The 72089-nt window shown below is 40.7% G+C and overlaps 2 protein-coding genes and 1 non-coding gene across 26 annotated transcripts; all 3 read right to left on the bottom strand.

The window, feature by feature from the left end:
• Window positions 1-13494: 13494 nt before the first annotated feature.
• On the bottom strand, window positions 13495-23793 carry LOC131221596 (cysteine-rich receptor-like protein kinase 10). Its single transcript, XM_058216880.1, has 7 exons — window positions 22880-23793; window positions 17482-17601; window positions 16335-16528; window positions 15685-15895; window positions 14692-14929; window positions 14281-14431; window positions 13495-14211 (listed from the first exon to the last, which is right to left on the bottom strand). Exons 1-7 carry the CDS (start codon window positions 23658-23660, stop codon window positions 13903-13905), a joined length of 2004 nt encoding a protein of 667 aa, XP_058072863.1. The 5' UTR covers window positions 23661-23793; the 3' UTR covers window positions 13495-13902.
• A 6481-nt stretch (window positions 23794-30274) lies between these two features.
• LOC131222024 (U6 spliceosomal RNA) lies at window positions 30275-30377 on the bottom strand. The gene has a single exon (XR_009159733.1). It is a non-coding gene; the product is annotated as a U6 spliceosomal RNA (small nuclear RNA).
• Window positions 30378-44034: 13657 nt separating this feature from the next.
• Window positions 44035-61221, bottom strand: LOC131221594 (uncharacterized). Of its 24 annotated transcripts, none has more exons than XR_009159468.1 (8): window positions 60962-61195; window positions 59381-59478; window positions 59192-59297; window positions 55335-55442; window positions 55147-55209; window positions 54842-55037; window positions 54325-54688; window positions 53546-54204 (listed from the first exon to the last, which is right to left on the bottom strand). XR_009159468.1 is itself a non-coding variant. In XM_058216874.1 (4 exons), the coding sequence occupies exons 1-4, from the start codon at window positions 47199-47201 to the stop codon at window positions 46006-46008; spliced, it is 459 nt and encodes a 152-aa protein (XP_058072857.1). In that variant the 5' UTR covers window positions 47202-47332; the 3' UTR covers window positions 45929-46005. The 24 variants fall into 24 exon arrangements, 1 of the variants encoding a protein (XP_058072857.1); XR_009159465.1 differs by having other exon boundaries at window positions 55147-55214; window positions 60962-61193; XR_009159460.1 differs by having other exon boundaries at window positions 55147-55214; window positions 55314-55442; window positions 60962-61190.
• Between the last annotated feature and the right edge of the window lie 10868 nt (window positions 61222-72089).

Genomic DNA, 72089 nt, shown 5'->3' with positions numbered 1-72089 from the left:
CTGCTATCTTTACAATTGAATTTGCATTATTTGGAGTTTCTCTTGGAGCTCCTCCATTTCTATTCGGTTCGTTTGAGGGGGGGCTACGCCCTTAGCGGTATGACCTAGCTCACTTCTTCATCGTAGTAGTCTATTTCTTCGACTTCCTGGCTCTCATGATAAGGTGATTGTTGAAGCAAAACTGGACTTCTGGCTATAAGAGGTTACTGGAATTTTGTTAATGCAATGATTTGTGTACCTTGTTTATCAATCACACGAGTCCATGTGTCATGTAGTTGGTTGAACCCTTGAAAGTTGAAGACCGAAGACACAAGAGGACATAATGCATCAAGGATTAAAGAACAGTTATATGAAATACCTTGGTGACTCTAAGCCTTGACCCAAAATAACCTATACCTTTAGATGATCCTAAACTTAATAGATAATCATCCCCTACCTTAGAAGCCCAATTGGAACATGATAAGTAATGCTAAAAGAAGTGTTAAGCTACTATAAAGATTTCAGCCCAAAATAATAATTTTCGTAGGATTCTCGATCTCATCGAGTAATCCTCGATGTCATCGAGTGATCTTCGATTGATCTTAAGTGATCAGGCTCAAGTAATCTTCGATGCCATTGAGCGATCCTTAATCGATTTTGATTTATCAGGCTTGAGCAATCGAAGGTGGCTAGAAATGTCCAGTGATAAAATGAATAATTTTTAGATTTTTTCGATGCCAATGAGTAAATCTTCGATGTCATACCACATACTCTAAACTTTTAAATCTATGAGATCCAAGTCTCCTTCTTAAGCTTCATCACTTTAATAAGAATTTCAATCTCAATGGAGTGGAAGAGCTTTATCTTTACAGTTGTTCTAGAGATTAGATTTGAACTAATAGTCAAATCCTTATTTGAATCCTATAGGACACCCATCTAGGTAGAATCCCATAGGATTTCAATTACGCTATTAGTTGTGCAGATTCTACCAACCTCCCATCACCATGATCACTGCAATATATGGAGTATCGAATGCAAGATGTTTGATCTTGGAGCTGAAACATTGGCAACACATTGGCATCAATGATCAGGGGAGTGAAAGGGAAGCTGATTGAAGCACGTGAGGGCATTGATCAAGCAACCCGAGACAACGCGTCAAAGTGACTCCATTCAACAAGTGAGTGTCATTTAGTGAGTCTATACTCTCTTTCGTTTCGTAGGATTGAAGGTAAGAGTTTGTGACCCAAACCCGATAGACTCTCGTATATAACCTAGGCTCTTATATAAGGCCGAATTCACCAGACATGAGTATTTACGTGTTAGTCTCAATGTTAAGAGGGGATTGAGGGAATTAAAAGTGACCCCCACCTAGGTTATCCATAAGTACTTGCCTATTGCTCCTGTTGTGGGGAGTTTACTGAACTTGGAACTAGCCTCGGCTAAGAGCGTTTACTAGAACTTGCCCTTGGTTTCCATTAGGGGGAGTTGATGTGGAAAATTGAATAGAAATCATGATCAAAGGATGTGATTAGAGTTGACTCCTGTTTGTGAGAGGATACTAAAAGAAGTGCCCTATGGTAGAGGGTTGTTCTGACTAGAAACTTCTTTTAGGAGGGTGTGGAGTGTTCTTGTAAGACCTGTATCCTAGTCCGTACTGTTCTGTCGACTCCCGCGATCCTTCCTTTACGCACAACCCTAAGTTGTATCCTGTAGATCTGAGTCGGCTTAATTCGAGATGTGTACCATTGCGACCGCCTCGTCGCGACTCGTGCACTAACCCGATACCTAGGCCAGGAGATGTGAGCCTGCATTCAATTCGAGAAAAATGCTGTGCATTTGCAATTCTAAGAGAATCTCTACCCAATGTCACATCAATCAATCAATCAAGGGTCAAGTACACATCACTTCACACCCCATCCCTAAGCAACCCCAAAGTCAAAGCTACCCATCCCTTACATGTTAAGTACACATCACTCACCCATCACTCATCACTCACAATCCCTCTCTCCCATCACTTCTCTTACATCACACCCTCTCTCATCTCTCTCATCTCTCTCATTTTCTCCATTTTTCCAAAAAACTCCAAGCAACCCAACGTCCAAAAATTTTCCATGGGAGAGGAGAGCTAGTGTGGCCTACCTTCCTACCTCCTATCTCTACCATTCAAGTTTCATCTCAACCGTTGAAATTGTTCCTATGAAGCCGTATCATGCATTGGTGGAAGAAGGAAGAAGAGATCAAAGGTGGGTGCTCTATTAGGCTTAGATTTCTTTTTTTTGATGAAGGGTCAAGTGAGGCCTACTGATTGATAGTATGGATCTCACTTTGGACCCTAGGTGTGGTCGATGGCCCACCTTAATCCTTATGATCATTCCATGATGGGGCCATTCTCCATGACCCCCATTATGATGTTTATTTTCTTTGCATGGATAGAAGTCATCTAGACCGTCCATTTTAGTGGAGAAGGAATCTTCACCATTGAATTTTAATTTAATGGGCCCACATGTATTGAGACCCACTTGATGTATGATCGAACGCAAGGGAGGGTCCATAGTGTCGGGGTCCCTCCATCATCATGTGTCCCTCTCTCTCTCTCTCTCTCTCTCTCTCTCTCTCTCTTTCCTTTTTTTATGACAACATGGCCATGTGGCCCACCTAGATGGACCCCACTATATAGGTGGGGCCTACTTTATGTATATATATGTATGTCCCACACCACCTAGCCATGTGGTGGCGCACGTAAGCAGGGCTCACATTAAACGTATTTGTTATGCCATGAAAAAAAAAAAAAAACAGTCCAACGTCTGGATGTGATACGGAGAGATAAATAAATACATATTAAGCTTGGTTCAACAAGCTTTGGGGAGGGCCACTTGTGTAGGCCCCACCTTGATGTTTGGATCCCATCCACACCATCCATTCCATTCTCCAAGTCTTTTTAGGCGTTGAGACGAAAAAAGAAGCTGATTTGAATTTCTAGTGGGCCATAGCATGGCAAACGATGTTTTATACCATTGAAATCCACTTGTCGTTTCCACACATCAAAACACATTGAATATTGGACTCATTGGGTTGGTCCTAAGCTGTAGAATCCAATGGCTAAGGTGGATTCCACTGATGCGGGCCCCACATACGAAAAACCTAGAAAATACATGTTTCTTTTAAAAAATAAAAATAAATAATTAAGCGACAGCAGCAGACGCTGCTGCTGCTGACAAGAAAGGACGCCCAACAGCGTCCTAGAAGCTGGAAACAGGGGTCCTATGCATGGGCCCCATCGTGATGTGCATTGAATATCCACACCGTCCATTAGGTAGCCCCCTTGAGTGCAGTGGGCCACCCCAAAAATCAGCCTCATCCAGAACTCAGGTGGCCCACACGGAAGGAAACAGTGGTGATTGACGGCTGCCATTGAAAAAAAAATTTGGGTTGTCTTAGAAGTATTGGATCGTTATGAAATTTGTTTGTCCCCCTTTATTCTGGTCTTTGTGACCTTATTAACAGCTTGGATGGAAGATAAATGTTATGGTGAGCCCCACGTGGGACCCACTTGTGTGGAAATGGATTGGATAGTGTACCGCACGCAGCTATATATAGCTGCTATATTGACGTCAGCACCCATGTGGGTCCACACAATGTATGTATTGTATCCACCGTCCAGATGCTGGATGGTGGTGCACACAGTGATGTATTTGCCATCCAACTGTCCATCCATCTTTGGGCTGCCGTGAGACCCACTCCACACGCGTGGAGGTGGAGCCCACTGATGTATGCATTGTGATGTATGTGGCTGGGAGGATGTACTGTACATCCCAGCCGTCCGTCCACCACACCTGGATGCTGTAACTTGTAATATTTAAATAATCTTATATATTATATATAGATATATGATATATACATATATCTTGTATTTGGTGGGCATGCACGTGGGACCCACTAGAGGGATTGGCTGACGTACCTCTGATGTATTTACATCACCATGGTCCGTGGGCCACACAAGATAGAAGTGTTTTATCCCCGCCGCATTGCAGCCGTGGGACCCACACACGTGTGGACTCCACCATGCTGTTTGTATCTTATCCACACTGTCCGAACGATGAACCACACCTTGATGTATTTTGTGGCCATTTGTAAGGCCCACCTTGATGTATTTTGTGGCCATCTGTGAGGCCCACCTTGATGTACTTTGTGGCCCATCCGTCAGGCCCACTTTGATATGTTTTGTGGCCCACCTTGATATACTTGTGGCCTATCATGATGTATGGGCTTTCCTACGTCGTCTACCAATTTTTAGGCCCACCTACTATATGCAGGGCCCATCTGATGTATGTGAGTCCCATGAGCGAGGTCCGTTGTTGCGGCCCACCTTGATATATGTATTTTATATACACGCCGTCCATTTGGACGGTGCTATATGGGCCAACCATGATGTATGTGCTTTGCAGCAATGCCGTCCATCTGTTTTGTGGGGTGGTGGACCCCTTGATGCATGCATTCTATACCCAGCTGTCCATTTATTTTTGTTGTAGGACGGGTAGGGCCCACCTTGAGATGTGTTGTATATTCACACCGCCCATCCACATGGCCCCCACGTGATGTACGTGTTTGATCCAAGCAGCCCGTTGTGATGTATTTGTCACTTAGTTATTGAGGTCCATTATGATGTATTTGTGGCCCCCATGAGCGAAGCCCAATACGATGTATGTGTGGCCGCTACATTATGTATGAATTCCTTATGTAGGCTACTCCTTGGGAGCGATGTTGTTAGATGTCCATATTGATGGGCAATGATGGTTAGATGTCCAAATTGTGACCTTCCCTTAGGCTTTGTTAGACCATTCTCATCATTCCCTTAGTGGGTTAACTCAAATAAGTGGGCCCCATTCACCGTAGACGGATGGCTCCGTGCTATCGGATTTGATATAACCACGAGCGAGTGCCGATCTTTATACTATGTTTGATCGGCTGATCATCTATGAATCCCGCTTTATTTATCTACTGATTATCGATGCCGATTATCGAGGTCGACACCGATTATCGACCCTGATTATCGGTGCCAATTATCGATGCTGATTATCGGTGCCGATTGTCATGACCGATTTCTCGATTCTGATTGTTGTGACCGATTTACCGATTTCGATTGTCGTGGCCGATTGCCGATTCTGATTGACTTGACAGATTACCGATTAGCGATCAAGGTCATTTATCATGACCGATTGTCGATTCCGATTGACGTGACAAATTTGTCGATTCCGATTGTTGTGACCGATTGTCGATCAGCGATCGAGGCTGATTGTCGTGACTGATTGTCGATTTCTGATTGACGTGATTGATTTATCGATTCCGATTATCGATCGATTCCGATTTGCTGATTTCGATTATCGAGGCCGAGTATTGAGGCCGATTCCGAGTGTCGATTCCAATTGTTGAGGCCGATTCCGATTGTTGAGACCCATTGTGATGTATTTGAGGCCCATGGGACGTGGCCCATTATGATATATTTTCGGCCCATATAGTGAGGCCCTATTTGATGTATATTAGGCCCGTAGGAGCGTCCCATTGCGATGTATGTTAGACCCGTGAGATGCGACAAACTTGGTGTATATGTGGCCCATGAGTGAGGCCCATCGCGATGTGTATTAAGCTCTTGAGTGAGGCCCATGGTGTTGTATATTTAGCCCCGGTGTGAGGCCATAAGTCCACTGTATGTTAGGATCTATATGGGCCATGCCTTGGGGGCAATGTTGGTTAAATGTCCATATTGTTGAGGTTGATTGTCGATGCCGGTTATTGATACTGATTATGAGTATGTGACCGCATAGCATCATGATACATGCTCATATGCATCATATGCATGTTTGTTATAAGATGTAGTTGACCATTGCATATGTCATTGGGCAGGTTGTTATGAGACTCCTTCATAGGCGGAGGTTATCTCACATGAGCGCACGGTATGTGCAGGATTGATGCATGAATAGATTGTATAACTCATGCATCTTGTATTGTGGGTTGTGATTACCGTACGCCCTAGCGACATTAGGGTCGTAGCCTCAATAGGCATATCGTGGATGGCCAGATGGGACACCGAAAATGTTTGGTTCGAGCATCGGGCTGCCATAGATGGCCCTGAGTGAAAATTTCTAAAACCTCTTGGTACCAGAGGATGCCCCAACGTTGAGATCGAGTGGATGTACATGAGCGCCCGAGTGTCGAATACCAGGAGACCTCGTCTCCCACTGTGTCATGGTCGGTTGGGAGAGAGTGTGACATAGCTAGGCTGATTTTGACTAGCTCGAGGAATGGGTCCGCTATCAACGAGGCGGGTAGGTATTGACAGACTACTGGCCAGGCGGATAGTGAGATCTCTTCCACTTACCCAGTCGTGCGCTTAATAGGGTGGCAGGTAGCGTGGAGTGTACTAGACCTCGGTGATGATCCCAGTGAGGAACTGTATTGATATGTGGACTCATTGAGTAAGAGTTGCATACTCATGTATTCGTTTCATTCACTATCCACTTGAGCTGGTGGTGCACAACTAATTGTTGTGTACCTTCGCATGGTCAGGATTTCGGTTGGGCGCGCGACTAACCTGAGATCAAGAGTTCACCACATTGAGGCTGACTATCCAAATTTAGGTATGGGACTGGTTTGGATAGAAGTCCTTTGTGATGGACCCCATAGCTTGCGATACTACGTACTATTATCCCGACTTCACTCCAGTTTGGTCATTTCATTGGCACCACATATTACATTGCATCTACAATACTTAGCATTTTGGGTTGCCATGTTTTTGCATTGATATAGCTATTAGTACTCATGCCTTGCATCGATAGCCTTGGTACGGCTGATGACACTCATAGACTCATCAGTATATTTGCTTATTTTGATATTGTATGATTTATGACATTATATCCTCGGCATCTAATATTTGGCTCACTTTGACTCCTCATTTACATAACTAATTTGCATTGTGTACCTTGATATTGTATGATTCATGGACTTGTCAGCACTTCCGCTTACTCTGATATTGCTTACTTGACACTTACCTTGTGCACACACTTTCACCACTCACTAAGCTTTCTATAAGTTTATGCACGATGGATGCATGCAGGTGGCATCAGGTTGCAGCAGCATTGAGTTTGGAGCGTGCAGCGGACTTATGAAGCTTTGATTTTTGGCATATGTATTTCCTTTTCAGCCTTGTATTCAACTGTTTATATTAGTAGATATGTGATGATGATGTTGCTTTATGACTTGGGTAAACTTGTCGTTATGCTTATTATGAGTTAAATATATATTATAAAATCCTCATTGTAGGATCTTAGGATCGAAATCTGGCATATGAATGCTGGGAGCCGAGAATGGGGTACTACGGAGGCTGTCAGCACCGGATTCGGCGATCAAAAATTTTTTGAGCCCGGTTTCCAAGTTTGGGGTGTGACAGACCTCGAATGTAGAGGATGAACTAACCTGGATGATGGAAAAAGCGAAAGAGTTGGTGGATGTTGTTTCGTATGGTCAGCCTAGGCGCTTACTGTCGTTACTTGTGTGCTTTGCTCCCTCCTATCTTATATAAGACGCATGAGTATTTTAATGCATGACATTCATATTCTACACCAACTCTTGAAGGATTCATAATGACTTTTGTTGGGTTTGCCTAATTAAGGAGAGGGAGATCAGGCATCTCGAGAGCTAAGAGAGGAAGAGCTTCGTCGTCATGGGTTGCTTGGTTACTCAAGACTTGGTATGGATTGGGCTACAATGAGGCACTATGGGATTCGTTTGGGTGCACCTTACTTGTGTGGGCGTAATAGTTTTAGAATTTTTTTCTCTTTTTTGATGTTTTTGGGATGGAAATGAATGCAAGCGTTGCAGATGCTGGACTATAAATATTGGACGTAGAGAATATAATCCCTTAATTTTCACGGCATTTTTTTTCAAGGTGGGTTGCGACTAGAGAAGCTAGTAACTCCCCACCCATTGGAGTCGACATTTGTGTGTGTGTGTGTGGGGGGGGGGGGGGGGATTAACTTAGATTTTTGCAATCGGCTATATCATATAAAATCCTTAAGTCAGGAAATCCTAGAACTTTCTATTCTAAAATGACTCATAATATATGATTTGTGATTTTAAGTAAGGGATCAATCATAATGACAGAGAAAGAAGTTCTTAGACACCTTCATTGCTTGCATCAATATGCCGTCTCTACTTCATATAACTTAGTGAATTATAAAGGATTTGATTAGTCTAATGTCCAAACATTATAATGAAATAACATGTGATACTATATTACAATATCCAATTCAGGAGTGGGAGTGATGGATATTTGACAAAAGCAATCTGAAAGGACTAGTTTACTTAAGGTAGAGAAAGGAAAAGGTTTCTAGTTAGTTTGAATTTTTTTAGTATGACAAGATCTAAGGAATTGGTGAGTCACAGAGAATATACTTCAACTGACTAGAGTAGTAGGGTAGTTGAGAAGATACATGCTAATGAGAATGCTTAGAATGCAAGATTGAGGCGAATAAAGGATGCAATGTCCAACTAAGGAATGGGAGTGAGGGATTTGTGATGGCAATCTGACAAGACCTATTTTCCTACTTAAGGACAACAAACAAATAAAAAAAATTTCTAGTTAGTCTAAGTTTTTGATAGGTAAGACTTAGTCTAAGTTTTTGATAGGTAAGACCCAAAAGACTGGAAAGCCGTAGAGAGTATACTCGAGGGTTGACTAGGAAAGCAAGGCAAGTTGAGAAAGAAGATGATGATCAAAATATAGATATCAAGATGAATGCAACTGATCTGTAGTTGGGTAAAAGGGATGGATGGCACGGATTGATCGGGATATGAGTTAGATCAATCTTTAGATGGCTTAGGTGGCTAAAATTTGGGCTTGACTAACCGGCCTAAGGTTGGAAAGGTTTCCTCTCCTTGCACTATCTTTCTCACTTTGGTGGATGGATGGGATAAGCTATGCTCACTCTTCTTTTCTCCCTCTCTTCTTAAAGATGAGTGATGATGATAAGTGAAGAGGAAATTGGTATTTATAGGCGTGAGAGTGGCACTTTCCTAGTTTCTAGGAAGTTTAGAGGCTAAAGGAGGCTTGGAGTGTTGTGATTGGCTATGATAATGGGTGTGCCATGTGGCATTTTGTCATTAATTAGATAGATGGTAAAGAGTGTATTTTTAGAGAAAACTAGGGGCAAATGGGTCATTTTAGTTCCAGTGGGACTCATGAGGTAAGGGGTGGAATTCTGTCCCCTTCACCCACTCCATTGCAAAATCTTACTATATTTCACGTGGCTGGTGGTGCAGCATGCACCGTCAGCCACATGCATGGGCCCAAATTTCATTGGGAGCTTTGGTGAGATCGGAGTTGCCCTTGGGCTTCTCATCTTGATCTATCATGGTCTTTTAGCTAAGTGGGCTTGGGCTTGGACTCGGCTTTGGAAGCATGCAGATAGATTGTGCTATCCTATGTGGGGTTTTTAAATTAAGGTGTGAAATAGAGGTTTGGGCTCACTTCAACATTCTTTTTGATATCCCGTTAATCCACAACTCCCTAATTCTTCAGCAGATCCAGCAATGGTTCGCCGCAGCCAGTGAAAGATCAAGAATTAAAATGCTAATAGGCTTCCTCCCTTGTTTTGTTATCTGGGAACTCTGGATAAGTTACAATGCAACTCATTATGAGGGTCGTAAAATGTTAATAGACATTATCATTTACAATGTCCGTCGATGGCTTCGCGAGGTCGACAATCTAATTCAAGCCTCGGACAGAAAATCCATGGCAAAGGACCTCATCGTTCAGTCTTTAAGGCTCCATTCCGCTTCCAATATCCCTGTTTCCAAACCGTTGATTGTGAAATGGTCAAAGCCACCCAAGAACTGGCTAAAACTGAACACTAATGGTTCCTCGAGAGGTAACCCAGGTGAGAGCGGCGGTGGAGGAGTGTGCAGGGATCATTCAGGCCAGCTTCTCTTTGCTTTTTCACAGACATTATGGAAATTCTTCAAACACTTGTGCGGAAGCTCGGGCCATGCTGGATGGACTTAATATTTGCTCCAACCTAGGCCTTGTAAATATCATAGTTGAAACTGACTCCAAAGTCATTGCGGATGCCCTGGGGGACTCCACCTCACCCAACCTTTGGAAATTATGGTACATCTTGGGAATCATTAAGGATAAAATTCGGAGCCTTAATCTAGTGATCAACCATATTTTTAGAGAGGGGAACTCTATGACAGATGCACTAGCAAGAATGGCTAGTAAGGGCTACCCGGATATGATCTACATGCACCGTTCCCAGATTCCAAGGTTAGTCAGAGGAGATTTGCTTTTAGACAATGTAGGGATTGGTGCTCTTAGACGTCATTGATTGGGGGCCAATATCCGTTCCATTGCCTCAGTTTTTTGTAGAGTTTTTTCACTTATTTGAGGGTTATTTTAACCCTCTTGTCCTGTTTATGTCACATGATAGGTGAGGCCTCTATCCTTTTTGTTGGGCCCACCCAAAAGGCTGTACATTTTGTTGATCAATGAAATCCCTCGGCCTAGCGCCTTCTTATAAAAATTTTTAAAAAAGGTGTGAAACAGACTTTTTTTACAAAGGATTTGGACATTGTAGTCTCACCCGACAAGTTCTTTGACTTTAGTTTATTTGGATTATATATATATATTGACTAAAAGGTAGGAGCTCACCACATATAACTTTATTGATTTAAAAAATTGGCTATACAACCATCCGAGTGGGTGCTGCCATAAAAGGAAATTATCCTCATCTATCATATAACCCCAATATATAGCATAAAGCCAAAGAAAACAAACCCAAATAGAGAATTTTGTTGGGATTTGTGTTGCAGAATCACATGACCAATATGGATCTAGGATAACAATCCAAGAGCATCAAGTAATCACAAGAGAACACAAAGATTTAATGTGGTAAACCCTTTCGGGAAAAAACCACAGCACAAAGCGATAAAAATCCACTATGAAAATAGAAATTACAAAGAGAGAGGACTTACCCGATTCGAACAACCTTGAATTTTATCCTTACTATACTCTTTAATAACCCTAGAACCCTTTTAGAAACCCTTAAAAAAATTTTAGAAAGCCTTAGAATACCTTAGAATAGCCCTAGGGACTCCTATTTATAATTTAGGAAACTCCACTTACGCACCGACTTTAGAAAAGTCCAGAAATTGCCTTAAATTTATGCAGTCCGCGCGTAGTTTGCGTAACCTCGACTAGTTGAGACAGGGCTTCAACTGGTCGAAGGACCCCTTGGACTGGTCGAGCTTGTCCCTCGACTGGTCGAGTGTCCCAGACATCCAAAACACAGTCGCTAGACTTCGAGTCAAGTGGGCTTCGACTAGTCGAAGAGACCTTCGACTAGTTGAGTCAGTCCCTCGACTAGTTGAGCAGCGTGGAAAAACAAAGAAGATTTGAGATATCTTTTGACAACAAATTTTAAAGCCGATTCTAGAGCTAGAAGAAAAACAAAACAAGAACTTATCAAAAACATCCCTTGCAGCTTCTACACCCCCATTTCCAGTAGGCAAACACCCCCCTAACAAGAACATGACAGGGGAATCAAACAAGGCCTCACAAACTATTCTGCAATTACAATTTACAAGACCTTTCCCAAAGCATACGCAATAGCCGATTAGTTTTATTTTTATGTTTTTTTTTTTTTTTTTTTTAAATTTTATTTTTATAAAGGGAAGTGGGCTCATGCCACTGAGATTTCATTCATAGGAGAAAATTTACAGCCTTTTGGAACACAACAAACTTTATGCCCTCCAGCTACTCCGATTTGGATTATTTCTATTAATTATGTTATATATTCTTTAAAATTATGGGCTTGCGTTTGGATTATAAAAGAGCTACTTCATGATTTGTGCCTTATTGGCCATTACTAAAAAAAAAAGGAAAGATGTTACGTTTGTTATTACCTTATGGCCAAATGGGACCAAATAAGATATGATGATCTATGGGCCAAAATTCACTAAAAACATTATAATAGAATTCACTATGGACCTTTCCTTACATAGTTTGCTGCAATAAAATCAACTTTTCTTGGAAGATTTTAGCCATTTGATCAAGAGCATGAGAGTGGAAACTGCAAAAATCAGTTGTACCATCAAATATAATAAGATCCATTTAACATGATCATGCTATGTTTGTAGGCCACATGCAAATTATTGAAAATGGATGGTTGATTTTTTTATTTTTATTTTTTATTTTAACACACACCCACACACCCACACCCACACGGGAACTTGAACCCAAGACCTCAGTTTTGAAACACTCAACCTACCATTGAGACATGAGTTGAAAAATTCATCATACTAATAGCTTGAAGTAATTTGGGCCGGCTACATGAATCCATGTTTGGGAAAAGGAAAAAGAAAAAAAAAATTACCAAAAGCGAGCATCCAACATGTATGGTGGGTGCCCACTTGAACAACCGCCAAGATGTAGCACATAGTGACACATGAGCCTAGCCCACATAAGGCTTGAAATTTCCTTATTTTTATCCAATGTATGTATTTCAATGGACTTGTTACAAATATTATGTCAAATGTCACGTATGTACACTAATTTGGTGTATGAAAGGTGATTTACTTAATCAATTAAGGTTAGATGATTATACTATAGAATTCGAGTGCATTACAATTATATTGGATGCCAAACACAAGTTTTGCATCCTAGTGGATTCCAATTATAGGCTGTCAAACACAACTAGGAATCCAATTTCCTTAGATCAGCTGAGGTTGTGCTCACCTACTTCGAGATGTGTTTGACTAGGTTTGTGGTTGCATATTCGAGTTGGAAGGTGAGTCCCCTGTTTCCAATTTCCTCGGATTAGTTGGGAATGATTTTAGTGAGGCCACGTTTTGGATTGTTTCTAATCCAAGTTTTGGCTCTAGTTTTTTATAATCTTTTGTTTTTGTGCTATATAGTGGCTGTCAAACACAACTAGGAATCCAATTTCCTTAGATCAGCTGAGGTTGTGCTCACCTACTTCAAGATGTGTTTGACTAGGTTTGTGGTTGCATATTCGAGTTGGAAGGTGAGTCCCCTGTTTCCAATTTCCTCGTATTAGTTGGGAGTGATTTTGGTGAGACCATGTTTTGGATTGTTTCTAATCCAAGTTTTGGCTCTAGTTTTTTATAATCTTTTGTTTTTGTGCTATATAGTGGTGTTAACACCGCCGTCTCTCCCCGGAATGGTTGTACAACCATTATTTTCATATCAACGAAGTTACTAGTTGTGAGCTCTCAAAAATAAAAATCATTTCACGGTGATTGTTAATTGAATTCAGATTCATATGTTGCCTACTAGAAAATACTGGGTATTCCACATGTATAGACACTACCACCTTATCGTGAACTACACAAGCAAGTCAATGAAGAGGCAGGTCTTGGCAAAAAAACAGAGAAAAAAAGAGGCAGGTCTTGGCATCAATGGAGATAATGGGTGGCGGGCTATAGAGCTAGAGTGTGTAAAGAGGAGAAACAAAAACTCACTTTATTGATGGCTTAACCCTCACATAGTATGCTATCTACTCAAGACAAGGAAACTCATTAAGCAGCTCATGTTCTAACTAAGATATGTAAGGTGGATGGTCAAGTCATCTAATTACTGGCTACCCAGAAACTATCCAAATTCAACACAGAAGCACATAAGATTAAACAGACTTGGAAAATGATTCTCAACAAATAGGATCTTGAATGTATATTGAAACTTCAATTAATACACTGTCCAAATGTTTCAAGTCCAACACACCACTATATACTCCAAGATGGGAACTTACATGGAGATGTCATTACAAGCAAAAAAATAATAATGTCAAGCCAATGTGGAACCAGGGCCCATACGTGGAGATCATGACCCAACCCAGGAGAGCATGAGACCACTCATCTAGGTTCCAGAGTAGAAATAGTTACCTCATTCATAGAGTGGATTTTGGCATTCTGTGAAGAATTATTTGATTCAACAACCACCCTTGAGACAAAAAATCCTGGTTGCGTAGGTTGTGGGAGATCCATAGATTCACTTCCAAGCATGAGAACGACCGAGGACATGGTGGGCCTATCCACCGCATCTTCTTGAACACATAATAGCCCAATGTGGATCCATCTCAGTGCTTCACTCGCTGGACATGTCTGGGCTAACAAAGGATCAATCAACTTCAAAGCTCTTCCATCGCACCATAATTCCCATGCCTATAATATCACAATGAATATGAGATTAAGAAGGCATATTTAATTTAAGAGTCACAGAAAGAATCATACATAAGTCAGGAGGCTCTGAGCATGGTTAGGAAGATTGAGACCACTGTTCCTTTTTCCACTTAGAATCTCCAGCAGTAAAACTCCAAAGCTATAAACATCAGATTTCACAGAAAATCGCCCTCCCATTGCATACTCTGGTGCCATGTAGCCACTGTTGGCAATGACCATGATGGAAGATACATTAGAAGCGCTATGACTAGAAAAAGAGAAATTCGAAAGCGATAGGGGGCTGACAAGCATGTAATATTGAAGCCACTCATCAAGTGGTTCCAATGTGTCAATATCCTGTCCAAAAAATCAAAAGTAGTCCAATGATTTGGTGTGTGATCAACATTTAACAGTTTAATTTGTAATCATCGAATGGTGGGTTTGATGCTTGTTGCCAAAGTAGAACATTGCTTGCCAACTTACTATGTTCCAACGATTCTATTGGTATTGACCTGGCTTTGATTTCCTCTCAAAAATCGTGCCATTCCAAAGTCAGAAATCTTTGAGTTCATCTCATGGTCCAATAGAACATTGCTTGCTTTTAGATCCCTGTGAATGATTCTAAGTCTCGAGTCTTCGTGGAGATAAACAAGACCCTTTGCAATTCCACCTACAATATTTTGGCATCTTTCCCAGCCTAATTGAGCTCGCTTGACTGGATCTGAAAATAACATGCAAATTGAGTAGGATCAGGTTTTACTCTTTGATTAAAATCAAACTGTGTGATGGATTTTTACATGATGCCTGTGGGAGTTTTGTGCTCTCGTTGCTGGTCCTAAGCCCGATAAAAAAAGTGTTACTCCCAGCTAGTTGGCAGTTGGTGTGAAACTTCTTTCATATATTTAAATCAACTTTTACTATGAATCCTGACAGCAACAGGATCTGTGTAGCTGACCGCTATTAGTTGGGATAAAGCTTATATGATGATGATGACAAGTTGGACCATATTTAGGTTGCATGTGTTAGAAAATTGAATTAAATTATGTCTAAACCGCATTTTGAATTAAATCATGTTTAAGTGTGTTTGATTGCACTACGTATCATGATATTTCATAATTAACATAGCTGACCCCAATTAGTAGGGATAAGGAAATTACTCAACTTTTTATTTGAAGGCTACTTATCTTGTAATCGATACAATTCTGGGACATCCACTGTGGGCCCTTCTACATGAATGGTTCCATTTGCAATAAAATGGTGGAGAATGCCACATCCAATCGATTCAGATGATCTGAGAAATCTACCAATGTTTTTCTCTTTACATTATGATTCAATAATAAGTTTGTTTGTTAATTGGTTGGTATGCCTACTAAGCTTCTAAAGACTCATGCTTGTGTGCTCCTACAACTGCATAGGCATGTTTACATTTGTGTTGGAGTGGTGAAATTCAGAAGCTGAAAAAAGAAATGTCCAAACCAAAGATGAAGACATCAAGGCTGGTGTTTGGCATGTATTCATAAATGAGCAGTTTCTCTCCTCCCTCTATACAGCAATACATGAGCTTCACAAGATTTCTATGTTGGAGTTTGGCAATCAACGTGACTTCATTCTTGAATTCCTCAAGACCTTGCCCTGAACTCTTTGAAAGCCTTTTAACTGCTATTTCCTTCCCGTCAGATAGCATTCCCTGAAATGATTTTCCATGCAATGGTTACTTAATTGAAAAATCCATGTAGCCTATCCCGTTTAATACTTATTCAACTACTCCAAGTAAAGACGCATTTAGATGGCAGAGCAAATCAAACTGCAAACATTCTGTGGATTGGAGATGACCTCACAAAATAAGGTTTAATCATAATGAGGAAGTAGACTATAAATTGCAATTGCATAGATGTTACTGCAATCTGAAGTCCACATCCTTGATATGTGTGCTGAAGAAATTAAGGCTGTGTTTGGTTGCACCAGATATCAATGTCATGATAGTTGGTGCAACCAAGACATTGATATTTGGTACAACCAAGCGCAGCCTAAATCTTTCCTCTTTCCATTTTCATATAATAAAAAGAAGTCTACAATTAGCTCAATTGTGAATCCAAATACATCCTTAGACAACTGCCTTTAATTACCTTATATACAGGGCCAAATCCACCTTCTCCGAGCTTATTTCTATCAGAGAAGTTATTAGTAGCAGCTTGTATTGTAACTAAGTCAATCAACGGGAGTTCTTGTGTTTGCTCACCATTCCTACTTAATTCCAGGAGTTCTGAACCAACTGGAGGCCCCAAAAATTTTAATAATGCATGGTGCCCCTTCTCTTTCACTGATTCGAAAATGAGAAAACATAAAATTAGTTCTTGACATTTCATGGCCCATTGGCTAGACGATCAGATGATCCAGACCATTCATATGACTCTTCCTACTTATGTGGCTAATGGTGTAAAAAATTAATTTGATTAGGTCTGATCTGTAGCCTTGAATTGAATGGACAAAAATGTCTCATGTGCCATTCTACCATCATGTTTCTTTCTATAAAGGAGTATGCACGTATTATTAATAGTAAGGCCCAAATATTGATCTTGATCATCCAATCTTTCAACCAGGCAGGTTTCATGATAAACAGACCAAATAGAAAATGCAGGAGGCTCAATTGAGGAAAATGTGATCTCTCACCAGTGAATTTTGACTTCCATGGCTAGGGCTGTTCCCAGGTTGAGCTCAGGAAAATCCTATGTCAGCTTGAGCCTAGCCCATCTAAATTTTTGGCCTAAAATTTAGACTCAGCCCTCACCCCGCACCTAAATTTAGAACCATTCATGGCTCAAGGAGGATGTACATTACCTAGATTATTTATTTATTTTATTTTGTTTTATTTTACACACGCATCCACGCACGCCGTAGTGAGATTTCACCACCTATGGTTTCGAACCCAAGACCTTGTGTTGATACTCCTCAGAGTCTACCATTGAGGTAAGGACTGGAACCCTACATTACCTAGATTCATGCTCAAGCCAGCACTTGGGAAGTATCTTCAAGTCTAGGCAGGCATACCTCCTTCTTCTTCTTCTTCTTCTTCTTCTTCTTTTTTTGGCCTAAAAATCAGTTCAAAGCTGTCCAATCCACAAGCTTAAAATAAAATCCAAGCCCTGACCATGGTGGGCTTCACCCAAGAGCCTAATAGGCTCGCTCAGCCTATAGAAAGCCCTATATATATATATATATATATATATATATATGGCCTTAAGTTTATTTAGCTTAATAAATAAATAAATAAACCTTTTGGTGACCTCTTTCTTCTCCGTCGGTAGCAGTAGATATAAGAACTGAATAGAGCCAACCCCACAACGGATGCTACGCTAATGGAGATTATAACCTTTGATCGGTTTCCTCCATTCCCTGTCATAAAAGCAAATGCATGATTTCCAATTTCAATTGCAATGCACAATGTCAACATTAGCTTAATTAATAGGAAATAACCAAAAGAAAAATAAATAGATAAAGAAAAGAAAGAATCATGCATTGGTTTCAAGTCCAATGTACAAAATAAACTTAAGTCTAGTGCGTTGGGCCACGTCCCCTTGCTTGGTATGAACTGCTTTTCTCAGTCCAAGAACGCTGGTGGCGTGCTCCCACCTTCTAATAATAATAATAATAAACAAATAAATAAATAAAAAGAAAAAAAGAGTCTGAGTTGAGATGGGGGAAATTCAACCTAAAGGGAATCGTCCCTTGCCCACCTAACCCAAGGTCCAACTAGAAGTGGAAGCGGATAGGGCTGAAAGTTGGGCAGGTTCAACCCAACCGACCTGTGGCCGACCCGACATTGGGTTGGACTCGGGCAGGATATATCGGGTCTGATTTCAAGCTTGGGCTATACAAACACTAACCCGATAAAATTTGGGTTGGGCTCGGGTTGAGGTCTCGGGTTGCCCGACCCAACCCGAACCCGATCAATATATAAGTTACTTATAAATTATAATTGAGTGTGGATCGTTTTTGTCAAAGGCACACTAGTGATGTCAGGTCTCATTTGTCCACGTCATTTCCAAGGACTCAAGCTAACAAGATATGCCGGATTTCTCACTCCCAAATAGATTGCGTGCTATGCTGCATGACTTTTAAGTGAGTAGTTGTCCTATATCTTAGCTTGATTTTTTTTTTTTTTAAAAAATGAAGTTCTTTTTGATGAATAATCACATATATAATTAATAAAATCATAGATACAAAAAATAGGTCCTATATTGAAATATAATAAACTAATATAATAACGAAAATATTAGCATGTATACACCCGACCAACCCGATCAACCCGACCAAGCCCGCTTGGGTTGGGCTTGGGTTGAGAATTCCCAACCCGAGATTGGGTTGGGTTGGGTTAGGGTTGAGGTATAGGAACCTTGGGTTGGGTTGGGGTTGAGCACCAACCCGACCTAACCCGCCCGACTTTCAACCCTAGAAGCGGATTGTCGAAAGCTGTGGGGACCACAGGGATGCCCATGACAAATTCAGTCCGTCCATTAGTTTTGTCTAAAAATCAGGTGGATCCAAAACTCATGTGGAACATACAACATGAAACAAAGGGGATTGAAAACCCACCGTTGGAAATTTTGTAGGGGCCACAGAAATTTTGTGTTAGGATGAAATTTGTTAGAGTCCAGATTCTCTGTTTGCAGCAAAGCAGGAAAATCATGGTTGTTGCAATCTAATTGGACCGTGTTATTACACACCGCATTTAATACTGCATTGTTGATGACCATGGACCAATGACGATATGAAAAAGCTGGAAAGTCATGCTTGACGCAAACAGAGGATCCTTACTCAATTTGTTACTACAGTTTATCTGAGTGGTAATAATCGTGTGAATGGTTTAGGTGGCATATAAACATACTGATCAGTTCCAAGAAAGTTTCAACCATGAAAATTTCCTTTCCCACTGTCTCATTTTGTGTGGCTCACTTGGTTTTGGATCTGTTTAATTTTTCAACTCATCTCCTGTTTTGGTGTTGGAAAACTGATGGACGGAGTGGATTTAAAGCTGGGCAGGATCCGACCCGAACTGATAGATCCGACTTGTTCTAACTAATCGGATCCAACCCGAATTGACAGATTTAACTCATTCGAACTGGTCGGATCTGATCCAACTCGAACTGAAAACCAGGATTGAGTTTGTTCAAATAGACCCACTCAGATTCGACCAATCCGATCGGGTAGTGTGTGTGTGTGTGTGTGTGTGTGTGTGTGTGTGTGTGTGTGTGTGTGTGTATAAAACTTTTACTTTTATTCCTCTTTTACCCGAACGGCGAACCCTAACCCATCTCTACTCGAGCGGCGCCGCAAGAGGTCCTTCTTTCTCTCGTCTCTCTCATTGTTGTCTCTCCCGATTTTCCTCCTCTCCTTCTTTCTCTCCCAATTTCCCTCTCGTTTCCTTCATAGTATGAGAGTTTCTAGCTCGACTTGACTCAACCCAATCCAAATCGATTAGATAGACTCAACTCGATCTGACTCAGTTTTCCTGACCGAGTCGGACTTGGTTCAGGTCAGGCCGGTAAGAATTCGGATCGAATCGAGTAAGCACTGTTGGACTATCCTGGATCAGATCGAGTTTGAGTCGGGTTCTTGGAAACCTCTAAATGGATTTATCAAGGAAATATCTTTGGACTCTACATAGTTTCCAACTACGGAAGTGGATTGCGTTCGATTGGCCCGGACAACAATCTATCCATATAAGGGTTCCAGTGAAGCCTATAGTTATGTATATGTTTATCTGTGCTGTCCATCAATTTTCTACTGTCATTTTATAGTATAATCCCAAACCTGAGGTAGACATAATGCTCAGTTGGACCACCCCAAAGTGCGAGCTTGGGTTGCATTAAATGCAAGGTTCATCTCTAGTGTGGTCCAGTTAAGTATTAGATTTGACTCATTTTTTATCTTATTCATTAAAATGATCTGAGAAAATGGATGGACGGAGTGGATAAATAGATACATCATGGTGGCCCCCACAGGAGCCCCTATATGTACGGATTATTATCGGAGAGGGGTTTCACGCAATCCACTTACATTTGGGGCATGTTTGATTTTTCAGTAGCCATGTACATACCCTTGAAATGGGTAATTATTACCATTTCACCCGTTTGAAAATAGTTTGAAAATCACTGTACTTTTTACTTCGGAAATCAGTTCAAAAGAGTTATTTTAAATTTGTGGACCCAATGTGATATATATGATAAATTCATTCTGTCCAACCATTTTAACACAATATTTTAAGGCATGAGCCGAAAAATTAGGCAGATTGAACACTCAAATGGCCTACACAAAAAGAAACAATGGGCCGGAGAGGTTTTTATTGGTAAGTGTTCGATTCCCTTTTTCTAGTGGCGTGATCCACTTGAGCTTTTGATATACCTTATTTTTTGACTCATGCCATAAATTCATCAGGAATAATAGATGAATGGTGTGGATAAGCGATACACATCACAGTGGGACCCACAGATATGTTGTGGAGTTCTCAATTTTTGCATTAAAAATGTATACGGTCAAATCAAGCATAGGAGAAAGTGAGGTAAATAGGGAGGAAATAATTATTATACAGTTAAATCAAACATAGGAAAAAGTGAGGTAAATAGGGAGGAAATAATTATTACGTATTTACATGATATTCAAAGGTGAATTGGAAAATCAAACAAGCCCTTGAATTAATCAAAGGTCATGTTTGAATGGGACTTTCAAAAAGGCCTTTCCGCGTGGTGCGAGGTTTTCATTGACTGACCGAAAATCAATCCATTGAGTGTGCTTTCGTTGATTTGAAAAAGACGATTTGGGGCAAGGGCCGTGAAACCTCATTTTTCTGAGCGTGAAATAGGTAGGTTCCACCCGGATCCAGCCAGGTGGGTGCGGCTCTAACCTGGGCCACCTCAATGTGTGGTCCACCTGAGATTTGTACCTGCTCCGTTTCTGGGACCATATTCTAATATGAGCTAGCAAAACTGATGGATGGCATGGATATATAACACATATCAAGGTGGGCCCCACGTCAGAGCCGCACACATTGCTGGATCTGGATCCCACTATTCCGCGTTCCATTTTTCCCGACGCGGATTCATATTGACCCGGCAGCAGGGACATGGCTATTGGACGGTGTTCTGCAGGCCCGATAATGATGTATGTGCTTTATTCACGCTGTTGGATCATTATCAGGTGGACCACACCACAGGTGATTGTACACCCATCATTAAAAGCTTCTTAAGGCCCGTTATAAAATTATAATGTTTAATTCCCATCGGACCCATTGATTAGGTCACGTGGACTTCCATGGAAGGAAAACATAGATATCAGCTTGATGGGTATCCTCAAGCAGTTTTTAATGGTGGGCATTTAATCACCATTATTTCCTATGGTGTCGTCTGCCTGAGGTCGGCCAAAGTTTTGGGTTCATGCCCTAAAAATGATATGGAAAAATGGATGGGCTGCATGGATAGAGAATATACCTGATGGTGGCCCACTGAAAACCGTCTAGTAGGTACGAGGCTTTGCTTTCATGGATCACAAAGGCCGTGGATCCCTGACTGTGGGGCCCAGCATGATGTGTGTCTTATATTAATGCTGGACATCCTTTTGGCCAGATCATTATTAGGGTATGAGCCGAACAAAGAAGCAGATCCAAATCTCAAGCGGACCACACCACAGGAAAGAGGGTGATTGACGATTAAATACTTCTTATAGGCTATAAAAGTTTTGGATCAAGGTGATATTTGTGATGTCCCCTTCATCTAGGTATCTGTGACCTTATCAACAGATTGGATGGTAAATAATCATTCAGGTGACCCCATGATTTTTTTAATGGTGGGTGCTTTCCTCTAGTGTGGTCAACCTAAGCTTTTAATCTGCTGCATTTTTGGGCTTGTGCTCTAAAATGAGCTTGTGAAATAGATGAATGACGTGGATACAAGGAAAATACATCAAGGTGGTCTCCACAGTCAAGGGATCCACTGATCTCAGCCTATGGGGTTGCAACGAAGGCTACAGTACTAGCGCTCTTGGCCATGTCGGTACGAGGCAATCCGCAAGCGCGATTTCGGTGGATACAACTGTGGGGCCCACTATGATGTGGCTGCCTGACATCCAGGCCTGTCCATCCGTTTTTACATCTTATTTAAGGGCATGATACAAAAAAAGTGAAGCAGATCCAAATCTTAGATGGACAGTGGTGATTGAATACCCACCATTAAAATCTTCTTGATGGCCACCAGAATGTTTATTAGCCATCCAATCAGTTGATAAGGTCAAAAAAACATAGATAAAGGGGCTAGGCCACACAAATACCAGCTTGATCCAAAAATTGTGGCCTACAAGAAGCTTTTAATGTTAATCACCACTTTCCTGTGTTGTGGTCCACCTGATATTTGGAACTGCTTCATTTTCAGTTTAGTGCCTAAAATGAGCTGTAAAAACGGATGGACAGCCTAGATGTCAGGCACGTGCATCAGGGTGAATCCCTGTCCAATTGTTTTCTATCCGAAACTAGGGTTTTGCCTGAAATCATCCATCTTTCAGTTCACCCAAACAGGCCTTTCTGTAACTAGACTTCAGTCATGTTAAGAACTACAAACCAGTAAACTATACCACACTAGTCTATACAATCAAATTCATTCCAAGCAATCAAAACCTTGCTTACCAGATGAAGCATCAGTAGCTGTCGGAGGAGGACGAGGAATGGACGCTGCACCGGCATAAAATGGGAACACTTCATACCTCATAGCACAACTTGCCCCACTAATTACCGCTCCATCCTTTCCATCGCAGCACACTGGAATCTCTGAAATAGCCGATTGCAGGCATGTGTTGCAGTCACTTCTTGATAAATCAGGAGTGCACTGCACTATCGCATATATCTTCTCAGAGGCTGTAACATTGGCTTCTCCCATATCCAACATCCGAACAGAAGGACTAAACGCGGCCACCGATGAAAGATTTTTCATCAGACCATTCAGTGTCTGGTTAAACCGTCGTGGGTCCGATGAATTACGAGAGCTTTGACTTAATACTAATGAATTGTATGATGGATCATACACGGATTTGAAGTTACGGTCTGAGTAACGCAACATACAGTGATCATACCATATGAGTGCTTGTCTCCTGTTGGGGCACCGCCGTTTGATATCTTGAGTCGCCTGGTCGACACAGGAATTGCACGTGTTGGAAGTAACATCGCCTCTACAAAGGAAGAGACCGTTGACAGTGTTGGGATTTTCGCCCCTATCGGTATTAAAGAAGGTGACAAAATGAGAGTTGGAAATTAGAATAGAGAGGAGGGCATTGAGATTAGTTTCGAAGGTGGTATTAGCAGCATAATCAGCTACGGAGCAGTTAGAGTGGTAGAACTCATTGTAGAGCTGCTGGGCATGAGCTAAGGAAAGGAAGAGAAGAAGAAAGAAAGAAAATTGGAAAATCTGCATCTCTTCCTTCAGTGGTTAGGATGAAAGAGGAGAACATGAAACCTAAGTCTGAAAACTTGTATAAATTTCCCATGATCTCGTCTCTAGTACTTGTGGTGAAGTGGAGAATTTTGGGCCGCGCATGAAGAGACGACTTGACTGGAGCGGTCCATCTTCGTTCTTGCAGTGTATGACACACAATTCGTGGGTGGTTGGAATCTCTCTCTCTCTCTCTCTCTCTCTCTCGCTCTATATATATATATATATATATATATATATATATATATATATATATAAAATTGACATTTAAACAGTGAGATGAAAATTCAACATTAACATACACCATATGAAATTTAGGGATGGTTTGTGTTGTAAAACATGATTTGAGAAAGAAGAGGCTTATGTGCTTAGAGCCGTACAAAACCAGTATTTATACATGAATGGGGAGGATCTACAGAGATTACAAAGAAGATATTATGATCTACAGAGATTACAAAAAAGATTACAAGATTATAGAGGAGAGATTTCTGCTGCAGATGAGCTCGCTGGACGCGTTCCTTCAACACTCCCCCTCAAGCGTGGTCTAAAGATATTCGAAAGGCCAAGCTTGGAAATGATTGCGTCATGCTGGTCACGTGAAAGAGGTTTAGTGAAAATATCTGCCAGTTAGTCCCCAGTACGAACATGTGGAGTTATAATTTCATGGGATTTAATCTTCTCTTGAATAAAATGGCAATCCACCTCAAAATGCTTTGTGTGCTTATGAAAAACTAGATTAGTAGAAATGTGAATGGCAGCCTGATTATCACACATCATCGGCATAGGGCTAGATGGAGAGAAGCCAAGCTCGGTCAGAAATTTCTTAAGCCAAAGTAATTCACAAGTTGTATGGGCCATAACCCTATATTCGGCCTCAGCACTAGATCGAGCAACAACCGGCTACTTCTTACTTTTCCAAGTAACCAAATTGCCCCCCACAAACGAGCAGTAACCGATTGTAGATTTCTGGTCATCTTTGGCACCGGCCCAGTCTGCATCAGAAAAAGCAGAAATAGACAAGTGTCCATGTCTGAAATAAAGAAGGCCCTTACCAGGAGAACCTTTGAGATAACGGAGAACACGATAGGCAGCATCAAAATGGGCAGCCCGTGGTGAGTGCATAAACTGACTGAGCACACTCACAGCATGAGAGATATTGGGTCGTGTAATAATTAAGTAAATAAGATGGTCAATGAGTCGTTGATACGGACCAGGATCTGAGAGAGACTCACCAAGGAGAGAGGTGAGTTGATGATTGATCTCAAGAGGAGTAGCAACAGGCTTACATCCCAGCATACCCGTCTCATTGAGTAAATCCAATGTATATTTCCTCTGACATAAGGAAATACCAGAGCAAGAATGAGCAATCTCAATGCCAAGAAAGTAATGCAAGGAGCCCAAATCTTTTACTTTAAAGGTACTAGCAAGATGGGACTTAATGCCGGATATAGTAGTAAAATCATCGCCCGTAACAATGATGTCATCAACGTAGACTGAGACCACTGTAAGCCCATGGGTGGTGCGCTTCCAAAAAACAGAATGATCAGAGCTACACTGGTGAAAATGGGCAGCTTGCATAGCATGAGTGAATTTGTCAAACCACACCCGTGGTGACTGCTTAAGGCCATAAATGGACTTGCGAAGGCGACAAACTTTATGTTCTTCCCCCTTACGACGAAACCCAGGAGGTAAGGACATATACACTTCTTCATGAAGGTCACCATGTAAAAAAGCATTCTTAACATCAAGTTGATGCAGTGGCCAATCTAAATTGGCAGCCATAGATAAGAGAACCCGAATAGAATTCATTTTTGCAACTGGAGCAAAAGTTTCTGTGTAGTCGATGCCATAAGTCTATGTAAAGCCTTTTGCAACAAGGCGTGCTTTGTATCGATCAATGGTACCATCAGGTTTATGCTTGACAGTGTAAACCCACTTACAGCCCACAACATGTTTACCGACTGGTAAATCAACAAGCTCCCTAGTATGATTTTTTTTCCAAGGCATTTATCTCCTCAAGCATAGCATGCTTCCGGTGAGGATGTGCCAATGCCACATCCACTCGTGTAGGAATAAGTACAGAATCAACGTTGGCAAGAAAAGTTCTATTGGATGGAGATAATGACTGATAAGAAACGAAATGCTGGATAGGATGAAACGTGCAAGTACGAATACCTTTCTTAGGAGAAGCAGAAAGAGCCGAGGCAAGAGCAGATCGCGGAGCGTCGGATGATGGTGGAGGCAGTGATGTGGTGGCTCGTCCTTTTCGGTGCTGCAAGATAGATGAGGCTTGAGTGCAGACATAGTCCTGTAAATGAAGAGGTCGAGAGTTGGGGCGAGTGGAGCAGCGTGGTGGAGGTGGTGGAGTTGTGGAAAGTGATGGTGGAGAAGGTGAGGTAGGGGACGGTGAGTTTAGAAAAGGGATAGGAGTAACATGTGGGGATAAGAGAGGAGATGAAGTCGTTGGAGAAAAAAAATGAGAGACTCAAAAAATGTCGCATCCAGAGTGACATAGTGACGACCGGTATGTGGATCCACAAATTTATAACCTTTTTGGGTAGGTGAATACCCAACAAACATGCAAGAGATAGATCTATCTGATAACTTTGTTCGAGAAGTAGAGAAATCATGCACATAAGCAGTGCAGCCGAATACTCGAAGAGGAATATCGGTGACATGGTGAACTTTCTTAAACAAAGAAATCGGAGTCTGAAAGTTCAAAGCAGAATGAGGAAGTTGATTGGCCAAGTAGCATGCAGTGAGAATTGCATCTCCCCAATAACGTTTGGGAACATGCATCTCAGTGAGGAGGCAACGAGTAATATTCAATAATTGTTGATTTTTTTTCTGTCATCCCATTTTGTTGAGGAGTGGAAGCACAAGTGGTGTTTGACTCGATACCGTGCTGACGAAGGTAGGAAAGAAAAACATTTGAGAGGTATTCGCCACCATTATCACGTGAAAGACCTTGACTTTAGCATCAAACTGATTAATCAACCAAACATGAAAAAATCTAAAAGTTTCAAACACATCACTTTTATTTTTAAGAAGATAGATCCAAGTCATCTTGGTAGTACAATCTATAAAAGACACAAAATACCGAAATCCCATAAAAGAGGGAATAGGAGCAGGTCCCCAAATATCAGATTGAATGACAGAAAACATAGAACCAGAGTATTTATTCAAGACTAAAGGAAATGAAACACGTTTTTGCTTGGATAAAGCACAAGTACTATACTGAAAAGTCTTAACATCTTGGTGAGAAACTAAAGCAAGAAATAAATTACGTAAAATGGAAAAAGAGGGATGACCATATCGACAGTGCCATCGAAAAAAATCCTCCTGAGTGACTGAAAGAAGATGAGCTGCTGTGCGAGGTTGAACATCAGCATCGAATTGGTAAAGACCAGCATGTTCACGCCCACCACCAATCATCTTCTGCGTCCTGAGATCCTGAAACATATAATGATATGGAAGAAAAATGGCAGCACAATTAAATTGTTTGGTGAGTGCACTAACAGAAAGCAAATTGGAGTCAAGACCCGGGACAAGAAGGGTCTTGTCGAGGGAGACAGTAGAGGTTAGAGGAACAGTTCCTGACCCCGTAATGGGAGTAAGGTTTCCGTTTGCTAACTTGACTGAACCTAAAGTAGAATTGGGATGAAAAGATGAAAAAAGGTGAGACATACCAGTCATATGATCTATGGCCCCGGTGTCTATGACCTAGGGTTGGGAAGAGGAGGCAGGAGTGGATGTACTGGACATTGGGGAACTGGAAGTAGCCATGGATTTTGAGACTGAAAGGCCAGCCTTCTGGGCGATTAAGTTATCATATTCTTCTCGGGAAATCTGTACCATAGGAGTGGAGGAAGCAGAAGGGGTCTCCTCAGATTCAGTAACAGACAAATTGGCCCATCGGCCACTTGACGAACGACCACGTCCACGAGCAAAGCCTCCCCGCATGGGAGGTCTACCATGTTTGATCCAGCAATTGTCAACCATATGGTTGGTATGTTTGCAATGAGTGCAAAAAAGAGAACCACGACCACAGCCTCGAGTTCCATGACCTCGACCTTAATTATCAGAAAAAGGAGCATCAGCCTGTAAGGCAGACTGTGTGATCGAGACATGTGGAATCATAACCTGCTTTCGTTTTTCTTCTCTTGTAAGCTGAGAATAAACCTGATTCAAGGTCATCGTCTTAGCGTTGTGGATGATTTGTTGTCGGAGTATCTCGTACTCATTATTAAGGCCATCTAAAAACTTGAAGATCCGGCATCGCTCCTGACGTTTCTTGATAAGAATTACAACTCGAGAACAATAGGTATCTTCCTCATCATGATAGGCGAGCTCCTCCCATAAACTCCGGAGTTTAGCATAGTACTCTGTGAGGCTTTTGTTGTTCTGTTGGAGAGAGGCGATCTCCTTCTCTAATTGAAAGATGCGTGACATGTTGTGCACATCGCTATAGAGTTCATGGACCGTGTCCCATATTTCTTTTGCCGTTTTTAAGAAAAGAAGGCCACTTCGGACATTGTCGGCCATAGAGTTCCATAACCATGACATTACAATCATGTCATCAGATTCCCATTCTACTTTCTTGGGGTCTCCATCGGTTGGACAAGAAAGGGTCCCAGTGATGTGGCCAAGTTTCCATTTGCCGCCAATAAAAATGCGGACAACCTATTGCCACTAGAGAAAATTAGGCCCTGTGAGAGGAGATGATGTGATCTTCAATCCTGGATTTTCAGACTGTTTGAAATCCTCATCATGAGAGGATGAAATATTGTCAAAGACCGTAGACGATGCCATGGAGAAATAGCAAGGCTGAGGGGAATCTCCTCCCTTTTTTTTTCTTTTTTTCTTTTTTTTTTTTGTTTTTTGTTTTTTTTGTTTTTTTTTTTTTTTTGAAAAAAAATTCAACAGCCCACAAACAGTGAGCAAGAACCAACAATAATATGAGCTCCAAGCTTACCTGCGAATAAGGCCACAAACAAAACAATCTAGGCCCAAACAAACCGAGCCTCAAAAAAAAAAAAAACATGCCCAAATAGTAAGCTGTACCGATCTAACAGCGAATTGGACCACCAAGTGAGCAAGGCCCACAGGACTTGAACGAGACGAGCCAGCAATCCTCGCTCAGCAATACACGTGCAAGCAACAATTAGATGGACCGACCGTGGCCCATGGCAGTATGGACGATTAGCAAGGGCCACTATGTCAACTGAAGTAGAATGGCCCAGTTATATCTGGGCTACAGAGATGGCCTAGCAAATGAGGTAGATGGGCCTCACTTTGTTACGTGGTGCATACGTCGAATTATAAAAGCAGGCAGTGGGCCACCACATCACCAGCAACAATGGCAAATGGCCATAATTTTGATGGTGGGCCCTGAATAGCTTGATCAACGGTGATGGATAATACCAACAACAGGCCCACTGTAGATCATGGCCAAATCAAGGACCCTCACAATGTAGGCCTGATCGTTGTAAATAATCTGATGGAGTGCTTGCGGGGGTTCTAGTGGCTACCGGATTCAATGGAAGATGCAATGGACAATCATCGATGGTAGTACTCTGGCTCTTGGCAGGAGACAATTCAGCAAAGAAGAAAAAGTAGGGCATTGCTGTTACGCATCTGATGCCATCGGTTCATTGCTGGTAGAGGGTTGCATTGACATTCTATGTAAGAACTTTGATGCAGTCAAAGATTGTTCATGGATGAAAGAACAGAAGCTCAAAGATAAGATGTGATACGAATGATCTGGTAGACAGAGAAGAGTATAGATGTGATATGAGGGATTGGGTAGACAGAGAGGATGGAAAGATTGGGGTGCCCGGCTTATGAAGCTAGATCTGACCATCGAAAATCAGATCAGTGGCCCAGGTCGAGAATGGCTTTGATACCATGTTGTAAAACATGATTTGGGAAAGAAGGGTCTTATGTGCTTAGAGCCGCACAAAACCAGTATTTATACATGAATGGGGAGGATCTACAGAGATTACAAAGAAGATATTAGGATCTACAAAGATTACAGAAAAGATTACAAGATTATAAAGGAGAGATTTCTGCTGCAGATGAGCTGGCTGGACGCGTTCCTTCAACAGTTTGATGTTATACTTCGAACTTTAGCTTCTCCTTTCATGCATGCAGCCAAGCACAGTGATGAAAAACACCATTTTATATTTTCTACTGTAAATATATATATTTTTTAATGTCATTTATAACTTCCCTGTCACGTGGATGGCCTATGCAACAAAAATTTACGGGGACGTAGCCACCAGTCCTGAGAAGTTTTCTAATTTGACGTAGGGAAGAGTATAATAAGGAAGATCACCGTTTATCTTAAGTGTGGTCAATATAGCTTCTTTTCTCAATATGGATAAACATGAGAATGTGTGGTGTAGATGTGTGATGAAATTCTGAATAATTGACAGTTTTCTCTCGGCCTGTAGTGGATATATCCAAACGGCTGAGAGAGAGAGAGAGTTTGTTGAGAAATTCCGACCTAACCAGTGATTTATAGCCAAACTGTGGTTTTAACTATTCGGGTAGGTATTTCATATAGCATGTCTAGTTTGTCACAGGCACGCGTCATCAACCAACGATTTCTTGGTTTGCGCATCTCATCCTTGCACAGGAGCTGTGCTAATGTTCTTTGTGCCATTTCAATTTCATCAGATGTCTCCAAATACAGACAACTGAGCGATTGTCTTGAATTTGAACCGTTTGCTACTTTTCATTTCAACCCTAAATGTCCACTAATTAGTTAGGTACGATATTGAATCAACCCTAATCTAATCCGGGCCGTAAAGTTTGGACAGTTTAAGTTTGTAACAGGTGATCTTCAAGGTATTTCCATGGCACGAGTTTCCTGCAGTTGGCATGTTGGCAGGAAGGACTAGGTAGATGGAGTACTATGACACAAAAAATCCCTCGAACTGAAAGATCCTAGCCAGTAATCCTCGGACATTCTTTCAATTGAGTGCAGACCCTTACAATACGCATCTTCTTAATGGTTTATCTTTAGGACGCAATTCAATAGGTAGGGATGATAACGAAGGTTCATATATATATATATATATATATATATTAACTAATTATTATTATTTTATTATTTTGCAGTGGTCCATACACTGCAGCGTATTAATGGTCTAGATTATCAAACCATGGGTGGCACCTATCACGACTTAAAACCTAAGTAAAGCGTGCAAAATCGTCTAATAAAATTCTTCTTCTAAACAGTCAGCTCCGCGTTCTTGGAACATTCCTGGTGGAATCTTCCACAAGGTAGGCAAGCACAAGCTAATGCCATTTTCAAGGCGTAAAGATCCAGTTGTTTGGATAGGATGTTGTAGGAATGCATTTACGTTTGGTCGGATGGTTGAGATCTCCAAACGCGGATTTCCTGCGAAAGCCTTTCGCAGGAAGTTCCTGCGCTGGGAACGCACGTGGGGCCCACTTGGATGTTTATGAGAAATCCTCACCGTCCATCCATTTTGTGAGTTCATTTTAGTACATGAGGCCAAAGATGAATCGTATCCACTGCTCAAGTGCGCCGAAAACGTGATAATTAAACGTCCACAGTTGAAATATTTGTGGGGCCACAGAAGTTTTGAATCATGATAATATTTGTGTTTTCAGTTCATCCCAGTAGGAATGATGTTATTAACGGTGTGGATGGCATGTAAACATCACTGCCGAACCCAGGGAGGTTTCAACGGTAGGAATTTCCCTAAATACTTTTTCTTTTAGTACGGCCCACTTAAGTCTTGGATCCTATCCAATTTTGGTATAATCTTCTAAAATTATCTCACAAAACGGATGGACGGAGTGGATTCCCAACAAACATTACGGTGGACCCCATCTGCGTTCCCAGAGCAGGAACTTCCTGCGAAAAGCTTTCGCAGGAAATCCGCGTCCCAACAGAAGGGCATGGATAATAACAACGAATGATTTGGTGTATTTTTGACTCAAAGCCGGTCCATTATAGGGCCTAATAGATGGAAAAATCCATTAGTATGCTACCCTGCAAACGTGTTTCGCGGAGAGAGCTCTGTATGTTAAAAGTCTACTAAAAGTCTAAAACAGAATCAATGAATGAATCAGCAAACTATTAGGTATTCTCACAGTCTGACCGCGCTGCATACCTATCTTTTCCTCTCTTTTCTCGAATATTTCGGGTGCGTTTCCTCTTGGGATTTTATTTTTATTTTTTGGAAAATAATCATATATCCCAATTTTACCAAAGAATTTCCAACCAATCACAACACTTGAAAGTGCTTTTTGAGAAAGGACCTCTTTTTTTTTTTGAGAAACGAAGTTACCAAAGTACCATCGTATCTTCTCTTTTTTTTTTTTTTTTACAAAGTAATGAAGCCAAAAATTTTTGAGGCCCACATAGAATGTGTATGCCTGTCAAACGTGTTCATCCAACCATGATAATGGCACTAACAACCAATCATTTGTCTCATATGTTGTCAAATGCCTTTAATCTGGGCTCGACCGATCGAGTGAGCCGCTCAACCAGTCGAGCATTGCTCGACTCAAAGTCAAGCGTGCTATTATTTTTGGTGTCTGGTCTGCTCGACCAGTCGAGGGTATGACTCGACCAGTCGAGGGTATGCAGATCCTGCACGGACTGCGTAAATTTGATGCGATTTCCGGACTTTTCTGGACTAGGTGCGTAAGTGGAGTTTCCTAAACTATAAATAGGAGTCCCTAGGGCTATTCTAATGTATTCTAAAGCTTTCTAAAAGTTTTTCAAGGGTTCCTAAAAGGGTTCTAGGGTTATCAAAGGGTGTAGCAAGGGTGAGATTCGAGGTTGTTCGAATCAAGTAAGTCCTCTCTCTTGTAATTTCTATTTCATAGTGGATTTTTGTCGCTTTGTGCCGTGGTTTTTTCCCGTAAGGGTTTTCCATGTTAAAATTTTGTGTTCTCTTGTGATTGCTTGACGTTATTGGATTGCTATCCTACATCTAGATCTGTGTGATTCCGCAGCTAAAATCCCCAACAAGTGGTATCAGAGCAATCGTTGGGGCACAGATCTGAATCTGCAAGATTAGTAATGGGAAATGGCAAGTTTGATATTGAGAAGTACTCAGGTAAAAATAATTTTGAGTTATGGAATATTAAGATGATTAATCTATTAACCAAGCAAGGCGAGATTAAGGCTCTTGAGGAGCAAAAATTTACCATGAAAGTTGATGAATGGGAAAACCTTGATAGTAATGCTTTATCCTCTATCCGTTTATGTCTCATGGATGAGGTTCTGTATAATGTTTTGAGGGAGAAAACTCCAACTAGTTTGTGGGCGAAGTTAGAGAACATCTATGCAAAGAAGTCCTCTGAAAATCGCTTACACTTGAAACTACAGTGTTATATACCTTCAAGATGGCAGAGGGTGGAGATCTAGAAGCCCATATCAGCAACTTTAATAAATTGATATGTAAATTGTTGGATATGGAGGAAGTGGTCAAAGATGAGGAACATGCATGTATATTATTGAATTCTCTTCCTCTATCATCTGAGTCTTTTAGGGACACGATGTGCACCACAAATAAAACCCTAAGTGTTGACACTGTTATCTCAGCCTTTCAAGGGAAGGCTATGAGAAAGCTAAACGGTGATATGGAGGCATCTTCCGATGCACTAATTACGAAGGACAGATTCTGAGCGAGGTACAGGGTCTTCAAGACCTAGATCCAAATCCAAGGGCAAGGGCAAAAGAAAATTAAAGTGTTAGATAGGTTGTCTAGACACATGAAGAAGGATTGTAGAAATCATAAAACAAAGAAAGAAAATTCAGCGGCTTCTCCAAGGAGGCCAATGTGGTCACATCTAATGAAGAATCAAGTGGTGATGATGTTCTGTCTGTTTCCATAATTGATCACTTACACGATAATCATAAAGACGAGTGGATACTTGACACAGGAGCATCTTATCACATGACTCCTCATCGAAGTTGGTTTACCAGTTACATGGAATGCGATGGTGGACAGGTTTTTATGGGCAATGACAATGCCTATAATGTTGTGGCTATTGGTACGGTGAGCATCAAGATATTTGATAGGACGGAGCATACCTTGACTGACGTCAGGTACGTTCCTGATATGAAGAAAAGTCTGATTTCTCTCGGTGCACTCGAGGCTATAGGGTACAAGTTCACCGGTATTGATGGTGTCCTTAAAGTTTCAAAAGGGGCACTCGTGGTTATGAGAGTGCAGAGGCACAGAAACCTTTACAAGTTGATTGGGAGCACTTCAGCAGGTGGAGCGGCAGCAGCTATTGTAGACTCCATGTCTTTACGCATGTGGCATGCTCGTCTGGGCCACATGAGCAAGCGGGGCATGAAAGTACTTTCTGATTGATGTTTAATTCCAGCTTTTAAAAATTCTGATTTAGATATATGCGTGTATTGTATATATGGTAAACAATCTAGATTGTCTTTTAAATTTGGAAAACATGTTTATAAGGGAGTGCTTGATTATGTGCACTCCGACGTATAGGGGTCATCGCCAGAAGTTTCCATTGGGGGTCATCATAGTTTGTTTCTTTCATTAACGACTACTCCAGAAAAGTTTGGGTTTACTTCATAAAACGTAAATTCGAAGTTTTTACCATATTCAAACAATGGCAGGCAATGGTGGAAAAACAGTCAGGACGAAAAATAAAGGTTTTAAAGACTGACAATAGTGGAAAATTTACTTCTACTGAGTTTAATGAGTATTGCAAGGATGAAGAGATCATCAGGCATAACACAGTGCGCCACACGCCTGAGTAAAATGGTGTAGTTGAGCGAATGAATCAGACTTTCCTGGAGAGGGCCACATGCATGTTAAGTAATGCTGCGTTGGGCAAGGACTTATAGACAGAGGCCGTTAACACGGCTTGTTATTTGGTGAACTGATCTCCTTCAACGGTAATTAAATATAAAATTTCAGAGGGAAAGTATGGAGCGGTCAGAAAATCGACTACTCAAATTTACACATATTTGGTTGTAAAGCTTACTCTCATGTACCGTCAATTGAGAGGGATAAGCTATACCATAGAGCCAAAAAGTACATCTTTATTGGCTATGACATTGGTGTAAAAGGTTATAGGTTATTCGACAAGACCACACGTAAAGTCATCACTAGTCGTGACGTCAGATTCGATGAAAACTCCCTATTTCGCAAGAATGATCAAAAGGAGCAAGAGAAACCAGAAAGGGTGATCATAGACGTCCAGATTGACACAGATAATACTCAGGCAGAGACAGATACGAAGACAGAGGTACAGGATCAGGTGGAGTAGCCACCTGTGAGAAAGAATCTACCGTGTGATCGTAGGTTACCGGCAAGATACAAGGACGACTCTAATATTGCATATGCCCTCATTATAGATGAGGGAGACTCGTCTACTATTCAGGAGGCTCTTAATGAGCTTGGGGCAAATAAGTAGAAGGCGGCTATGGACAATGAGATGGACTTGTTGCACAAAAATCACACATGAGAGCTTGTGGAGCTTCCCGTGAGCCGAAAAGCGATCAGATGCAAGTGGTTATTCAAAAGGAAATAGGATAAATACAAAGCAAGGTTGGCAGCAAAGGATTACGCTCAGATAGAAGGAATCGACTTCACAGAGATATTCGCGCTGATGGTTAAGCAGGTATCTATCAAATTCGTGTTGGCGCTGGTTGCCCAATATGATCTCGAGCTAGAACAGATGAATGTGAAGACTGCATTCTTACACGGGGAATTGGAAGAGCAAATCTACATGAAGCAAATAGACGGCTACGAAGTTAAAGGGGCAAAGAAAAAGGTTTGTAGGTTAATGAGGTTGTTGTACGGCCTGAAACAGTCGCTTAGGCAGTGGTATAAAAAATTTGATTCTTTCATGGTGAGTCAGAGATTTACTCGAAGTGAATACGATCACTGTGTCTATTACAAGACACTGAGTGATAAAAAATTTATCATCTTAGTACTGTATGTTGATGATATATTGATCGCTTGTCATGATATGTCTAAAATCAAAATATTGAAGACTCAGTTATCAGGGACATTCGAGACAAAAGATCTAGGGACTACAAAGAGGGTTCTCGGCATAGATATTCATAGAGACAGGAAAAGGAACAGGCTTTGGTTATCACAGGTAGAATACCTTGAAAAGGTATTAATTAAGTATGGGATAGATTAGGCAAAGCCGGTGAGCGTTCCCACGTGGCTCACTTCAAGCTTTCCTCATAACAATGCCCTAAATCCAATGAGGAAAAGCAGGTTATGTCTCATGTGCCCTATTCGAATGCGGTTGGCAGTTTAATATATGTCATGGTCTGTATGAGACCGGATATTTCACAGGTTGTCGATGTTGTGAGCAGATACATGTCAAACCCTGTAAGTAACATTAGGAAGCGGTGAAATGGCTATTTCGATACATTTGAGGTATGAAAGACTACGTTTTAACTTTTGAAAAGACAAGGACAAAGTTGGTAGGGTATGTGGATTCTAACTACGCAAGTAGTATAGATTCCATGAAGTCTACTTCAGGATACTCGTTTGTACTAACGGGTGGAACATTTAGTTGGATGTCGAAGCTTCAATCCGTTGAGGCTCTTTCCACGATTGAAGCATAATATATAGCAGTGACGGAAGCGTTTAAAGGTGTTTGGCTCAGAGGCATGATAAATCAGTTGGGACTTCAGCAGGAGGCTGTACCGGTTAACTATGATAGCGAGAGCGCTATCAATTTAGCTAAAAATTCTATTTATCACTCACGTACTAAACACATTGATGTTCGTCACCACTTTATTCAAAAGGTGCTTGAGGAAGTAGGCATCACACTGGAAAAGATTCACACTAGCATGAATCCAGCAGACATGCTCACCAAGGTCATTCCTATAGATAAGTTCAAGTTCTGTGTAACTTCTTTAGGCTTAGCGATGGCGTAAAAGAAGGATAGAGTATGCACGAGAAGCGTTGATTAAAGCTATGATGCAATACAAAGATAAGAGAGGAGATTAAGGAGCTACATAGTTGAAGACTGAATGCATGGTGGAGATTGTTGTCAGATGCCTTTAATCTGGGCTCGACCGGTCAAGTGAGCCGCTCTACCAGTCGAGCACTGCTTGACTCAAAGTCCAGCGTGCTATTATTTTTGGTGCCCAGGCTGCCCGACCAGTTGAGGGTATAGCTCAACCAGTCGAGGGGGTCCCTCGACCAGTCGAGGTTAACCAGATCCTGCGCGGACTGCGTAAATTTGAGGCGGTTTCTGAATTTTTTCAGACTAGGTGCGTAATTGGAGTTTTCTAAACTATAAATAGGGGTCCCTAGGGCTATTCTAAGGTATTCTAAAGCTTTCTAAAAGTTTTTCAAGGGTTCCTAAAGGGTTCTAGGGTTATCAAAGGGTGTAGCAAGGGTGAGAGAGGTTGTTCAAATCGGGTAAGTCCTCTCTCATGTAATTTCTATTTCATAGTGGATTTATGTCGCTTTGTGCCGTGGTTTTTTCCCGTAAGGGTTTTCCATGTTAAAACTTTGTATTCTCTTATGATTGCTTGACGTTATTGGATTGCTATCTTAGATCTAGATCTGTGTGATTCCGCAGTAAAAATCCCAAACATCATATCACTGGATGGGGTTATACTTCGATTTTGATGTTTCTAGATATTGTATGTTACTTTTTATGGCATGGCTTATCTTACATTTAGATTGACTAAGTTTTTTTTTTGTTCTTCTTAACATCATGGAAAATTAAATTTATTGGATAAGATAGGTATCAAAAAAATATCATGTGATCCTACCACTTTACATCTTTTAAAGAAAAAAGTATATGGTGGGCATTATTGTAATTTTATTGATGAAAAAAGAACTTTTCTAACATTTTGTCTCGTAAAGGCATTATTTAGTAAAATCCTAATTTGTGAGGAATTTTGCTATAAAAATCCGTTAGTTTTTCAATATATAGTGTTGATGCAAAAATTTGATCCACCCTTTTTAGACCTTCGAGTATCTGCACGGGAAGAAGATAAAGGAGACCCTAGCTAGAGCAGAGGACCCTCCGATGCCAAAGTGGCTATGGGTCTAGGTCTGATAGTATTGGAGGGTTTTAAATGAGAGATTCTGCGCACCTTTTAGTATAGATGGGTCCCCTATTTATAGTACAGAGGGGTATTATTGGGATTAGAAACGGTTCTCGATCACGGGCGCAATCTGTGCGTATGTTTCTCAACCGTTACAAGGAATCTGTGGGGGTGATAGGTGTTAAAGTGGTCGATTCTGAAATCACGTGATGAGCGGTCGTGGCAGAGCTGAGTCGGGCCTTCGGTCAGTCGAGTTGACCTCCATGGTTAGCTTCAAGGTGGAATTTCGGGCTGATCTCCACTAGTTGGCTAACCAGTTCCTTGGTCTGTCCACGTTTAGGCTTGGAGGACAGGTTCGTCTCTTTAGCAAAGATTGTCGTTCTGGATGACCTCTTGATATTAGCCTCATGGTCGTCTGTCAAGGCCTCAATGAGCCAAGTTTTCGACTAATTGAGTTGATTGTATAAATTTGGGCATTCCTCGGGGAATGGTAGGAGATCAAGAATGTATGGTGTCGTGACCTTGACCTGAGAGTGTGGCTTCCGCTGTTTCTCAAATTGATCTGGAGGTCGTTGAGCTTCTTGGTTGCAATTAGTCCTGATCTTGCTTCTTAACTTCAGAAGCACGTCTTCGTGAGTCCGAGCTGACCTTATAAGCGGTTAGATCGTTTTCACCCATAACAGAAGCCCCCTACTTCTGAGTTCACAACACGATCTCGAGAAATAAGTCGATGAGATTAGGTTAGGCAGACAGGCTACCTCGCTTTAACTGTTAGTGGACGGAAGGTGCAAGAATCAAGAAAAATTCACAATGATGCCCTGGCATGATTGAGGCGTCGTACGCTGTCGTGATAGTTTTTCAGCTTCTGCACTATGTGGTGCGGACACGTGGGACTGCCCGGGGAGTCGGATCAAGAAGGTGAATGGGAAGCTATCGCATGTAAAGTGGTGGGCGCAGAGGAGTCTCTTTGACTACAACATTTAATGCAGGCCATTAATGTTTACAGCCGAGGGGGCTTATAAAAGCGGGAGACCCTGCAGGCATCTTGGCTATTTGCATTTCGTCCTTACCATCGCTACCTCAGAGCTCCCAGAGTTGGCAATTTCCGATGAGTTCTTCTCCCTCTCCCGGCCACTGTTGCCCTTGCTCTCTCCCTCATTTTTCTATCTTTTTCCTCTCCTCTACCCGATATGTTGGGCAAAGGGTGCGAGATTTACGCCTTTGAAGGCGATTCAGACCGGGTAAGCATCAATTCCTGATCTAGGGTTGCTTCGGAGCCACCTTCTCCGGTCCCGTTGGGATTTAACTGAGAAGTGGTTTCTGACTTCGCTGGACGGGCGGCTGCTCAGACCTCGGCTGAGCAGCCAGTTGATGTCGGCCCTAGGGGTTGAATTTAAAGGAAGCGGCCCTGGTCGGGATCTGATCAGAGTTCCAAATTCCGGACTCTGTGCGCCTTCCAATTCCTACTCCCTATGAGGTCCCCGAGGACCCAACTAATGGGGAAGTGGCCATTTTTTGTCGTTGCTCTTCAATGCGGACTCTGACTCCGTCATCTATTCGTGAGGGTGAAGATTTCTCGTATGAGGTTGGCTTCAGGTCAGTTCATCCCGAACGCGTGGAGGGCACTTTTGGGAACGTACATCCTTTGGTTTCACCTCAGGAACAATGACCTGGCAACCGAGGAGTTTATGTATTTGTACCAGGTCAAGGTCAATCCCTTGCAACTGAGATGGTACTACTTTTCAGCATGGGTGAACCGAGGCCGAGGCCTCATAATCAATCTCCCGACGTCCAAGAATTGGAAGAATAAGTAGTTCTGGGCGTCGGGAGAGTAGGAGACGCCTGCTGCAGAGCTGACTCGTCTGCAAGTTCGGGTCCCCACTAAGTTTGCCACTCCAGGTCGGGTATTACTGAGGAGTTGAATTTACATTTCCTTTCAAAAATTTTCTTGCCTTGTAATGTTCTCACCATTTGATTATTTTTGTAGTCTTCCCATAGGGTCAGCTTGAGCTGTCTGACCTACAGCATACACAAGTGGACAAGGCGAAGGCTTTGAAGGACAATTTTTACCATTGGAACACCCTGATTACCCCAGACCTACTCTACCAATCTGGGCTATGTCAGTCAGCCCTTCCTCAATAACCGACCTCTCTTCACACTCCTACCGCTGCTTCCTCCGGTAAGCGACAACTTGTCAATTTTCCAGAGACTGCAGGATCCAATGCTATCATTCGGCTAACTTGAATTTTGACGTGCTGGCATGGCCAAGCTCCCAAAGTCGGGGAAGAGGGAGCGCTCTCCTCCTATGGAGGAGATGGTCAGGAAGAAGACCGTCACATAAAAGAAGGTGATGGTCCCTTCCATTGCACAAATACTCATCTCCACTATAGAAGTGAGGTCGGGAGTCAGTGCCAAGTAGCCCTAGTAAGGCTAGCTGGCTTCAATCACGGCTAGCGAGAGGGAGGCTCCCGCTCTGATTGCCCCTCCATGGCCAAGTGCAGTGGAGGTGGTAGATCTGGATCTGGAGGAGGGGCTTTCATCCCCTAAGGTTCGTGTGGGTGACGACTTTGAGGCCATCCATGTGGCCGAAGAAGCTGAGGCCGCCGTTGCAGACAAGGCTACCCGTGCTGTTAAGGGAGTCGAGCCTTTAGCGGCCGAGAAGACTGACTCCTTGGCGGCCCCTGCTAGTGCTGAAGGGGATGAGGTTTTGAGCCCTCGGACCACCAAGGAGGCGAGGTCATACTCGCCTGGTCATCACATGTCTCGCATGGCTGACTCGGCAGTGAAACATGTTCCACAGGCCGAGATCGTCAACGTGATAGATTCCCATCCGGATGTCTTCCTCACTGATATTGTTACGCTCTACTACAATGTGTAGATTTTCACTTATGCCATTCTTGTTCTTTTTGCTCCGTTTCGCTAACTTATTTCCTTTATTCTTAGCTCATCCATGTGTTGTAGACCACCCACAAGAAGGTGAGACAGGTAGCCGACAAGTGAGAATAGGATGAGGCGGTTCTCAAGGAGAAGACTGTCGAGGTTGAGGCCCTTAGAGAGGGCCTTCAGAAGAAGGCGGCCAAGGCTGAGGCTCTATAGGGGGTTCTGGACCGCATTGGGGAGGAGCATGATGCACTGAAGATCCAGTTGGATGAGGCTCGACACAAGGAGGGCTTGGTGATGGTGAAGCTTGAGGGGACGAAGTCTCACCTTGGCTCAGCACGAGCTGAGTTGGAGAGGGGTGAAGGCGCACCTCTCGTCTGTAAAGGCTAGCACCATGGGGCTGAAGGCAGACCTGGAGAGGGTAAAGGTGAGCTTAACGGCTAGGTTGGCTAATGTCGACGTGACATTGGCTGCTTAACTAGCTGAGTCTGAGATGGTTATTCCAGTGATCAAGACTACATGCATAGAAGAATACAAAGCCTCGAAGGAAAGGGCCGACAAAGTGGACGTAGTCTACAACTGTGACTATGACCATTGCGTTGAAGACGTCAAATGATTGTACCCCAAGCTGAACTTGGATGCTCGCTTCAGCGATGAGGCCTTAGAGGAGCCAGCACAGCCTGAGGTTGAAGTCGAGCAACCTCCTCCCAAAGCTTATTAAGTTTCTTCCTTTTCTTTTGTAAAAATTTTGTAATATTTTTTGGATTAAATGAAAAGGTTTTTTTTACCTTCAACTTGTTCAGATTTGTGTGTTTGTAAGATAAGACCCTTAGGGCCGCATGATTGCATGTGGTAGTGGGCTGAATCTATTAGTTAAGGTACGTTAAAAGCACTAAGTCCTAAGAATGAATGACAATCCTACCTCTTCATTGCATGTCGGTTCATTCGTTACTATAGTTAATTGTCTGACCTCTTCTCTAAGGATCAGATTATTAGAGAGACATCCTTCACTACATTGAAGGAGGTCCTTGGTAGTCTGAGTATCTAGAGATAACAGTAGAATTTAGATGAAATTTCCTCATGCAGAGGAGGCTTTATTGCAAAATTCTAGGAGATTTACATGTAGTTCTATCATCACTGACCTTAATAGGTCGGTTTCTCTCGTTCCATAGCCTTGGCAAACTACGGGTAGTAGATCTTTAGGTGCTCGGCATTCCACGGGTGCGACAAAAGTCACTCTTCTAAATCTTCAAGTTGATAGGTGCCAGGTCGATCTGTACCTGTTACTTGGTATGATCCTTCCCAGTTTAGCCTTAGGGGCCCAGACCCAGGCTCCTTAATGTTCTGGAATGTCTTGCGAAGCACTAGGTCTCCTGGTCAGAATCTTTGGATTTTCACTTTAGAGTTGTAGAACCGAGCAACTTGTTGCTGCCAAGTCGTTGTCCTAAGCTAGGCTTGCTCTCTCGTTTCTTCGAGAAGATCAAGGCTTATAGCCATATGTTCGGCATTCTGGGCTTCATTATAGGATTGCACACGCACAGTAGGGACTCCCACTTCGACTAGGATGATGACCTCTATTCTAAAGGCCAGAGAGAATGGAGTCTCCTCGGTGGGCATCCAAGTGGTAGTGTATAGGCCCAGAGCACGTAAGGAAGCTCCTCGACCCAGGCACCTTTCGCCCTTTGAGCTTGGTCTTGAGGTGGTTTTTTATTATCTTATTGATTGTTTCCAACCTATCAGTTAGTTTGGTGGTGCCGAGGTGATGATTAGGCGTTATGAATGCCGAGCTTCTAACACATAGTGTAGAATTTTTCGTTATCGAACTATCTCCCATTATCCGAGATGATGGTGTGCGGAATCTCGAACCGACAAATGATATTCTCTAAACAAAGTCAATGATTTTTTTCTCAGTAATCTTAGTCAAAGGCTCGGCCTCAGCCCACTTGGTGAAGTAGTCGACTACCACGATCGCGTGTCGAGTCTAACCCTTACCCATGGGTAATAGGCCGTTGATGTCGATCCCCCATTGGGCGAATGGCCAGGGCCCGATAATTGGAATTAGTTCCTCAGTAGGATGGTGAGGAATATTCGCAAACCTCTGACTCTTATCTCACCTCTTAGTATACTGCTTAGCGTCCTTCTAAATGATTGGACAAAAGTACCCTTGTCTGACGACCATATGGGCGAGAGCTCAGCCCCTAAAATGATTATCACATATCCCTTCATGAATTTCCTTCAGGACATAATCGGCTTCTTCAGGTCGGAGACACTTGAGAGAGGGCAGAGAGTACCATTTCTAGTATAGGATATCCCCTACCATCAAGGTCATTGTCGTAATTTTTAGCCGTCCGCATTGTCCTAAAAACCGTCGGCAATGACCTTCCCCGATGGCTAAAAGGCATCGAATGATTCGTCGGGAAAGGGGGTGTGGGCATTGCTCGTCGACGGATTTAAACCGTCAGCATCTCCAACGGCTAAAACCGTTAGCATTTCCGACGGCTGAGGGTGACGGTTTTAACCGTTGGGTTTTTAGCCGTCAGCGTTTCTCATTAATTAAAAAAAAATAATTAAAAAAAAAAATTAATTGCCTAATCAACGCACATCCAAAACTAGATATACCCATATAATACTATAAAATGAAGAGGTTTTGGTCACTATTTCATATATTACTGTAGCTAGGACAAACAACTAAAATCTAATACAACTTATAAAGTGATAAAACTCAAATGTGTTACCTGAAAGTTCATGTACGAATCTACTGAAACAAGGTAACCTGAAAAAAGCACACAAGATGAATAATATTTGGATTGAGTACAGAAAAACATAAATATTTGTTGTGTTCGCGTAAGAAGTAGGCAATTCCTTCCCAGTACATATGGCAAGTGTATGAGGGCCGAACCATTGATTATGCCGGTCTTACTGCAATGGGCCACAATAGGCTGAAAATCACACTATTTGGGCAATCCTCTCATCATTTCCCTTCACCATCCATCATTCCATCTGTTCCAAATAGCTTGCCAAAGAATTACTGATAGCTAAGGCAGGATTGAGCAAGTGCTCACCACCCTACATTTCCCTCAACCATCATCCAAAATGCTCTCTAGTCTAAGCTAAGACAGTAAAATTATAAAAATTATTGATATTGGGAACTTACACAACAATCTTTTTTTAAGTGATGGATCATACCTGAAGGAACAATACCAGCAGATAATGTAAGCCCTGAGGGCACCTCTTGTTGTGAAGAATTGTCCAAGTTGGAGCACAGAATGTCAGCTCGCCTATCATTTGAAAGCCTCTGAGCACCGTACGTTCTTCTCAATAGCAGAAGAAGAATGTTTCTTGCCTGTATTGAATCATGTTAGGATTGATAAAGAAGAAAGAAAAACAGAAAATTAAGATCCAGAAAGTAAGAAATAAGCAAAGGTCCCACTCTTAAGGCTGGCAGCAGAGGATCCAGTTGTTGAGCTAAAAGTGTGGTTCACTTCTCCACTCCAAGCTGCATCACATCCCCTGGATGCAGCTGTTGCAGCACGCATTTCCTGGAAATTGTTAACCAGTTATTTAGGACTTTGAATAATCAATAAAAGAAGCAAAACATTGTATTTTATTTGTATTGAATAAATTGAAATTAATGTTAGCACTTAAAAGTTGCATATTCTTTAAAAATCCATCTCCATCTGTTATGTGTTTTTCTACTTCCATTCGATTTGAGAGAAAAAAAAAAGCATGTGAAATTGCATTGGATTGTTAGACTCACCTCCACAACATGGTCTTCCTTGCCAACAACCCGCTTAATGAAGACATCCCCATCGGTATATCCTACTTCCTGCCAAGTTAAAGCATTACCAAGCACACAAACAAAAGATGTCTGCATGAGTCCATGACCTCTACAGACAATACATTAAGACCACCAGGGAAATGCCAATTGTCTGTTATGGTAAACACGGGTTTCTGGGGTTTTGAACAGGAGAAAAGTACCTGAATGAAAAACTCTTCCTGACCAAACCAAAAGGGTCAGTGAAAACCTACAACGACGACAGATATATCGTCCTTGCTCTTCCTAGTGAGAGCTTCTGTCAGATGCTTTGCCGCCAACTGGGCATCCTTCACATGTCTAATTGAATTCACTGCCTCTTCGTTTGACATCACCTGAATGGATAAAAGATTGCGTCGAGACACGATTTACACACACACACACACACACACACACACACACACACACACACTCACACTCACACACAATTTACAATAGTAAAGACCAGTAAAGCATGCTATGGATTGGGAGCAGCTAACCTTCCACAGCCCATCACTTGCCAAGATGAGGAACTCTTGTGTCTGCATCTACAGTCTCCACCACCTCATGGGTTTCCGAACTAAGGTGTTTCTTCGAGCTCCAATTGCCAAAGGCCCTTGCCACTGCCAGTTGTCCATCAACATGCGGAACATCACCTGCATCACATCGTGAGAGAGATGAGTTCTTTCTTACACAGCCTTTCCTGTTCTGTTCTCATCAAAATTCTTTTGCTCGGATGTGAATGCCATCTTAACCAGCTACATCTACTTTCTCATGCAGAGATGGTGTTTGAGAAGGGAGACGATTTGTACCTAAAAGCCTAAAAACTAACATGTGCATAATGGGAAGGAGGAATCCAACATGAAAGCAGAGCACCAGCCTCATTACCTTGTGACTGCACTCAAATGGGACATGGCACAACTATCCATGGTCTGAGCCGTTCATCGGGCAACTCCCGTGCAGATGTACCATTGTCGGAAACTAGCATGGACTGGGGGATGACGATCCTAACCATTTAAGTGAGTTTTCCAGGTTAATGCATGCCACAGATGATATTCCTTTTTTTCTGCTACTCATTCATGGAGGATCGTCTAATTGGTGAGATTGCTCCGCTGGTTCATCCATGTTAGGATCTCACTGATGAAATTTTGGACCATGAAAAATTAGTCATGTCCGACTTCTTTGGGTTTGGAATGGATAATCTCTTACAGACAAATGAAAATACATTTTGAATTGATCCACAGCGATGGGAAATGGGGGCCCGCTTGATTCCTACACCAGAAGAATGCCACAAGCAAGATACCATTCTCATCACCATTTGGATCTTGTCAGAAAGTAGTAAGATTCACCAGCTGTGACTGTTCCAAACATCAATAATCCATAAAAAGCAATACCTCAGGTCATGGCTTTGAAACTCTGTTTTGTAACGGAACTCGGGATGCCTCCCAATTGAATAATCCAGCCTTTCTAGATCTCTACGAGATCCATGCTACACATTGTGTTATTAGATGTAAAAAAAAATTGCAGGAACGAAGAAGAAATATCTAAAGACAACAGGAAATCAGATATGATAGCAATGGAACACATAAGCACAATGTTTAAGAAACTAACATCTCTCTCATCCGTCCTTTCAAATAAAACCACTCGACCTCCTCGATCTCCAGTAGCAAGATGGTCCCTGCTCTTATCAAACAAATTGCTGATATTATATCAACTGCAAAAGGTAAAAGGGTCAGTCAACATGTGAACAACCAAATTACGGAAAAAAAAAAAAATTGCTAAGAAGATTCACGTGAAGATAATTTAAGAGGATCTCCATCACAAGACGGAGGGTATATTGTTTGTGAAACCACCACATGTGATGTGAGCTTTGACACCTCCCTTGTTAATAATGTCAAGCACCTGTTTTGGTAATGAAGGTAAGATGCTAGAAATTGTTGAAGCTCTAAATATTCACAAAAATTCAGAGAAGGGTTACACAGTTGGGTAGAGCTGGCAAAGCCAGGGCCAGGTTTGGGCAGAGCAAGAAGCCTATGAGTTGGACCCTGGCCTGAGTTTTAGGCCCAATAACATAGTGGGCTGGACCCACCCTTGCATTTGCCTATACATGGATTTAAGTGGCGGTTTCAGAGTGCGAATCGTCAGGGGACTGAAACTGGTATGATTCGCCCCAACTTGGTCTGTCTCAGTCCTGTAGCGGCAGGGCAACTCGTTTCATCTTGGACTGAAATTGGACTGAAACCAATTGGACAATTTTTCAAGCGATGCTAAGATGCCCATGCTAGACCAACTTATCTAACATTGGCGTACTAAGTATTTTTGATAGGCAAGTCTGGCCTGAGCATGCTTAAGCCCGCCCAGCCTGGATCGACCACACATGGTTGCAACCCCAGTTGAGAGAAAAGAGTACTTAGACCTGTTTGACATATATGACGGTTGTAGCCATTAGAGCTTCACCCAACATGATTGGTTTGTTGCTGCCTCCAGGAAGTTGGTCCTTCAAAGAAAGGCCGCTTTTAGCCAAGACCCTGCGCAGAAATTACAAAATATTTGGTAAGAATAAATGTAATTCAGAAAGAAAGCTAACATTCTGAGTCTCTGACAGCTACTCATAACAGTGAGAATGATCGTAAGACCCGATATTAAGAACTTGCTTGACTGTATCCCAGAATGAGGAATCAAATGGGAGCCATCCCACTTTTTCCCTTCTTTTAAGTTGAGCCATTTGGCACACATCCCAAAAATGCACGTGGTGGTATATCTCAATTCTTCTATCCACAAAACGCACCCCCATTACATCACGCGTGTTAGCATCCCATTATCACTCAGGACAGTGGATGCACACTGCCACTTACATCTGACAGACATCTGAAACAAGTCCTAGATGAATTGCTTCTGTCACAGGTTATAAGATGAAGTACCAACATGCTCTCATTCAAAGAATTTTATTAAAGAAAAGAGTAACCTTCTAACAAGGGAGAACCCATTAGAATGAACCCCGCTCGATGGAAGACCAATGAGAACATCTCCTACAATGTTTTTTCCCGTCAATGACTGAGTCCTTTTTTACAATGCCAACTGCAAGACCACTGAGGTCATATTCTCCATCTGCATAGAAATCCGGCATTTCTGCAGTCTGCAAAAGCAAACATTAATATGTAATTATGACATTCTGCTTGAGGATATTCTGTTGAAGTACAAACCATTCTCTTTGTTCCACGAAAACGGGTGGCTATAAACTGATAAGAAAAAGGAATATTGAAAAACTTGTTAAGTTAGAAGAAAACTAAGTTTTCCCTGTGAATTGTTGAAGAAACAGAACTGAGGATTTTAAGATTCTGCAAGGGCCATCTCAGAGTCTACTCACCCATGTTTCATGTTCACAATAAAGAAACACGATTCACATCCATGCACCATGTGACGATGCCAAAACCAGCTCCATCATCAAAATTTAATAACGAGCCCGTTTGGATAGAAAGAAGCCAAAACATGGGCATGGAAAACCCATGTGGAAACATCAACGGGTGGAAAGCTACAAAATCCAACAATAATGCCATTATCTGGTTTGGAGTGTAGTGTTCCATGTAAATGTTAAAAAGTCAATGGTCAAAGGGGCTGAATTGTCTCTCGTAACCCAGAAAATCGACATTTAACTGGTTTGTTTGGGTGAACTCAATTTTCAGATTTTTTGAGTAAAACCTTGGAAATGGAAATCAACTAACCTGGTGCCCATTCCTTAAGAAGATGAAGCACAACTTGTTTAGCCTTGATCCAAAAAAAAAAAAAAAAAGACTGATTCAACTCATAGGCAGGCTGCCCCGAAATCTCTAAATTCACACAGTATGACTCACTTTAGTTTTAGAATGATATGATTTTTGGGTTGAGGATTTCAGCATCTGAGTTGGTGATAAATCTCAACATTTCCCTAATAGAAGTATAAAAATCAAAACTACGCCTTTTTAGCTCCGTTTCTTCAGAAATCAAAACTACACCATTTTTTAGGACATTTGTAACACTGGAACAAGACACAAAAACAAACATGTAACGAAACGGGGGTCCTAGCAACCGAGACATGCCTGCACTATTGAAATGGTGCATGCTCCCGGATGATCCATGAAGAACTGCTTGTCTTCTCTTAAATCTGACAGGCCAAGAACCTATATCAGTGAAAAATTGGAAAAAAACACTAATTCCATTCTCAATTCCCTCCATGATCCATAAATTACCAAAATGCCCATCCTCTATTTACTATATATAAAAGGCCTCTTCTTGTTCATCTCTTTCAATTCATAACCATAAAAATCAGTTTATTTCAAAGGGAAAATCCATTTTTGCTGTTGAACATGTCTACAACAGAAATCCATTATCATTCCCCAACATTTTTTGGCCTGTCATTGGAAAAAAAAAAAAAAAAAACGACGCCTGACACAGAGAATCAATACCATTTTATGAAAAAGTTGGTATTATAGTCCATAACAAACCGTTGTTATTTTAAAAAATTGTTCCTATAAATAACTGCCATTATTGAGGCTTTTTTTTTTTTTTTAATAGATAGAAACAAAATCATTTGTGTCATTCCATAAGTTATTTTCTAGTACATGACAACGTAAAATGATCATCAATAGAGGCTATGACATTTTTTTCTTACCATGGCTAGGTCTGCGTAAGCCGAATTGAATGACATCCATGTCAAAGATCCAAACCATTTATTAATTAGTGCATGCACCACTAAAAATTCCTTGCATCAAGAACTAATATTGGTCCACTTCACTAGGCAGAATACGCTTATACAAGAAAAATGGGTGGTTACAAAAAAGTCCAGCAATCCAAACTAAAAATATATGCATCAAGAACACCCAATCTCTATGGAACCCACAATGAAGTATTTGTAATTAACATCTCTACTTTGTCCATCCACTAATACACATCATTAATTTCCATCGTACATAACAAAAATCATATAGATCAAAATCTTAGGCGAGTCCTACCTTGTGAACAATGTAAAATCAGGACTAAAATTTATAAATTCACTTCATGTGGCCCACCTGAGTTTTTTATCAAGCTGATTTCTGACATGTACATTTATCATTGTGGGGATCACCCGACCAAAGAGGAAAGGGATTGGCTTAGTCGAACAAATTTATTCAAGTTTTGCCTACTTGGAGGGAAATGAGAATACTTGAAAGAGATTGCCCATATGTGTCATGGAAATGTACAAAAAGCTTCTCAACAGGGACAACAGCCATCACAGCTTCAAGCATTGGAACAATCGTGCCTGCAACACAAGAAAGAAGCATGTAAAGAAAACAAAACCAGGATGAGTATCTGGTTAGGCATGCTAAGATCTTAGTTTTCACGCATTCAATCTCAATCAAAAAAGCATTTATGGACCTTCCATTGTTGGGCCCTATGACATATGGGGCACAGCCCAAAAAATCACACTGGTTGGGTGATCCAAGCCACTGATTGGATGCTTCTGAGAATTACACCTCTAGCCAAATGTCAACATTAGATAGGAATTATGTCCCTTGATCAGCGGCTAGGAACATCTGATTTTTGGAGTATGGCACATTCAAGGCAGGGACAACAAATGAACAGTCCAGATCTCATACAAGCATGCCGCATGTACTGACATTGAGCACTCGATAAGAAATCCAATTATTAACAGTTAGTAGTAAGCATTGGTCCACTCCCAGCAAAAATAAAAGAATTAACATTAGTGCTCAAAACATGCATATTCTGCAATGCAACTTTTATAAAAAGTATGGAAGGAAACCCCTCCTGTCTACAGTGGACAGATTAATTATTCTTTTAACTTCACAAAATTTTGGAGATTTAACACAGTAGTCTGTGATCCAGACCATTCATTTGGTGGGCGCCACCATGATTTTTAGGAAACCTTCCACTTTAGGAGTAACATTTAGTTGTACCTGAAATGGGAAAAAATGACTGAGAAATTATGGCATGCCAGATGATAGAAGGTACTACTAACATAATGACTGAGAAATCTGTGACTCAAAGAAAAGGGCAAACATACATGAACTAAATCACAAATATCAGCTTGATCACATTCAATCACCACGGTTACTTGCGGTGCGGTGATTGAATGTACAAATTATGGTCCCAGTTTGCATGCATCTTGAACCAAAAATTACATTTATTTGCAATGGTCGGTGCCACAATCCAGTCGATTTCATTTGATTTAATGGCTGCCACTTGTATATCAAGCATGCGAAAGTAGAAGTACGAAAAAAAAGGGCAACGCCGACGGCTAAAAGCCGTCGGCAATGTGCTTTTCCGACGGTTTTTAACACCGACGGCTGACGAGGATGGCGAACAATATCAACGGCGTTTGTCATTAATTAAAAAAATAATAATAATAATAATTAATTGCCTAATCAACACACATATCCAAAACTAGATGTACCCATTTCTCCAATGAGAAGGTAAGTCTACAAAAAGAAAAGGAAGAAATCAATGGTGTTTATGTTGATCCACTGTTTCATTAATGATTCCATCCTACCTGGTATATTCCATTCAATGAACACCCAAGAATACAAGGAAAAAAAAAAAATCAAATTTATAGCTGAATTTGAGAATGGGTTTTTAAAATAACATGAGTTGGTTAATTGTTTGTTGAATTAGCTAATACACGTGAACATTTGAAATTGTGGCAGTTATTGGCCACCTTTAAAAGAAAATAAATAGAAATAGTATTGTCTAGTATCAAAACCATGTCTCCTAGTATTGAAACCAGTACGCATCACACAAAATGTACCGTTTTTTGAGAATATTTTTAACTTTGGATACCAATGAGGAGAATAGAAGATATTTATTTACCTTGCCTGCAAAACATGCAACTAGCCTATCCGCATCCTTGACAGTATCATCCATCGCACCACTCTCAGGATCAGCAGTGGTCAGCTCATGACAAACAACTGTCATGCCTTCAATTGACTGCACCAAATAAAAATAGGAAGAAATTGTGTTCAAATTCTTCACATAAACAATTAAGAGAACACTCGAGAGGCCTAGCTTAATGTAATTCTTTTCTCATGCAACAAAATATGAATATTGGAAAGGCAAAAGAAGAACATAAAATGACTAGATCAAGTATACAACCTGCTCAGGAGAACCCAAGGAAATAACATCCAAAGCTTCAGTCCAGTCTGCGGGGCCATTTGCAACAGCTTTCCCTAGTGGCAAATATTTGCATAAAACAAGAACATTAGAAAATACGGGTATCCATATCATGAAAAAAAGCATACTAAAAAACAACTAAATTTCTTCAAAACATAGAGGTTGTTTCTTTTAGTTACCGTGATTTCCAAAGAAATGTGGAATGATCAATGGTCAAAAAGTGAAATTTATCTCTCAAAAAGTGTGGAAATGCAAATTATTAAGTTCTTTGAGGAAAAGGAAAATTCTTCTATTTAAAGAAAACCATTGAAAGGAAGACAGTTTTCCACATGCTACTTTATCATTGAGGAAGGCCCTAAAAAAATTGAGCTCGGAACCCTTACACACCTCGAGTGCACCTACTGCCTTTAACTGCACTAATGATGGGCATAATTTACTAAATCAAAGAAAATATAAAGCCAAAAGGCTCACCATTAGCAGGAACGCGTACTTTCTTCTTTTTCTTTCCCTGTATAGAAAAATAGAAAATGGAATACCATTAGAAGACCCTTAGTATTCTCATTACAATCTCATTTTGCAAGTTGTCATTCAGGCCAAAACTACCTATGTGGATACAAAGTGAGTCACAACCAAAAGAATGTGTGTGCATGTGTAAATATCATTTCTAAAAATGGAAAAAAAAAGTGTTAATATTATTTACGAAGTTTACAACTCATTCACCTGGATCACTATCAGACAGGTTCTGCTGAACTTCTACCTCAGCCAATGGAGCACTCCCCTGTGATACTGGTTCCCTAACGCTCATTGACTCTAGTGTCGCTTCGGATACATCAACATTTTTGGTGGCCCTACTTCTCTCCAAAGATGGCTGCGGGACATCGACAGCAGCCTTCACTCACATTCTCCTTTATAATTTATGAGTATGATCTTCACGATGATCTGGCATAGTTTCCTCTTTGGCAGTGGCAGAAAGAGTAGGGGATGGAGCTTTAGGCAGAGGACACCGAGCAGACTCCATATCTAAAGAAAGCAGGTTAGATCACTCCACTGATATGAAATGTTTGATTTCAATACACTAAACGAGATTGTCATCACCAGCTTACAAACCTTGCACATGTAATACACTTCCAGCATTTTCTGCACTACTGGTAGTTGACTCCAGGATGCGGTTGATAGTTTCCTTAAGCGTCTTATTCAGTAACAAGTCATCTGCAAGTATATTTGTAGCTCCACATACACAGACTTTGAAATTATGTGATCTTGGATACCTGATTATATGCAAGCCAATGTGAATAACAGCCATCAGTTTTGTATGGTTAGCAACTGATATTGGTCCACTTCACTGGACAGAATACACTCATACAAGAAAAATGGGTGGTTACAAAAAAGCCCATTCAACTTCTGCACGCAATCGCCTATCAGGTGCGAGGCTCGATGTTAGGGGCATTTTCGTCTTTGCAAGTTTGTAGAGGAACCTGGCCCACCGATGCAAGTGTGTAGGCTACCGTCACATTTGCCTTAGGGAGACACTAGTCCACTCTCTTGAAAGTTTGAAGACCTATAGGCTTTTATCCATGGAATGGATATGGTATACCAAGAGAATCCTACCCAAGTCCCTTACCTCGGAGACTAGGAAAACCTATTATTGGGACCTGTCACGAGTGACTTCCGGACCCAGAAGTAGTTCTAGAACTACTGGTCCTAGAACCAGAAATCAATATATGACCTACTCAATTGAATCAAAACAACTCTAATTGGAACTCAAAATCAGATTTGATGTAGAACTCAGTTAAACACAATTTGCTAATCTAGAATTGAACCATGTTTTGGGAAGCAATGTGTTATCTTTTAATTGAAATTAAATGGAAAAACACTGGCCATCATGTGTCTATATCTTCCATTTAAGGTATAATTTCACTTCATTTATTTGTTTATGATCCATCGAAAGTGGGCCCATCGGGACGATTTAATTTCAAGTTACATATTTACCTCGTGGAATTGTGGGTGAACAATTAATACGTACAGAGATCATCATAATGATCATTGTCGTTGTCCTTGTCATTGTCATCGTTATGGCTGTCAATGGGCTAGGACGAGCCTTGAAAGGGCATATGATGGGCCAAAACAAACAGTCCTAAAACAAGCTGTCCACTTCTGTGCAAGATTTGGGCTGTTCATTAGGTGTGTCCCATCATTCATGATACAGTACAAAAATGGGTGGTTACAAAAATGTCTAGCAGTCCAAACTAAAAATATATGCATCAAGAACACCCAATCTCTATGGAACCCACAGTGAAGTATTTGTAATTAACATCTCTCCTTTGTCCATCGTACATGACAAAAATCATATAGATCAAAATCTTAGGTGAGTCCCACCTTGTGAACAATGTAAAATCAGGACTAAAATTTATAAATTCACTTCATGTGGCCCACCTGAGTTTTTTATCAGGCTGATTTTTGACATGTACATTTATCATTGTGGGGATCACCCGACCAAAGAGGAAAGGGATGGGCTTAGTACAACAAATTTATTCAAGTTTTGCTTGGAGGGAGATGAGAATACTTGAAAGAGATTGCCCATGTGTCATGGAAATGTACAACAAGCTTCTCAACAGGGACAACAGCCATCACAACTTCAAGCATTGGAACAATCGTGCCTGCAACACAAGAAAGAAGCATGTAAAGAAAAAAAAAAAAACCAGAATGAGTATCTGGTTAGGCATGCTAAGATCTTAGTAATCATGCATTCAATCTCAGTCAACAAAGCATTTCTGAACCTTGCATTATTGGACCCTATGACATATGGGGCACAGCCTGAAAATCACACTGTTTGGGTGATCCAAGCCACTGATTGGATGCTTCTGAGAATTACACCTCCAGCCAAATGTCAACATTAGATAGGAATTATGTCTCTTGATCAGAGGCTAGGAACATCTGATTTTTGAAGTATGGCACATTCAAGGCAGGGACAATAGATGAACAGTCCAGATCTCATAACAAGGCTTCATCAAAATCCCATTGCGTGTCATGATGTTCTAAAACTATGGAAGAGAATTATCAAAGCCACGTCCCGCCATCATCCTACCACCCATCCCACCCCTTCCAAAACCTCTTCCAGGGCCAAATGCTTCCTGATTTTGCCTGCAAAAGACCAATCAGAGAACAATACAGAAATCATAACCCAAAATCATATTAGAGCATCAATGAAAGGGAGATGTCTCACCAATCAGAGAACAATACAGAAATCATAACCCAAAATCATATTAGAGCATCAATGAAAGGGAGATGTCTCACCATGGCCAATCCAGAGCAGGCGTATCAACTAAGGCCTTGATCTTGCTATCCTCTTTTCAACGAGTCCGAGTCCGGTTCAAGTTACATAACCAAAAGAAGGTTACATGACATGTGAATAGCAGGAGAGGCCCTAACAATTTTTTTTTACCAGCACCTAATTGTCATGCTTGCAACACCATACACCTAGAGTTGATGTCTGCAGATTTACCAAGTACCGACCATAACAATTGTCAAACATGCACGGGAAACACTACTCCATAGTAAAATAAAAGAATAAGGTACGTAGAATATATGAAGCACCATACCCTTCGAACAGCAACCAAATATTTGATCCCCAAAAGGGTTCATGACGAATTTCCCATTCTTGTCTACACTGAAAGAAATAGCAAGAGGATTATAAAAGAAATAAACTAGCAATAGTCAAGCTCATTCCATCAATAGCAGTAATTATACCATGAAGACAGAACAGTACCAGTTCCTTCATAATCATTACCTGCATCTGTAGTAAGATATTCAGTGTTTCATGAACTACTGAAGGATGCATGTACTTAAGTGTGGCACCTAGTGCTTGAGCACAAGTTACCCAAACAGGGGCAACAACCTGATCAGAAACATAATCACCAAAATCGCATCAACAGATCAAGGAAAAGATTCACTATGAAAGTAGCATTAATTATGGTTCTTTCCTTATTTTCTTTGGGGGGGTAGAGAGAGAGAGAGAGAGAGAGAGAGAGCCAATGGGATTTCAATAGAGAACTGCAAGTTAAGGTTTTGGGTATAGGAAAATTAAGCCAATGGCATGCTCAAACATGCTCATCACTAAATTCACCTAATACAGTGGGAGCTAGCCTTTTTTTTTTTTAAAGGAATGTCTTTGTTCATTTCAAAAAAATCCCCACCTTTACAGGTGGGCACCCCTTTACATAAAATAGGGGTCCACCATGACACGCAACAAATAATTACAGTGGGAGCTAGCCTGTCTCTTACTATTTTACATGCATTCTCGTTGCTGCCTAGGCATCATATCCACTTGGAAAACACAAACAACAATAATAATTCCAGAACTTATTGTATATCATATCAGTTGGATGAAAACTCTAACTCAATAATTATCTTTAAAGATTAAAAAAAACCTATGAATTCCCCTTTTTCTAGGGAAAGTAGTGGACAGAAGGAAGCATGGATACCGTGCCACATTGACCATAACCTTCTTCAAAACATTCCCTGTACGGTTACGCAGGATCAAAATGAGATGCTGATGGCTATCCCTTCGATGTTGGAAGTCCAATCCATCCCGAGCAATAGTGCAGCTGGACCGGATGGTTTTTCAGCTAGCTTTTTTCAATCTTGCTGGGAGGTAGTTGCGTAGGATATTCATAGGGCTGTCTCCTTCTTTTTCCAAGGCAGAAAGCTTCCAAGGTCAATTACGTCTTCACTTATATGTTTAATCCCCAAATCTCCCTCTCCAAAGCAGTTTTCTGATTATTGGCCAATTAGCCTATGCAACGTTTTGTATAAAATTTTCTCCAAGGTGGTTGCAGCTAGGTTGAGTCAGATTCCTCCATCCATAATTTCACCAGAACAGGGGGCTTTTGTGCATGGTAGGTCGATTGCGGAGAATATTGCCTTAGCTCAAGAAGTATTTGGGGAGTTGAACAGGCCAGTCCGTGGTGGAAATATTGTTCTAAAGTTAGATATGGATAAAGCGTATGACAAGGTCAGTTGGGATTTTCTTCTCCAGGTTTTACCTCGCTTTGGGTTCAGCAAGGCTTGCATTGAGATGGTCGAAAACTTTTGGTTTTCGGTTTTGATGAATGGCGAAATGGCCGGTTTTTTTAAATCATCAAGGGGGCTGAGGCAGGGGGACCCGATCTCTCCAAGTCTGTTCATCATCTACGTTGAGGTTCTTAGTCGGGGTATTAAAAGCTTGATTGCTAATCAAATCTGCCTTCCTTTTGCGCTCGATCGAGGGTGTCCAAGCATTTCTCATTTGCTATATGCCGACGACACATTACTTTTTACGAATGGGAGCAGACGTTCTCTCCAGCAGCTCAAGATATTTCTGGATTCCTACCAAGCCTCCTCGGGCCAAAGAATTAACCAGCAAAAATGTTCATTTTATTGTTCCAAAAAGTTGTCGAGGTCTCGGCTCAGAGTAATTGAAGGAATCCTCGGTTTTAGGAAATCACCATCCGCTTTAAAGTATCTGGGTGTTCCTATAAGAGAAGGGAGGCTAAAAGCAAGTTTAAGTCTTTAGTGGATAAAGTAGTGGGGCGTATTAATGGGTGGAAGGGTCATATCTTATCGCAAGCAAGGCGAGTGGTACTCATTAAGAATGTTCTTTCTAGTATTCCGGTCCATTCTATGGCGGCAGTCCATATTCATGCTCAAGTGCTTAAATCAATTGGAAAGCATATGGCCAATTTCTTTTGGGGCTGGTCCGAGGGGAATACGAAGTGCCACTGGATGTCATGGAAGTTGTTGTCCACGCCAAAGGATGAGGGGGGCATTGGATTCAGGAAACTTAAAATGGCTTGGACTATTAAGTTTGGGAAAGAGGAGAATGTCTGGAAGGTGTTCATGACGGCAAAGTATCATAGAGATTTGTCTGCAAGCGGATTCAATTCGGCTAGCCGGCAATCTTCACCCCTGTGGAAACGTATATGGGACCTGATTCCTTCTGTTGATGCTCACGTCCAATGGCAAATTGGAGCAAGACATTGCAAATTCTGGATGGTGAATTGGACAGGCCTGGGCCCTCTCCACCTGTTGGCTGAAGCAGACGTGCCTGTTGCCTTGCAGGATATCCAAGTTTGCTAGGTGATCGGACCGATGGGTCCTCTCCCTCCCTCTGCAACTTTTCTTCTTCTTCCTCAAACCGTCATTAATCACGTGTTTCAGGCAGGCTTTTGTATAACTGATGACGTTGATATGCCATTTTGGCCATTAACGCCATCAAGGGTTTTTTCTATTAAATCTGCCTGGTCGTTGTCCAGGGTTACATATCCGACTCGAAGTTGGTCTCGATGGGTATGGCATACGAAACTTCCCCCAAAAATTTCTCTCCTAGTCTAGAAGGTGTTTCAAAATGCAGTGTCGATGGACAGTGCAGTGCAATCCCGAGGAGTTCAGCTTGCGTCGAAGTGTGTTTGCTGCGACAACCTTTCCTTTTGACACCGAATCTCCACTTCAGCTCTTCGTGAACAGTAGGTTGGCACAAACAGTATGGCTGGCCATTGGCAGTCAGATCGACATCAACGTCATGACAGCAATATTGATTGAAGCGAGGTTTGGTCAATGGTGGGCAGCTGTTAACGCCATGCATCAACGATCAGTAAACTTCATGTTGCTTCCTTGCTTAATTATCTGGGAATTGTGGAAAGCTCGTAATGTAGCAATTTTTAAGGGTCAATTGGTGTCCCCTGATAGAGTCGTTGCTAAAATCAGATGGTGGGATTCCTTACTAAACACTACTCATAACGGTGGAGGTGCGACAAGGCTGCGGGCGCCTCATAATTTCTTCCCATCAACTGTCAATCCCGGCCGCAGAACAAAGGTGGTAAGGTGGATAAGGCCAAAGCCTAGTTGGATCAAAATCAACATGGATGGTTCTGCCAGGGGGAATCCCGGGAGTTTTGGTGGAGGTGGACTTTGTAGAGGGGAGGGGTGATTTAATTTTTGCCTTTTCTCACGGTTATGGTTTTGGGACCAACACGGTTGCCGAGCTGCGAGCGGTGCATGATGGCCTTCTTAGCGGTATTTAGAGGGGATTTGATCATATTATTATTAAGTCAGATTCGAGGCTCGTAGTTGACTTGATTAATGGGCTGGCGCAGCCAGGCTTGAAATGGAAGGCATGGCTGTTTAGGATAAGTCAGTTGACGCAGCGGGTTTCGGTTACGGTGGTGCATGTCCAACGGGAAGTGAACTTGCCGGCAGATTTTTTGATCCGTTTTGGTAGTGCTTCTCTGTCTCATGTTTCTTTTGAGAATCTTTCAGATCTTCCTTGTCAGGTTTGAGGTAACATTTTTTTAGACAAAGTGGGTTTAGGTGCGATCAAAATGGTCTGATCCCTATTGGGTGTTTTTTGTAATTATTTCTTCCGTTTTCAGGGTGGGTCTTATGTTTTATGTAAAGAAGTTGCCCACTTGTAAAGGTTTTTTGAGATAATCAAAGATATAATTTTTGAAAAAAAAAAAAAGGAAGCATGGATACTGTGCACCCGAGGAGCTAATTAATTTGAGGGAACAATGGAGAGTCAAATAACCCTGTATCTCCAATGCAACACTACAGGAAATGACATTACAACATTACAACATTAGCCCACAAAGAAAAGGTACGGTACTGCACAGTTGTGATTGGAGACTTGCGCTTACTACTGCTTCGATTGCTGTGCGTCCTGGATAGTGCTCCTGTGCGGGATATTGACAGTGTATATGCATCCCTGTAAATTCCACTCATGTTAAATGCTGAGATGTGATTTCTCAAACTAATAGAGTGCATAAATGAATGAATAAGCACACACTTGGGCATCACCACAAAAAAAATAAGCTGACTAGTATGATCATTGTCCATGGCAGTGATCTCATTTTCAAAGAGAGTTTGTTAATGAAGCGACCAGTGCTAAAATTGATCACCTGGAGTCAAATATATTTTTCACAAACATGGGCAAAGGAGGCAATCAGAACTCAATGATGTAACGAAAATACACTACCTTAATCTCTCACAATAAACGCATGCAATTTTCATTGTTTCTGTCAAGTCCTGGATGAAAAGTTTAACTGACACACAACAATACAGAAAAAAGCAGCAAATTTACAACCAAATTCCTGAATCAAGAGGGAGAGAACAATGCCAATGATCTTTGATTTACCTGTGTCAAAAGAACAATCTTGCAACCCTTTCTTGAATCATCACCATCTCTAAGGTTGTTCCTGAGCTAGTTTCTATCTGCACATTCAATCTATGTATGGTAGCCTTAGAAATCTATTCTAAGTCTTCACGAGAATATTTATGCTCGATTTGAGCAGTCTTTGAGCTACGAAAGGTGTGTGGAGGTTTGTGGTGGTAAGAATTCCCTGAACAGTATTAGCAGGGTTCTCTCAGTGACAGAATTCTTTCATTTGTATGGCAATGCATTCATTAAGGCATTGTCCGATCTCGGCATGAAGATGGTTTCTCTAATTTATATGGATTTTTCTTTTATTAAAATTATAGGTGCAGTGACTGAGCGAAAGGCATAAGCTACTGACTTCAGCCCAAACCATGACTAAGGCTTCAACTTGGGCCAGGCTCAACCCAATCCCACTTGCCTAACCTGATTCTTCCAAGGTGGGGATATTTAATTCTCTGTCAATGCCCTCAGTCAACTTGAGTTGGGTTAGTTGGTTTGGGATCGGGGTCCCAGCACAAGCCAACCTAACCTAGTTTTCAATCTTAATCAATGAGCTATGGAATCGAGATTTGGATAGGCCCAGTAACCAAATACATAGCCCACTTTGTTAAATAAGGCCATTGAGGCCATCCCCAATCAACTATTTTGCCTGGAACTCAGGCACACATGTAGAGACCACATGGGGCCTAGGCAATGCAAACCCAAAACTTTGAAAATGCAAAGCCTGCATGTGGGGCTGGCTTCAGTTCAATATATGGACCAGCCTACCTGAATTGAAGGTTTTCCAGTAAATATCGGTTAGGCGTCGTGGGATTTGGACTGAAGTGATGGGATTCATCCAATACAACATTATGAGGGCCCACATTATTATTACAGGAAACGGACGCAGATTTCCTGCTAAAGACTCTCGCAGGAAGTTCCTGCTCAGGGATGGTGGGTGGGTCCCACATTGGAGTTTGTGAGAAATCCACACGTCCCAACAGGCCTTTGGCAAGCCTGATCCTCTGATCTATGCTTTCATCAACCCAAGCATTCAAGTTGATCCACGCAGCATGAGGCTTATACTGATCTATGCTTTCATCAACCCAAACCCAAACATTTTTGTGCTTACAACATCACAAGAAGAAAAGAGAAAAAGCAATGACAGATGGAAGGGATTCTGGAATAAAAACAGAAAGAAGAGGAACAATCGGTGACGAAAATAGGGGATTTCTAGAGAAGCTCACCTATTTGAGATGAATCCTCAAGGATTCAGATCTTTGGCGAGGAAGATTGCGCCGTTCGAAAGAGGGAAGATCTCTCGCAAGGAAGATCGCCCGTTCGAAAGAGGAAGAGTCGTGCGTTTGGAAATCCCTCATCTGAAATGAGGAGATAATTTCAAATCCGTTAATTGTGCGTTTACCATCATTTATAACATACACATTATTACCATCCGTACATGTAATGGACCATTTACTGATGGTTACAATAGTTTTATATAATAAAATATATACATATTACCCATCTACAACTAGACCCATTATTTGGTTGATTTGGATAACCCTATATCATTACCACTATTGATATAAACAAGTCACCAAATTTTTACAGAAAATGCAAAACTCACACACATTTACAGTTTAAAAAGGTACCTTGATCATAGGATCTGGTAGGGCTCTATGGGCCCCACCATGATGTTTTTACTTCATCCACACCGTACATCCATTTATAAATATTCTTTTAAGAATTATGACAAAAAATGAGTTCTAAATAATTCTAGGTTGAACCACACCACAAGCTTAAAGTAGCGTTTGGACGTCCACCGTTAATAGACACTCTTTGGCTACGGATTGAGATAGTTTTGGCTACGAATTTTAGCCGTCAGAATTTCCGACGGATTTTAGCCGTTGCGGAAACCACCCCAAGTCCGTCCGCTCTACCCAGTTTTTTGGTGTGTATCAAATAAATCTCCCCTTCTCATTATATGATGCAATCCATATTTTAAACATGCAACAAATACAGACCCAAATGGAATTAATCATCTTAGCTTGGAGAATTCAAGCATGCACTCAGCAAACACAAGGAATAAAGGAGACTAGCCCCTGACTTTAATCCAATACTAATTACTTCAAGTAGAAAACTCTATAACAACAAATAAAATCAAATTTTAACGTGTGTTTGGATGCACTGGTGGATTGAATTGCAAGCATTCAGTTTAATCAAGAGGAAAATGACAATAAGTAATGATTTTTACTATTATCATAGATGAGGGAACACCTACCACCACCTGCAGGTTCAATCAACCTACCACCCATTTTTACAATCATTTTCTATTGAATATATGGCATTTTCAACAGCAAAAATGGATACAAGAAAATTTCTGACTGTGTGAGAGATTGGTTGTATTTTACTTCCAGCCACCATCAGGTGATACAACCCTTTTCTCTAGACATCCTAATTGACATTCCTAATGTTATCTCCAGTATATTATGACACTCATCCAGAGGCATAGATCCATTTGATTGCAGGGATAGTGGACTCCTTTCATGACTATATAGGACACTAATATCTTGCATAGGGTCAGACAGATCAGAAGAGTTACTGCTATCCAGAATGTCATCAAACTCACCTGTGTATGCAAAAAAGAATAGAATTTGCAGAATTTTCCTAGGGGAAATGGTATGCTCAGATCTGAAATGGATATAATTGCATCTCCCAAAGGATTCAAGCAATAGGAGTTGTATGATCATCAACCTGAGCCCATTCGTATGATCCTCAGGTTTTCAGTTTGTATGAGATACATGGTTTAGTGATCCAGACTGTTGATGTATTTATTTTCTTAATTGCCTATTTTCAGGAGGCCAATGGAAGGGTTATGATTATGCCATCAAGGATCATTTTTTTGGGTCATGGTCCATCCATAGTGGGGCCAGATCAACAATCTAGATCACCAATAAGGATTTTTTGCATATCCCAGTTATTGATACAACAAATAACTATTTAATCATGTCCACAGATAAACAAACATGAGGCCCATTAGAAGTTTCTTAAAAAAATAAAAAACTTTACCTAATCTGTCGATGACAGCGGAGAAAGCACTGATTGCCTGAAACTAATATACAATGAGAGAAAAGTCACCAAGGTTGTGATTGAAGGCAGAAACAGATTGGTTGATCACTTCAAACTCAATTTTGCCCGACAAATACATTGGAGCAACAACGGCAACAGGAAGATTCGGAATGAGGTAGCAATAACCATTGGTGAAAAACTCCAGATTTCAGGAATAAATCAATAGTTGCTGCAAAAGAAACATCAGAAACCAAATTCATATCATAATAACACAATGGCTTGTGTCTAATTCCTGAAAAAATCCACATGACAATTGGCAGTAACAGAACATAGTAAAAACTGACACATGACAATTAAGATGGCCAATCCTGGGCTCTACCTTAATGTTTTTATGCCATCAAAACTGTTTATAAGGTTTTTACCACTTGGAAGAAGTAAAAACACAAAAAAAAAAAAAAAAAAAAAGTCCTGGTACGAGACTTATGTGGCCATACAAATGTTTAAACGGTGGTCACTGAATCTACATGCTTCCTCTCGTGCGGCCCACTTCAGAGTTGGATTCACCTGATTTTTGTTATCCTGTCCAAAAGGGATCTGAATCACTCCCATTAAGGTGGGCCAGTAGTGAAGCAACCGAGAAACTCAAGACACACAATCATGATAGAATAGCTAAGAAGAATGGCGGAACCAAAACGTTAAGTGGACCACAAAGTGGGGATTGAACGTCCACCATTAAAAATTCTTGGGAGCTGCACAAGTTTTAAATCAAGCTTATATTTGTATTTTCACTTTATCCAGGTCTACATGACCTTATGAATAGGTTGGGTGGTCAAAACACATCACGCTAGCCCTAAGAAAGGTTTTAACGGTGGGTACCAATATCACTGCAGCTTCCTTTGGTGTGGTCCACTGGAGCTATGGACCTGCCTCATTTTTAGTATCATGCCCCACGATGGGCCCCACACCGCTTCCTTTTTAATCGTTCCTAAATGTAACCGGAAGACCTGCCTCATTTTTAGTATCATGCCCCACGATGGTCTGCAATCCGATTCCTTTTTAATCCTTCATAAATGGAACCGGAAGGGCAATCAATGCCATTCCACACTGCCAAATCTCGACAATGTTACAATCAATGTCAACTGGAACCATGGCCCAAGGAGAAGAAAAGATAAAGCTATGACAGATGGAATGGATTTTGGAATAAAAATAGGGATTTCTAGAGAAGCTCACCCACGGCAGGAGAGATATGCCTGAAATCCTTCAAAGATTCGGAGCTCACCCACAAGCAAAAGAAGAAAATGAGAAACCAGGCAGAGGCAGATGGCGTCGTTCGAAAGAGGATTCCGAAATCCTTCTTCTGAAATGAGATGTTACTTTCAAATCGGCAAATTGTGAGTTTTCCATAATTTAACACATCAACTACATTAATCACCATACATTTAAGGGGCCATGTACTGAATGATTAAGATAGTTTTATATAGGAAAAGGTATAAATATTAACCATTAACAACTAGACCCATTATTTAGATGGTTTGGATAATTCTATATCATTGCCACTATTATTATGAATGAGTTACCACTATTTTACATCAAACACAGAACCCACATATGGTATCGTACAATAAATAACATCACTTGTGGTTTGGATCTGGTAGGGCTCTATGGGCCTACAATGATGTACACGTTTTAATCCCCGCCGTCCATCCATTTCTCAATATCATTTTAGGGCTCTATGAGACCCATATAAATCTCGAGTGGACCACACCACGGGAAAATAGTACAGACTGAACGTCCATCATTAAAAATTGGAGCTTTGGTCACGGATTTTTATGTTTAAGCTATGGATTATAGCCGTCGGAACTTTCAACGGCGAAAAGCCGTAGCTGAAATAGACACCGATCCATCGGCCTTGTCCTATTTTTTGGTAGACCTCTAGGTTCAGCTTCAAGGTGGAGTTCGGGGCTGATCTCCACTGGTTGGCTGACCAATTCCTTGGTTTGTCTACGTTTAGGCTTGGAGGACAGGTTCATCTCTTTATAGCGAAGATTGTCGTTCTGGATGACCTCTTGATATTGGTCACCTGGTTGTATGTCGAAGCTGTGCTAAGCCAAGTTTTCGACCAATCGAGCTGATCATATAGATCTGGCCATTCCTCAAGGAATGGTAGGAGCTCAGAAATGTATGGTATCGTGACCTTTACCTAAGAGTGTGGGTCCCACTGTTCCCTAGATCGATCAGGAGGTCGTTGAGCCCCTTGGTTGCGATCAGTCCTGATCTTGCCTCTCAACTTCAGATCGGGAAGCAAGTCTTCATGAGTCCGAGCTGACCTTATAAACGGTCAGGCTGTTTTCACCCATAACATATAGGATTTTTTTAATTACACCATCAAATGATACTTCGACAACTTTTCTTTAAAAATAAAAGCCATTATAAGACATAGAAGTGTTTGAGATCTCCTTATAAGCACCATTTCCTTGAAGAAAGAGAAAAAGAGGAAACAGTCGAGAACAATTTTTCTCATGTGACAAATGTGCTAAGATTTTCAAAGCATAATTGTATTGTTACAAGAATACACTAAACGATATTATCGAGATATTCTTTATAGATTTTCAATATCTTGCTTGATTTTAACACATCCTCTAGAATAGAAATTGAAAGTGTTGTAGCTAGCCAATTGAAAATCGTCACTTGGAAATCAAGTAGAAAAGTTTTATTTAGCATGTTCATGGAAAATCTACCATTTGATGCAACAAGGGAAGATGTTTAGGAGAGTTTTTGTAGGGTTTCAGAGATTATTAATATTTTCACCATCCCCCAAACTGGAGTTAAGAATAGAAACAAGATTTCAATATTTTCATCCCCCCAATCTAGGGTTAAGAATAAAAACAAGGGTTTCGATTTTATAAGATTTAAACATAAGACTCTATTAGGTAGGTCACACATGATCAATGGTTTAGATCTAACCGTTGGATTATTCAAATTGAGCAATTTATTGGGCCCCATTATAGTCGTGATTATTGCAAATAGGTTTGGGATGGGACGCTTGAACCATGGTCCCTATACATAATTATTAAGTCGGATATGGAAACCTATGGTATGGAAATCCTGGAGGAAAGAAGTATGATGGATAAGCTTCTCTAACCTTATTGCTCTTGCCTTCTTTGATATACATACATGCCGTGTTCCCCTCACAGACAGAAAAGAGAAAATCCTAGTCCTATTGAGAGGTTTTCTCTTAATGGTGTAAGGTGTTGAAGTCCAATATCCATTCTCAACAAATCACGGCAACGAGAATGTCTTTCCAATCAAGTATGCCTTTAAGATTATTGTGTTGAATATTCATGATTCATGCATATACGATCCGTCAATTCCATAATATATTAGATAAGTTGGTATTAGAAAAGCTTATGCACTAATCCTAGGGATTTCCTAAAGTCTAGATTGCTTTTTTTCATTCTCCATTTTTATTGAGTCATAAGGAACCCCAGCATGATGTTGGATTCACACAAGATTTTAAGTCTCACAAAATCTGGACATATTAAAAACAAGCAATTGTAGGTGTATGATATGTAAAAGACCCTTACTTGGAATCTGATACTTGCTGGTATATGGTTGTTGGAGATATAGAAAAATTTTGAATTCCCACTCGCACACAATCGTTTGGCGGTCAGGATAGTCGATGTCACCTGCCATTGCCGATTGCAATCGAACGTTGCGACAGGGACTCCGCCTTGAATCCCGGCATCATTGTCCATGTGTGTGTGTGTGTGTGTATATATATATATATATATATATGAAATGGTACCATAAGGTCAACCTCATGGGAACTTCCCATGAGGTCGAGCTGTGCAGGCCCCACTGTGATGTGTGTCTAACATCAACATTGTGTATTCAATGGGTGCCCTTTTGGTTATAGGATATCCCAAGAGCCCACATTCAACATATATTTGTGGCCCACTTCATGATTAGATTATCCTGTCTTCAGGCCATGGTTGTAACAACTCCAAATTTTTCGGTTTTTAAAAAATTTAAAATTTAAAATTTTATTTTTTAAAGGGGATCAATCAGTTGCAACTATCCCCATCATTATCTTATCTATCTTATCCAAGTAACTATCATTTCTTTATAAGGGCGGACCTTCCATCCGATCCTAAAGAAATTAAAAAAAAAAAAAATCAAATCAAGAGAGAAAAGATAGGGGAGAGAGATAGATAAAGGAGAAGAAAAGCTTGCAAGGTTAATATTTAATTTAATTTAATCATTTATTTATGTTATTATGCTTTGATTTTGCATGATGGATGGTGTCGATTTATCATGGGTGCAATGCATGTGCACATATATCCATATGTGCGAATATGCACACTACGCCTGGGAGCACCTTACGCATGTAAACAAGAAATAACAGAAAACACCGAAGTTCTTTTTTGTTGTTTTTTTTTCCTACTTGAATTACGTATTTGACTTATTTTGCATGTGGGGACTGATCAATTAGGTTCTAAGGATCAAAATAAAGCAAACCTCCAAAAATTAGGCCAAATTAATATTTTGGTGGTCCATAATATGCAAAATAGAATTTATGATGCATTAACCATTGGATTATCTATTAAGGCCGTAAGAACTTCCGATTAAAATATTAATCATTTTGACCATTCAAAAAGAATTGGGAAAACCAATGAATGACTCAGATGTCAGATAGACAGTTAGGAGGGCACGAGATAAGGAAGGCATAGGTTTTAATGGTGAAAGAATGGTCAGTATTGTTCATGATGGTACGGCCCATCAGAATCATGAATCTATTTCATTTTTTTACCGGTGTCCTAAAACAATGTTGGTAAATTGGTCAAGGGAATAATTTTAATTTACACACATTATGTGTAGACCACTAGAAATTTTTTTTTAATTATAATAATGTAAAATAGGTATAAAAACATTTCAGCGTGCAAAAGTGAAGCATGTGTATTTACGAAAACTCATGCGGACCACAGTGCCTTAAATAGTGAAAAAATGGTTTCCATTAAGCATTCGTGTGGGCTACAAAAGTGTTGTTTCGAAGAGATTTTTGAGCTCATCCTCTACATAGGGATTACCCATCTCGCTAATGACTTAAATTATCATAGGACCTATTAAAAAAATAAATAATAAATAAATACGAATAAAAAGTTTGGTTTCCAGGGTTGAAATCAAGTACGGGTTCTAATGTTAGAAACCATCTTAGGCCATGAGATTGTGGACCCACAATGATATATGTATTATATCCACTCCATTAATTTATTTGAATTGGAATGCTACTTTGGGTTAAGAATGTAAATTTAGAACATATCCAAAATTCGTGCAGCCCATACAGAAAAAAATAATGGTGGTTGTACAATACTCTTTTAGGTTATTATGGGTCCTACAGATTTTGGATTTGATTGAAATTTCTTCCCAATGGTTAATATTATAGTTGTGGTAACCATGTAATCAGTCTATATCCTTGTAGTAAGGCCCACATAAAAAATGTGTTATATATAATTTAATATGCTTATACCCTACGGATGTATGGTAAAAATTATCTAAGCTACATGCATATTTTGGACAAAACATCCACATGCTAAAATGTGTATCATCATAGCATGCTATTACAAGATCCAAACCATCCATTTTGTGGGTCATCTTATGAGATATCTAGACTGCCCTTTTTGTTGAGATAGATAAGATAAATCCTATTTATTAGGTACATTACCTTGTAAAACCTAAGCATCACTCCCATTTATGACCATAGTAATAAAAACAAATCAAGGGCTTAATGAACTTGATATTTTTATCCATTCATTTTAATATTATTGTTTGTTGCATATGGATTATTTATAGGTATTCTTTGATTTGCTCCATCAGATTTTTTTCCCTAAATTATCAGGTGAGTAATCCCAACATGTTTCCTTTCCATATGATTAAAATAAACTGTTGTGTTGATGTAATTAATTGTATTATGAATTTTGATGTATTAAACATTCATGCATAGTATCATTAACACTCTGATGCAATTACCTAGAGGATATCCTATTGTACTCATTAGAAGCCCACTGTATGTGGAAGCCTACCCAATGGGGGGGATGCGTGCCTTGCCCTTGCCTACCAATGGTAGAAGTCTGCTGAGTGCAAATGTGGGTTGTTGATATCTAACTCAAGCAAGTGGACGGTTTCTATTTATACCCACTTGATGCATCATTAACACCATTCACAACATTCGTATTAATTACATTATTTGTATGGTATTTCTGATTTTTATGCTTTACTTGTATGTATTATTTTAATTGTATCGTGCACGAACCATGATGGGTTCACTCACTTGACCTAGCCAGTTGATGGTTTATTGATGGAAAAACCGTATAGATGGAATTGAAGCAGATACAATGACTGAAGAACAAGAACTTGAAGCAAAACTAGTGGATGATCCACAAAAACAATGGTCGTATTTAACTGAAGACGGGCTTATTTCATTAGATCAGTAGATTAAACGGGACATGTGTTTCATATTATTATTTTATTTCTATTTTGAAATGACTTCTAATTTAAATTTTATAATTTTGAATAGCTTGATGATTTTAATGACTTAATAAAAGTCTTAATTTAGTGAATAAAAATATTTTAGCTTATATTCTTTATTTTCATAGATGTGTGGCGGTGAATGTTTGTGAATGGATTAGTGGTGGATATTAGTGTATTGATGGATGTTAATGGGAACATAGAATTCAAATTATATTTTATCTCTATTAAATAATGTGACTTACTGATTTAAGTACATTAAGTGTACGAGTCATGGACCGTAACTCAAGTCTGAGGGTACACACTCAGTACCTGAATTTCGAGGCGTGACATAATGGTATCAGAGGGAGGCTTTTTGTTTAACCTAGTGTGACCTGTAGGTTATGTGGCTCACTCATGTACATAAGTGGTAGGCCCCCTTAAAGTTAGAAACATGTACAAAACTTAAGATTTTCTATGTGGATATTGTTGTGAGAAATAATGAATGTAGAAACAAAAACTTATAAATTAAGTAGGATGTTCTATGTACTCTAATTTGAGTATATTTTATATTGAGATAAGTTAGTTTGAACCCTAATTAATTTTTAGGATATTGAGTCCACAAAGTCCTGCTGTCCTGCTGGATAGCAATGGGTAGCAGAAATCACCCAACTTGTAAAATTCATAACTGTAAAAGTACTTATCCAATCAAGGCGATTCAGAATCCTGATCAAAGATAGACAAATATAAATTAAAATTAAAATAATTAGAAAATTTAAATTTGAATGTCATTATACTAATTCCGGGAGTTAGTATATGCTGGTCAAAATTCATCAAATTCTGGATAGATCTAACTTCAAGAATTTTAAAAATTTTTGTGATTGAAAGATTTAGCTAAAATTTTATAGAGAGTATATTCTTATAATAAGATATTTTAAAAAAATTTGAATTTAATTTGAAGTTCCAAAGTGTATTAAACAGTAATTATAACCACATCAGACAATTAGAAACCTAATCTGCCTAAAAATGGTGTCCTGTTAGTTTAACTAACACTGTTATTCATTTTGATAATTACCTTTGATTAAAATAACAATTTTATCTAAAGTAGTTTTTTTAGAGATTATTTTAGTATACAGTTAAAAATCCATAATCCCTATTAAAATCTAAATTCTTGTCTTATAGGAAAACTATGGCCCCAAAGAAGACACGTAACATCCGTGACTTCGTCCCTTCTACTAGCACTACCCTTTCTCGTGACCTAGTAGTGGACACCACTATTCTAGAATAAGATGAAATGATGAATAGAGAACATGATGAGAATGTAGTAGGAGGGGATAAGGTTGAAGAAGGACTGTAAAATCTTGTACCTCCACTTGCAGCAGATCAAGGTAGGGCTAGACCAAGCACCCAATTGCCTTTGTCCCCGTTTGCAATGCGTGCCAATTTCGCCAGACCCAGCACGCATCTGTGGGACGTTGGGTTTGGATTAGCAAATCAAATAGCCTTCATGATGAAGCAACAACATGAGAAATTTGCGGTTCAATGGAATATGTTGTCCAAGCACCTCAAGCTCATCGTCAGGCATCACCAGTTAGGACCAAGCAGACACGTGAAGTGAATCTCCTTGAGAGATTTATGAAACTTCAGCCGCTAGTGTTTAAACATGCTATCGATCCTTCGTTAGCAGAAGATTGGTTGAAGCAAGTCAATAAGATATTAAAAGTGATGAATTACCCTGATACTGAGAAAGTACAATTGGTGTCTTTTATGCTTCACGGTGAAGTAGATGTTTGGTGGAGATCGTTTAAAAGAATGGTTACAACTAATCATGTATGGACTTGGAGAGAATTTCAAGACAAATTCAATGAGAAATACTTCCCTAAGGCCTACCGTAATCAAAAGATAACAAAATTTTAAAACTGGAGCAAGGATCGATGACGGTGACACAGTAGGCGAAGTTCGCTAAACTATCAAGATATGTCTCGAAGATGATGGAAGATGAAGAATACAAGATCACGAAATTCGATGAAGGCCTTCATCAAAATATTAGAACCAAGTTCTATTGTGATGATATTATAAAGTATTCTGAAATTGTTGATAAGGCTCTTCAAGCTGAAAGAGATAGTGAGCGGTTCTTAAAGTCTTGAGTATAGATAAAAGAGATGAGAAGTCAGATGAGGACTACTCCTAGCCAATGACAGCCGTTAAAGAAGAGGCATCGAACTATTAGTCAATTTCAAGCACCCAGTAGTCAAGATCATTTTTTTCTGGGAACTGTACCTATTGCGGGAAGTACGAACACAAAGCCCATTTTTGCAAAAACCGACTCAGGGATATTGGTTAAATCCAGCCACTTCAACAGATTCCCCCTCGGTTGCAACTCCCTGCACAGTCTCAGCAGTCCAGGCAGTCTTCACAGGCATCATAATCTCTGCCTCCTAGGCCGCAACAATATCAACAGAACCGGCCTCACCAAGTAACTTGACCTCCAGTATCTCAAAATCGAGGATAACCCTTCAGACAACAGCTCACTCAAGCCAAGTATATGCTATAACACCTATCAAAGAACCAGAACTATATAATGTTGTTATTGAAGGTACGATTAATATACTCAATAAACCTATTGATATATTATTAGATTTTGGAGCCACCATATCATTTATCATTAGTGCCATAGTGAAAAGACTAGGGTTGAAACCTGTTATCCTTAGTAAAGCAATTTTCATATATACAATCACCAATGGAGAAAACTGTCGTTGTGAACAAAATATGTAAGTCCTGTGAAGTCAATATATGTGGTAT

This window comes from Magnolia sinica, chromosome 12 (assembly GCF_029962835.1).
Source record: "Magnolia sinica isolate HGM2019 chromosome 12, MsV1, whole genome shotgun sequence".
Taxonomy (NCBI): Eukaryota; Viridiplantae; Streptophyta; class Magnoliopsida; order Magnoliales; family Magnoliaceae; genus Magnolia; species Magnolia sinica.
Note: the sequence above shows the minus strand (reverse complement) of the source record. Positions and strands in the feature narration are given on the sequence as shown.

Coding starts and splice junctions, on each gene's coding strand:
- LOC131221594 (XM_058216874.1), bottom strand. CDS start 47,201: ATGGGGGTGCGTTTTGTGGATAGAAGAATTGAGATATACCACCACGTG. Junction 46,936..47,016: donor GATCATTCTCACTGTTATGA/GTAGCTGTCAGA, acceptor ATTTCTGCGCAG/GGTCTTGGCTAAAAGCGGCC. Junction 46,122..46,263: donor TGTCAAAGCTCACATCACAT/GTGGTGGTTTCA, acceptor TACCTTTTGCAG/TTGATATAATATCAGCAATT.
- LOC131221596 (XM_058216880.1), bottom strand. CDS start 23,660: ATGCAGATTTTCCAATTTTCTTTCTTTCTTCTTCTCTTCCTTTCCTTA. Junction 15,896..16,334: donor GATTTGGCCCTGTATATAAG/GTAATTAAAGGC, acceptor AAATCATTTCAG/GGAATGCTATCTGACGGGAA. Junction 14,432..14,691: donor AATAGAATCGTTGGAACATA/GTAAGTTGGCAA, acceptor CATTGCCAACAG/TGGCTACATGGCACCAGAGT.